At 38.2% G+C, this 60,948-nt stretch overlaps 2 protein-coding genes across 2 annotated transcripts; both read left to right on the top strand.

Annotated features, from left to right (window-relative positions):
• Positions 1-13,435: 13,435 nt before the first annotated feature.
• On the top strand, positions 13,436-16,482 carry LOC114535075 (probable ATP-dependent RNA helicase DDX43). Its single transcript, XM_028556457.1, has 6 exons — positions 13,436-13,856; positions 14,726-14,781; positions 14,909-15,041; positions 15,591-15,689; positions 15,800-15,881; positions 16,286-16,482. The coding sequence occupies exons 1-6, from the start codon at positions 13,454-13,456 to the stop codon at positions 16,293-16,295; spliced, it is 783 nt and encodes a 260-aa protein (XP_028412258.1). The 5' UTR covers positions 13,436-13,453; the 3' UTR covers positions 16,296-16,482.
• Positions 16,483-27,837: 11,355 nt separating this feature from the next.
• On the top strand, positions 27,838-31,572 carry LOC114535056 (MAM and LDL-receptor class A domain-containing protein 2-like). The gene is made up of 7 exons (XM_028556439.1): positions 27,838-28,030; positions 28,670-28,843; positions 28,980-29,114; positions 29,363-29,625; positions 29,868-29,949; positions 30,876-31,021; positions 31,230-31,572. Exons 1-7 carry the CDS (start codon positions 27,838-27,840, stop codon positions 31,365-31,367), a joined length of 1,131 nt encoding a protein of 376 aa, XP_028412240.1. The 3' UTR covers positions 31,368-31,572.
• Positions 31,573-60,948: the final 29,376 nt, after the last annotated feature.

Here is a 60,948-nt window from a genome sequence, read left to right as displayed (position 1 = left end):
CAACAAGAAAGTCTATGGGAGAGGAATTGCCTCATCCTTCCTACGAACAGTTCCTTGATGAAGAAATAATGCCCCGCTTCTCTGCTGTGAACAGTCAGGGGGATGTTCTTACTGTCCCTGATACTGGGTCTCGTGACGACATCATGATTATTATCCATGAGACAGGAAAAATCAAACGGGTTGAAAACACCTGAATTTGCAGGTTATTTTTTAAAGGCGCTTGCTGTTGATATGAATAACAATGTTTACGTGGTGAGAGCACGTTTGAATGAGTTTCAGTGGAATTCATGTTGATGATATTGGACGAAAATTACAATGTAAAAGCAAATCATAGATTGGATTTTCTCGAGGACAAAGGTGTGCTATCTTCATTTAGTATCGGGATATGCCAAGACGATGATATTATCATCATCCAACACCAAGACCCTCGTGTGTATGTTTGTGACAAGACGTGTCAATTGAAATACAAGTTTAAACGTGACTCGAGTGAGGCATTTTCATTGAGTATTTCCCAGCAGAATGAAATCATGATACCAACACACGATCGTACGGCGGTTCAAATATACACCAGGGAAGGAAATCTGAAGACAACAATAAAAGTCCCAGAAGATCATGAGGTATGCAGCGTGGCATTTCACTACAAAATTTGTAAAATATTGGTTTTAACCAGAGTTGTGGAAGAGGATTCCTGTTTAATTCTGTGCTACCCTGGAGCAGGTGGGGAGCTGGAGACTCTTTCCTTCTTTTGTAAATATGAAAAACTTATCACTCCCAAACTGGTATCCCATCCCAAAGGTCCTGTTGTTGTTGTAAGAGACAGAAGCATCACTTACCTTTAATGAGATTTAGTATGAACAAACATTTTCTGCATAAAACACAGTAAATACTTGACTGAAATAGTGCAACTTTGAGTTAACTAAAGCAAACAATAGATGGAGCATGGTTTATATAATTTGTGAGGCTTTGCTTAATTACGTCCCATTAAAGTGTTCCTGTTTCTGTTGTAAGAGAGACAAGTGTAACTTATATTTAAATTGTTTAAATAATAATGTTTTTGACATTTGCCAACATGGACAATAAGCTTTAAATGACATTTAAAAGTGTATGAATCCTATTTCATATGATATAATATAGTGAAAACTTTCTTTGTTCTTGTAATAAATGATCAGGTTCTTAACATAATAAACTTATGAAACCACCCCTGGCTAAGCTTAGAGCTATGAATCATATTATTAGTGGGTATATTGATGGCTTCTATCTGCAGGGTGATACATATGCTAAGTGTGCTACCAATGCTCTTGACACAGTTGAAACATTTGTCTGCCTAGATCTAGTTATCCATCCTGATAAGTCTACTCCTTCCCCTTCTCAAGAGGTAATTATCCTAGGATTTGTCATTAACTGGATAACAATGACTATTGAAGTTACAAATGAGAAAAAAGGAAAAATTAAAAAATTTGGTTTAATGTTATTGAATGTCCAATATTTCAAGTTTATTCTCTTTGTAACATATACGTATATTTATATATTTATTCTCTAAACTCAGTCCAACAAATTACAACCTTTTCACTTCAAGTTTCTGTCCTTCATGCCCACTTATCAATCACAACCCTCCTAACAACTTATTAAATATTAACCCCATTATTAATAATATCAACTTTGTTACATAATGTAACATCCAGCAGACATTCCTATCCAGCAGGTAGCCAAGATTATTGGTTGCCTAGTCTCCTCCTTACCTGGGGTTCAGTATGGGGCTTTTCATTATAGGTACCTTGAAATGGATAAAAAAGATGCTCCTAAAAGAGCTAAGGGTAATTTTGATTCCTCTATGACTGTCTCTGAGGATGGCTTGATAGAGTTACCATGGTGGGTCACCCATCTTGAAGAGAATTTTTGATTTCTTTTCATTCCTCTTATTGATATAACTATATACTCTGATACACCCCTAGAAAGATGGGGAGCTGTACTAGGTGATACATCTTCAGTGGGGAGATGGTTGCCAGATGAATGCACCCATCACATAAACTTCATTGAACTTTTGGCTGCATTTTTTGCCCTTAAACTGTTCTGCACCACTCTTAAGTGGTGTAAGCATGTAAAACTCATGATAGATAACACCACAGCAGTAGCTGTAATAAATAACATGGGTTCTTGTCATAGCCGTATTTGCCGCTCTATGGGCTGAGAAATCTGGGAATTTTGTATAAAATACAACATTTGGCTTACTGCTGCTCACATTCCTGGTTCGCAGAATGTCTTAACACGCAAAGAATCTCGTCATTTTCATAATCCAGATAGCGAATGGAAACCAAACCATTGTCATTACATAATGCGCTCAGTACCTTGAATTTTCACACTTAGATCGATCTTTTTGCATCACACTTAAATATAAAACAGTTCCCAACATATTGCTCTTATCCGCCAGATCCTGGAGCAGTGTTCGTTAATGCTTTCTCTATTTCGTGGATTGACTTGAAATTTTATTGTTTCCCGCCGTTTAGTTTTCTGTTACAGGCTGTAAAGAAAATAATTCAGGAGCATGCCAAGGGAATTTTAGTTGTTCCCGACTGTCCCATCCAGCCTTGATATCCTTTGCTAACCTCTCTTCATGTTCCACCTCCTGTGGTCCTACAACCCAGTCACAAACTACTGAACCTCGGTCGGAAATCGTCGGAAAAAACTCATCCCCTTTGCAAGAAGCTCAAACTTTTGGTTTGTCATGTCTGAGGCAACAACTACAACAACCTGGCTACTCGTTAAGACCATTAACATAATTAAATCCTCTTGGAGAGACAGCACTAAATCTTAGTACCAAGTGCATCTATACAGAAATGGTTAAAATTTTGTATGAAGAGGCACTGTGATATCATCTCCCCTCCCTTACCACGGACGTTAGATTTTTTGTCATCGCTGTTTGACTCGGGTTTGTCCTATCGCTCAATCAACTCGGCGAGGTTTGCTTTATCTTCTATTTTGCAGTTAAGTGATAGTGAAGTCACTTTCGGACAGCTACCTATTGTTTAGCACTTTATGAAAGGTGTATTCGAACTGCGCCCGGCTCTAAGGCGTTACCAGACAACATGGGGAGTTAGCAAGGTCTTATAGTTTTTTCGAAAACAGCCTATACCTTCCGCGCTGACTTTGAAGGAGCTTACTGTTAAAGTTTCCTTCTTATTGACCTTACTCAGTGGACAACGCTGTCAAACTATTCATCTTCTCACTGTCGATAACATGATTCTCGTTGCGGACAAGTGCACTTTCCACGTCATGGAGAAAGTCAAACAGACACGTGTCGGAACTCATGTCAAACCCCTCGAGTTTTTGAAATATCCATTTGAGCCTCAGCTTTGCGTCGTTACTCATCTCTTAGAGTATATCAAGAGAACTGATGAAAATAGCCATGATAGAAAGCAATTGCTACTGAGTTATGTGAAACCGTATGGACATGTTTCCAAAGATACTATATCTCGATGGATAAAGTCTGTTTTGGTAGCTGTAGGTTTAGATGTTAGCAAATTTAAAGGTCATAGTGTTCAAGCAGCAACTACATCCTTTTTAGCGTCCAATAACTGTAACATTAAGGATATTATGTTATCCGCAGGATGGTCGAATGAACAGACATTTCAACGGTTTCATAATAAACCGAGCGTGGAAGAATTTAATTTTGGCGCTTCGGTGTTAGAGTGCTACAAACGTGAATTGTTCCTAGGATATATAATATACGATATATATAATATACTTCTCTATATATCGAGATATCTTTCCACTTGGTTTTATCACGCTGGCTATAGTTAGAGTGGTTTGTGTATCTCTACAGGACAAAGCCCTCACTGATTGCTCTGAAATCTCGTACAACGTCACATGACTTAGGTTGATGACGAAATAGAATTGAAAATTAAACGAGACTTACCTGGAAGTTGAAGTTTGATTTGGCCAGGAGTGTGAGAGTTGTACGCCCCCCCCCCCTGTTCTCTCCCATTCCCTTACTTGCAGTCCACTCTCACACTCATCACGTCCGTACGGTCTTTGTCCGGTAAAGCTCTAAAGACTGATTGGCGCATGCGCTCCACTCTCTCTCGTACAACTCTCACACTCCAGGCTGATAACTCATAATATTATACCTCAGATTCAAATTGTCCAATAAAAAAAGTCTATTTGTACCACGTGATGAGTAGATTTTTTGTGGAAGCACATAGACTGCGAACTTAATCCTGGTATTTTTACCCGGGGCATGTAATTTAAAGTCGAATTACCCTCTTTTGCCCGCAAGGGAGGGTGATTCCACTTTAAATCACCCTCGAATTCGTAAACTAGCCTGCCGTTACGGGTGTCAGATTGTAAATATGGCCGACGGCAACAAGACGCCGGACGACTTTTTGTCAACAGCTTTAAATTTTCGGTATAATAGCGCCCTCGGAATATTTCATCCCTCAGGGTATTTTCTTGTGGAATCACCCTCGTTCCAGGTTGATAACTGATAACAATCCAATCCAAATCAAATTTCACTCACTTTTCTCGACATGACAAACGCCCCCATATTGGAATGAATTTACCCTCTAACAAGTAAACAATAAGCGTTGAATTCATACTCGAGATAACTTTAATCTATCATTTTTTACTAAATATGTGATTGATTGTTTCAACTCATAATCATAGAAAATTTTATTTTCACTCTTCAAGTGGGAACGTCAAGCCTTGTGTCAGCAACAGTCTGCACCTGATTTACTTTGCTTTAAAATTTGATTGATAGCTCTATTAAAATGAGCAATATTTTAAACCGTGGGAACTAGGCTGGAGACTTCTCAAAGAAAGAAGATGACACAAATCATCAGGATCCCCGCCACGTCCTTTATACGATAAAAACACTTTGAATTTTTGCAAGCATTAGCAAAGATACGTAGATCTCGTTCAAATACACTTTTCGCTGATCCCAGTTCGATATCATGGAAAAGAATATTGTGTTAAGATGATCGTAAGAAACTCTGTGAATGAAGTGACAGGAATATTTGTACAAAAAGCCCGCACTAACATATTGTAGGTGAAGAAACTTAGCGGGATTCCCGCCTGGAAATTTCCATATGGTAAAATTACAGGATGAACATACCACAAGATTGTCAGGAATTCAACGCAAGAATGAATATGCTTTGACATATTGTCTTGTGTTTAGTCAAAGTTTAGCATCGCTTGGAGTAAAAAAACTCGGTATGTCTTCAATTGTGACAAGTATTCTCAGTTCAACAGTTGGTTTATTATGGAATAAGGTCCGAGACTCGACGGCAGACAAACTCAAAGACGGCGATGTAACCGATGCAGAAATTCGTAAGATTGTCGTACGAGAGTTAACTGATATCAAGTCTAAAATCAATGGCCTTTCTAGATCAACATTACTCGCCAGTTATAATTTTCTAGAAGAAGGAGTAGAGTTACTCAGTGTTGCTCTTGATAAATCAAATCCCGAGCAAAAAGCGAGCGAAACTCAGGATGAACCAGGTGAACCTTCGAGCGTTATTCAGTCTGGTATCTTAAACCAAGCAATAGAGCTTTCTCGCGCCATGGAAAAGCTTAAAATCAACTCGGACAAAGAGTTTGAAACTGCGAGAAAAAGATTCGAGAAAGCGCGCGAGAAAGCAACCTCTGCTTTTTGGAATGAGGCATTTAGTGTCGAAGATCGAATTTTTGCTGCGAAGCTACGAATAGTTTCAGAAATACTGGAACATGTCGATAGTCCTGAGACCGCAATCACTGGGTGTTTGTCGTTTTTGAAGAAGCTTCATAGCTTACCAGCCATTCAAAAGATATTCTCGGTGTATTTGAACCGTGAAGTCAAACGGTTGTTGAATAAAACTCAACGAGTGGAGAACGTCAAGTCGGTTATGTTAATCAACTATGTGTTGTTTCAATATGTTTGGAAATTCAGTAATAAGTATTCGCTTGAAGTGCCCGCCTGCATGCCAACGATTGAACTTCCTGATCGTAGTTTTCACCCAATAAGAAATTGGAGCGAAATTTCAACAAGAAAGGCTATGCGAGAGGAATTGCCTCCTCCTGCCTACGAACAGTTCCTTGATGAAGAAATAATGCCCGACTGCTCTGCTGTGAACAGTCAGGGGGATGTTCTTACTGTCCTTCGTCCTGGGTCTCGTGACGACATCATGATTATCCATGAGGCAGGAAAAATCAAACGGGTTGAAATACCTGAATTTGCAGGTTATATTCTAATGGCGCTTGCTGTTGATATGAATAACAATGTTTACGTGGTGAGAGAAGTTGAGAGTGAAGGATTCATATTGACGATATTGGACGAGAATTACAATGTGAAAGCAATTCATACTTTGGATTTTCTCACGAACACCAGTCCACTCTCACTGACCTCAGTCCAGTCCACTCCATTTCTCACTGACCTCAGTCCACTGTCCAGTGCGTTGACTTCAGTTAGCATCCGGATATCCAAAGGCAAAGTCGCTGATATTAAGATCGCGATATGCAAAGACGATGATATTATCATCATCCAAGACGAAGACCCTCATGTGTATGTTTGTGACAAGACGTGTCAATTGAAATACAAGTTTAAACGCGACTCGAGTGAGGTATTTTCATTGAGTATTTCCCAGCAGAATGAAATCATGATACCAACACACGATCGTACGGCGGTTCAAATATACACCAAGGAAGGAAATCTGAAGACAACAATAAAAGTCCCAGAAGATCATAAGGTATGCAGCGTGGCATTTCACTACGAAATTTGTAAAATATTGGTTTTAACCAGAGTTACGGAGAAAGATTCCTTTTTCATTCTGTGCTACCCTGAAGCAGGCGGGAAGCTGGAGACTCTTACCTTCTTTTGTAAAGATGAATATAGGTTCGCATGCAAACTGGTATCCCATCCCAAGAGTCCTGTTGTTGTAAGAGGCAGAAGCATTACTTACCTTTAATGAGATTTAGTATGAACAAACATTTCCTGCATAAAACACAGTAAATACTTGTCTGAAATAGTGTAACTTTGAGTTAACTAAAGCAAACAATAGATGCAGCATGGTTTATATAATTTGTGAGACTTTGATGAATTACGTCCCATTAAAATGTTCCTGTTTCTGTTGTAAGAGAGACAAGTGTAACTTATATTTAAATAATTTAAATAATAATGTTTTTTGACATTTGCCAACATGGACAATAAGCTTTTAATAACATTTAAATTAAAGTGTATTGTAGCATTGTAAAATAGTGATCTAGGGCGACCTGTGTCGTCTGTAATATGGCTGCTTAAATAAACAACTTGTTACATGGTGTCAGGAGTTTTTTTTTGAATCCTCTTATATCTTATCCATCTGAACATATACAACTAAATAAAATTCTTGAGATAAAGCAGCGATGGATAAACTACCAGCTTTAAAACCTTTGAAACTTGAAGGAAATTTAGCCGAAAACTGGCGACGTTGGAAACAGCGATTTGAATTATTCATGACCGCGACAGAAGCAAGCAAGAAATCCGGAAAAATTCAAAGCTCCATGTTATTACATCTTATTGGGGAAGACGCCCTAGAAGTGTTCAACACTTTTGAGTTTGAATCGGAGGAAGACAAAGAGAAACCAGCCGAAATTTTAAAGAAATTGGATGAGTATTGCAACCCCAAACGCAATCTGACAGTTGAGAGACACATTTTTAACAGTAGAATGCAGCAACCGGGTGAGTCAATGGATCAATACATTACGGATCTTCGTTTAAAGGTTAAAACTTGCGAATATGGTACCATGGCTGATGAAATGATCAAGGACAGAATCGTTGTTGGTGTACAGAGTGATATCGTACGAGGCCGATTATTACGCGAGAAAGATCTGAACTTATCGAAAGCGATAGATATATGTAAAGCTGCCGAAGCGTCAACCAAACAACTGGAAAAGTTAACAGATGAAAAAAAAGTTGATATTTTACAAGCAAACGTCCTACAACTCATCGAGCTGGAACAAAGAATGATAGTACTTCCACCCAAGAGAACTATCGATATCCAAGGAACAACTCTAAAAGAACAACCGGTCAAGCCTGCCAAAACTGCGGTAGAAGCCATCCACCACGACGCTGTCCTGTATATGGAAAAGCTTGTAACTCTTGTAATAAGTTAAATCATTTTGCCCAGTTCTGTAGATCAAAGCCAGTAAATGACAAGAACATCAATGTGGTGGATCAAGAAGAAACACAAGATCAACATGACTCTGATAGCTCCAGTGACAATTTCTTCATTGGCACTGTTGAAACCAACAAAGCACCCACTGAATGGCTAGAAACTGTTGAAATAAACACTCACAAAACCAAATGTAAAATTGATACTGGAGCACAGTGCAATGTCCTTCCCCTGACTACATATCGTAAATTGATTAGTGAGAAAGGTAAACTTTCTAAAAGTAAAGTCAAACTAATATCATTCTCAGGACATCAAACAATTCCTGAAGGAAAAATAACACTTATCCAGTATAAAAATAAGTACTATCCAGTAGAATTTCAAGTGGTGAACATTGAACACCCGACACCAATCTTGGGAGTGTTAACTAGCCAAGAATTAGGATTAGTTAAAAGAATGCACACTGTCAAAATGGAAGGACAAGACATACTGAATAACTATCCAGATGTGTTTGAAGGGCTTGGTTGTCTACCTGTTACACATCATATTGAACTTAACGAAATAGTCAAACCAGTTATACATCCGCCAAGACGTGTTCCTGAAGCAATCCGAAGCCGTGTTACCAAGGAACTCCACCGAATGGAAGAAGAAGGCGTAATTGAAAAAGTTGATCAACCCACTGATTGGGTCAACTCTATGGTTACTGTTATTAAGCCGCACAAAACGCGAATATGTCTAGATCCCCGTAATCTAAATGAAGCCATAAAACGTGAACATTTTCCCCTTCCAACGATTGAAGAAGTAACTGCTTGCATGCCTAATGCCAAAGTTTTTTCAGTCCTTGACGCCAAAAGTGGGTTCTGGCAAATTCCCTTGGACGAAGCTAGTAGTTTGCTATGCACATTTAACACCCCTCATGGACGATACAAATTTAAACGCCTACCATTTGGCATAAAGTCAGCCCCTGAAGTCTTTCAAAAACACATGAAACAACTCCTAGAAGGCCTGGATGGAGTTGAAGTTATAATGGATGACATACTTGTTTGGGGCGAGAACAATGAGCAACACGATGAAAGGCTAATCAAACTCCTGGAAAGAGTTAGGGCTATTGGCCTTCAGTTGAATAAAGACAAGTGTAAAATTGGCCTCACAGAGATTCCCTACATCGGACATCTCCTAAGTGAACAAGGGGTCAAACCAGATCCTTCAAAAGTTGATGCCATTTTCAATATGCCATGTCCCACCAACAAACAAGACTTGCAAAGATTCATGGGAATGTTAGCATACCTGTCCAAATTCATACCAAACATGGCTGAAGAGTCTGCACCATTACGTCGGCTATTAGAAAAAAATGTTCAATGGCACTGGTCGGATGAACACCAAAAAAGTCTAGACTCGTTAAAAACTCTTATCACCAAAGCACCAGTTCTTAAGTACTATGCTATAAATGAACCATTAGTTCTGTCAGTTGATGCTAGTTCAGAAGGACTTGGAGCAGTATTGCTTCAACATCAACAACCAATTGCTTATGCATCTAAACCACTCACAGAATGTCAAAAAAGATACGCCCAAATCGAAAAAGAACTATTAGCTATCTTGCATGGGTGTGAACATTTTCATCAATATATATATGGTCGAACAGTTGTAGTTGAAACAGATCATAAACCTTTAGAAGCGATTGTAACCAAGCCACTATATAGGGCACCTATCCGCCTGCAACGTATGTTACTCCGGCTTCAACAGTATGACATATCGGTCGTTCACAAGCCTGGGAAACAAATGTATATTGCAGATGCACTTAGTCGAGCTACTAACCTAACACAAAAATGTAAAGAAGGAGACACACCAACCGATGACATTTTCCATGTTCACATTATTGTACCTGCAACAGAAGAGAAGCTAGATCAAATCCGAAACGCTACTGAAAAAGATCCAGAGTTACGAGCACTGAAAACGACAGTCCAGAATGGTTGGCCTTCCAACAGATCAGACACACCATTAGAGACTCGTTCCTACTGGAGTTATCGTGATGAACTCAGTTGTTATGACGGTCTCATGTTTCGAGGAGAGCAATTAATTATTCCGGCAAGCGAAAGGGCGACCACATTAGAGAAACTTCACACGTCACATCTTGGCATAGAACTAACGTTAAGAAGGGCTAGAGATGTTATTTTTTGGCCAGGTATGAGTAAACAAATAACAGAAATGGTTGCCAAATGTTCACTCTGTTTGGCGCACAAACAGCCAATGTAAAGAGCCTATGTTACCTCACGAAATACCGGACAGACCATGGTCCAAATTAGGGGCGGATTTGTTTGAGTTATACCAGGAAAACTACCTTCTATTAGTGGACTACTACTCAAACTTTTTTGAGGTAATGAAGCTAACGAGCACAAAAACACCAACGATAATTAAGCATTGTAAAACCACCTTCGCTAGACATGGCATTCCCGATGTTCTAATCTCGGACAATGGTCCACAATTCGACAACGCAGAATTCAAGCAATTTGCCGAGGAATGGAATTTTACGCACAACACATCTAGTCCATATTACCCAAAGAGTAATGGCCTTGCAGAACGTACAATCCAGACCTTAAAGAAAGTTCTCAAGAAAGCACGAAAAGATGGGACTGATCCCAATTTGGCAATCCTCGAGCTTCGAAACACACCAAGAACCAACGACCTTGGTTCACCTGTTCAACGCCTTTTCAGTCGTCGAACCAAAACGTTATTACCAGTAAGCGACCAGCTTCTAAAGCCAAAAGTTGTTGAAAATGTAGCGGCAAATCTCAAGAACGAACGAAATCGACAAAAGAGATACTATGACCAACACACCGCATTGCTCCCCAAACTGAGCAAAGGAGACCACGTCATGGCACAGAAAACCCCGAAAGCAAACTGGCAACCGGCGACAATAAAGAAAGAGATTGCTCCAAGATCATACCTGATCACAGATCACAACGACAGAGTTTACCGGCGAAATCGATCACATTTGATGCGTATGAAATTTCCAGAATCAAGTTCTACCAACGCGGAGACTGCACGGTCAACTACGTCTTGTGAAACCAGTCCAAGTGACACTCCTAGTCAACAAGAAGTTCAATGTGAACAACAAACTGCACAAGCGAACTCTAGCAACCCGTGTGCGCAAACCGGATTAAAGACCTCACGGTATGGTCGAACAATAAAACCTAATCGTAGGTACACTGAATGACAATATACATGTATTATTTAGTATGTTAACATTTGCTGTCGCAGGAAGAGAAAGGAGAGGTGAAGAAAAAAAAAAAGAAATGAAGTGAACAGGAGACGGATGCGAACAGTACATAAACTCTCACAAACTTAATATTTTGACTTTTCTAGTTCAGGTTAAATCGTTCAGTTATAGGTTTTGTTAACGCTTCCATAGAAAGGGAGATGTAGCATTGTAAAATAGTGATCTAGGGCGACCTGTGTCGTCTGTAATATGGCTGCTTAAATAAACAACTTGTTACATGTATGAATCTTATTTCATATGATATAATATAGTGAAAACTTTCTTTGCTCTTGTAATAAATGATCAGGTTCTTAACATAATAAAGATAATCATGTTTTTCTCTTAGATAGATATTCAGGCTACAAACAAGTTTGTAAATATTGTGTCTCAGGGAAACCCTTCCAGTCGATTTCAAGGCTACAGCCCGGAAGCCTTTTTTAGGCCAGCAGAGGGAGGGGGATGTATTCACCCTAAAACAACTTCTGCCAAGGGTTTCATCAACAACAGGCGTCCTCTGCCCCTCTCAAAAAGTAGTCCAAGAACAACTCATGTTTTTAAAGTCTCACCCATAGGTAAATAGTTTTTCTGCTTTTATGGAAGACCCATTTAAATTATATAGTAGGTCAAGGCTGTTTTCCAAGGGGGGGGGGACATTGTTTTCTTACTATTCTGAATGGGCTGGACTTACTTCAGTTTTTCGGAGAGAAATTAGACTTCTGAAGCTTTTGGTTTGTCATGTCTGCGGCAACAACTACAACAACCTGGCTACTCGTTAAGACCATTAACATAATTGACTCCTCTTGGAGAGACAGCACTAAATCTCAGTACCAAGTGCATCTGCAGAAATGGTTAAAATTTTGTATGAAGAGACACTGTGATATCATCTCCCCTCCCTTACCACGGACGTTAGATTTTCTGCCATCACCATAAAGCACGACTGTTTGGAAAAAATTAAGAAGAAAATATGCATGAGGGCAGTGCTGGTTCATGGGGTCCTATTTTCCTTGCGATTTTGGTGCGATTTCGTCTTTTGATTGATGTGAACGAGCGAATAGTTATGATGTAATGATGTATAGGTGTTCTTATCTGAACAACCATAACTAAATCTACTCGTTTACATCTATCAAAAGAAGAAGATGGCAGCAAAATTGCAAATGTGAACGTGTCTTAATATATGCACCTCTTCAATACAGAAATCTCTCTGATATGAACATATTTTCAACTGCACAATTCATCAAGTCAGGAATGGTTAAGATTCATCCTCTGCTAATGATGTGAATTATTGCAAGTGCGTGTGAAGAGATAAACAATTGTGATATCAACAGCTCGTGTAACTCAGGCATATTTACTGCATTCGTTTATTCATTCATTTGGTCGATTATTCTCGTGAGAGCTAACTCAACTGATGATGTATGACTTTCATTCCTTCATGCAGACATCTCTCTAATACAGACATCACTCTAATACAGACATCTCTCTAATACAGACATCTCTCTAATACAGACATCTCTCTAATACAGACATCTCTCTAATACAGACATCACTCTAATACAGACATCTTTCTAATACAAACATCTCTCTAATACAGACACCTCTCTAATACAAACATCTCTCTAACACAGACATCTATCTAATACAGACATCTCTCTAATACAGATACCTCTCTAATACAGATACCTCTGTAATGCAGACATCTCTGATCTCTCTAATACCAAAATTTCTCTCTAATACAGACATCTCTCTAATGCGGGCACCTCTCTAATACAGGCATCTACTTCCAAACTAACAACAATGATTCAGCGGAGTATAAAGACGAGCCAAAATTTAGGCCTATTAAAATATAATGCATCACGTTAGGCATCGTAAGTTTTCGATGACGTCACATTTACAACAACCTGAGCCCACGACATACAATAAGCAGTATCTTTCATTCAAAGCATCGATACCATTTAGCGCATTCGCCATAACACGTTTTCTGATAAAATGTCAAGTTGTAAGAAGTGAATATTTTGAGGGTTTTCTTTGCTTTTTATTCGTCGTTAAACGTTTGTTTCGCCTTTACACAAAGTAAAATTCGACCATGAGCGACTCCGGTGAAGATTGGGATCTGGAGATTAGCTCCGGCGTTTCCAAACCCATGAAATGGACTGACCATAGTCCTGAGTCGAGTACAAACTCTCACAATTCCGGATTTTCAGCTCCTGAGAAACGTTTCGGTCGCGGACGATCTTCGCGTACTACAAACAGTTGGGGATCAAACGATGGCTCAGGTAATTGGAGGGGTAATTCGGATTTTGATAACGCTTTGCCCAGGAGGCCTAGGCGGGGGTTTGATTCATCGTCCCCCGCCAAGGAAGAGCGCCCACCGCCCTCCAGAGGGTTCGGATCCCGAGATCGTAATGGTGGGGTATTTGGTGGCAGTCAGGATGATGGCGATTCGTTGAGGATCGAGGTTTCTAGTCGGGATGTTGGCAAGATTATTGGTAAGCCATGGCGCACGGTATAACACATCAATTCAGTTAGTTTCGGTGTAGATTTAAATATTGTACCATATCAGTCTTTAATAACCAGCGTGTATTGTGAGAAACGTTGATGAAAATATGTTTTAAATATTGGATTTATCTATATAAGGATATAGGTCAATGCAATGATATGGATGCTAGCTATGATTTTGCATACTGTGACTAAATTTTTTAACTCCAAGATAGCTCAAGATTTCTTCGAATGTTCTGATATTTGATTCCAATAATCAAGCAATTGTCTGAAATTTTCACATGTCTGATAAAGATCTAAATACCTTGAGAACTTATTGTTATAATATCCTCTCATTTGACCTTTAAGGGGCTGATTACATGGTGTCTTTTCAGCCCGGGCTGAGTTTAAGCCCTGCAAACCGGGGCCAAAGTATTTTTCAATTACATGGCAAATTTCAGCCCGGGCTGTGTTATGACACGTCAGAATTATTTTAAAACCAGGGCTGAAATTTCAGCCCGGGCTGAGTTTGTAAAGGCTGGTAGTAGACCTATTTCGATTCTTCGAGCGCTTTAAAATCCCGAATGACAATAACTTGACCTGTAGGGGACTATGACTGCACATAAAAATGAAATAAACAAACGAAAAAGCGTTGTCAAGGCAAATTTTTCTGTCCGGGTTTAAGTTTATTTACGATTATGTGACAACAACACTAAGTTCCCGCCCATTCAGAAAATTGTTTCTCTTAGCTTGTCTTGTACCATATGTTTTTATGCTCCTTTGCCTTCCATAGACCCACACCCCTGGGCAGTGGGAGGGTACAGGCACTTACTTGGTACTCACTTTAGAAAATTGTTTCTCTTGTTGTACAATGCTATAGGGAGAGGTGGCCAGAGCATTAAGAATATTCAGAATACATCTGGAGCATGGATTAAGGTCAGTCTGAAAAAATGACTCCTTTCTTGTAAAGATTGTAGTCCTAGGTTCAGGGAAAGTTTGTAATCAACCAAGTGCATGCTTAACTTGTGTTGAAGGCCTGAAACTTACTCTCTTCAATTTCAAGATATTGAAAGATGAAGCTGATGCCATCCACACACCAATTGAGATCTCAGGGAGTCGAGACTGTCAGACAAAGGCCAAAGAGATGATTGATGAAATAATATCTCCACAAGATTTAGTGACAAATAAAATGGAAGGTAGTTTATATATCTCTAATACAGACAATTCTCTCTAATAATACAGACAATTCTCTCTAATAATACAGATGTCTCTCTAATAATACAGACATCTCTCTAATATGAACATCTCTCTAATACAGACATCTCTCTAATACAGACATCTCTCTAATACAGACATCTCTCTAATACAGACATCTCTCTAATACAGACATCTCTGTAATACAGACATCTCTCTAATACAAACATCTCTCTAATACAGACATCTCTCTAATACAGACATCTCTCTAATACAAACATCTCTCTAATACAGACATCTCTCTAATACAGACATCTCTCTAATACAGACATCTCTCTAATACAGACATCTCTCTAATACAGACATCTCTCTAATACAGACATCTCTCTAATACAGACATCTCTCTAATACAAACATCTCTCTAATACAAACATCTCTCTAATACAGACATCTCTCTAATACAAACATCTTTCTAATACAGACACCTCTTTAATACAGACATCTCTTTAATGTCTATATCTTTTTAATAGAGATTTTTTGCATATTTGCAGAAACAAGTCTGAAAGCAGGCGAAACCCCTTTGGTTCCCAGAATTGATTGGGCAGAGCTACGCGTGAACAGGGTGGCAAATCAAGCGAAGAAATGGGAAGGTATTGTAGCTGCTTGCTGTATAGAAGTACAACAGATTGTAAGCCACATATTCTTTAGACATAGCTCCTTGCTTATACCTTTTCATTGACTTTTAAAGTTTTTATTTGAGGTTTACCTGTCATCAAAAAAGTATTTTATAAAGAGAGTGAATCTGTCAGGAGAAGGTCCAAAGAGGAAGTTGAAATCTTTAGGTAAATATACAGTTTTTTATGGACTAGGGTTCCCAGAGTTGGGGGGAAGGACAATGGCTCCTTGGCCTTAGCTTAACTCAGGTATATTTACTGCATTCGTTTATTCATTCATTTGTTCATTTGAGCCGAGCTCAAACTCTTGGCTGAGTTAACAACCTCAAGAGACAGTTGAAACTCTCTGTAGAGAAAAATTTCACAAACTACACACGCTTAAATTTTGTTAGATTACATCTGATGCCTGTCTGTCGATATGCTGGATTTTGATTTTGAAGAGCGAATGTTGTATTGTAATTATTTTATCCATGTTCTGGTATAACACGAGTTTACTCGCAAGGTTTTGATAAGCAATTATTCTGGTGAGAGCTAACTCAACTGATGATGTACAACTCTTTCATTCCTTGTAGATATCTGTGATTTTACGCGTGGTAAATATTGTCATTGGGTCCGTGATAAAAACCAGCGCTGCTATTGACAAACAAAGAGAAGATTGAGACAATCCAGGAAGACTGGACCCAGTCGAGACCACACTACAGACTCAGGTATGAAATAAGAGTGATCTCATGACCACCATCATTATTATGAATAGTCATTACCTCATTACTCTACATCGTTCCATCATTGTCCATGATTGTCAATTGATATCCATCCATGCACAAGATTATCATATTTAATCATACCAACCCATCCATAATTATACATCAACATCCCTGAACATCAATCATCATTCTCGTCTTCATTATCATGGTTGCGGAGATCTCTGTTGAGATTTTCGTCTTTTGATAGATGCGATCGTGTCGATAAGTTACGAGTTTTCAAATAAGGGTTCTTATACACAGAGCTTTTGTAACTATTCATTCATTTCAATCTGGCTAAGGTCAGATGTCATAAGGCCTGTTTTCCACTAGGCGGAATTTTGCTCGCGGAGCGGAATTTTTCTTTGTTTTTCTCACATTAGTTCTGCGTGAAAGCGCGCAGACAATTAAAAATTCCGCTCCGCGGGTAAAATTCCGCCTAGTGGAAAACAGGCTTAATAGTTATTTACGAGACGTCATTATTCGTTCGCGCTGAGTGAGAAATTAAAAAAAAAGACTTCGTCAAACAGGCGGAAAGAGCGTTAGTATTTTCCACCTTGAATTGTTTAGACTGTCTCGTGAATCTAATAAAATAACTTGAGCTAAAACTTGATGCGTTTTACCAGTCATTTTCATTGTTTTGCTTGGGTTTCCTGTACACTAATTTTTCTCGACATAACAAACGCCCCCATATTGGAATAAATTTATTCTCTAACAAGTAAACAATAAGCGTTGAATTCACTCTTGAAATAACTTTAATCGATCATTTTTCTTAAATATGTGATTATTGTTTCAACTCATAATCATAGAAAAGTTTGATTTTCACTCTTCAAGTGGGAACGTCAAGCCTTGTGTCAGCAACAGTCTGCACCTGATTTACTTTGCTTTAAAATTTGATTGATAACTCTATTAAAATGAGCAATATTTTAAACCGTGGGAACTAGGCTGGAGACTTCTCAAAGAAAGAAAATCACACAAATCATCAGGATCCCCGCCACGTTCTTTATACGATAAAAACACTTTGAATTTTTGCAAGCATTAGCAAAGATACGTAGATCTCGTTCAAATACACTTTTCTCTGATCCCAGTTCGATATCATGGAAAAGAATATTGTGTTAAGATGATCGTAAGAAACTCTGTGAATGAAGTGACAGGAATATTTGTACAAAAATCCCGCACTAACATATTGTAGGTGAAGAAACTTAGCGGGATTCCCGCCTGGAAATTTCCATATGGTAAAATTACAGGATGAACATACCACAAGATTGTGAGGAATTTAACGCAAGAATGAATCTGCTTTGACATATTGTCTTGTGTTTAGTCAAAGTTTTGCATCGCTTGGAGTAAAGAAACTCGGTATGTCTTCAATTGTGACAAGTATTCTCAGTTCAACACTTGGTTTATTATGGAATAAGGTCAGAGACTCGACGGCAGACAAACTGAAAGACGGCGATGTAACCGATGCAGAAATTCGTAAGATTGTCGTACGAGAGTTAAATGATATCAAGTCCAAAATCGATGGCCTTTCTAGGTCAACTTTACTCGGTAGTTACGATTTCCTTCAAGAAGGAGTAAAGATACTCAGTGTTTCTCTTGATAAATCAAATCCCGAGCAGAAAGCGACCGAAACTCAGGACGAACCAGGTGAACCTTCGAGCGTTATTCAGTCTGGTATCTTAAACCAAGCAATAGAGCTTCCTCGCGCCATGGAAAATCTTAAAATCAACTCAGACAGAGAGTTTGAAACTGCGAGAGAAAGATTCAAGAAAGCGCGCGAGACAGCGACCACTACTTTCAGGAATGAAGCATTTAATATCGAAGATCGAATTTTTGCTGCGAAGCTACGAATAGTTTCAGAAATACTGGAACATATCGACAGTCCTGAGACCGCAATCGCTGGGTGTTTGTCGTTTTTGGAGACCCTTCATAGCTTACCAGCCATTCAAGAGATATTCTCGGTGTATTTGAACGGTGGAATCAAATCAGTGTTGAATAAGCCTGAACGAGTGGAGAACGTCAAGTCGGTTATGTTAATCAACTATGTGTTGTTTGAATATGTCGGGAAATTCAGCAGCAAATATTCGTTTGAAGTGCCCGCCTGCATGCCAACGATTGAACTTCCTGATCGTAGTTTTCACCCAATAAGAAATTGGAACGAAATTTCAAAAAGAAAGTCTATGGGAAAGGAATTGCCTCATCCTCCGTACGAACAGTTCCTTGATGAAGAAATAGTACCTTACTGCTCTGCTGTGAACAGTCAGGGGGATGTTCTTACTGCCCCTGGTACTGTGCCTGGTCTCTCTGGTGACAACATGATGATTATCCATGAGACAGGAGAAATCAAACGGGTTGAAATACCTGAATATTCAGATTATGTTTTTGTTTTAGCACCGCTTGCTGTTGATATGAATAACAATGTTTACGTGGTGAGACTAGGTTCTTGTAAAGTATTCGTGTTGACGATATTGGACGAGAATTACAATGTCAAAGCAAAGCATAAATTGCGTTTTCTCGGCTTCTTTGATATTAGGATCGCGATATGCAAAGACGATGATATTATCATCATCAAACACAAAGACCCTCATGTGTATGTTTATGACAAGACGTGTCAATTGAAATACAAGTTTAAACGTGACTCGAGTGAGGCATTTTCATTGAGTATTTCCCAGCAGAATGAAATCATGATACCAACAGATGATCGTACGGCGGTTCAAATATACACCAAGGAAGGAAATCTGAAGACAACAATAAAAGTCCCAAAAGATCATGAGGTATGCAGCGTCGCATTTCACTACCAAATTTGTAAAATATTGGTTTTAACCAGGGATAGGGAAAAGCATTCCTATTTCATTCTGTGCTACCCTGAAGCAGGCGGGGAGCTGGAGGCTCTTAGCTTTTTCTGTAAAGATGAAAATTTCTGCGATGAAGTCATTCCCAAACTGGTATCCCATCCCAAAGGTCCTGTTGTTGTTGTAAGAGAGAGAAGCATCACTTACCTTTAATGAGATTTAGTATGAACAACATTTCCTGGATAAAACACAGTAAATACTTGTCTGAAATAGTGCAACTTTGAGTTAACTAAAGCAAACAATAGATGCAACATGGTTTATATAATTTGTGAGACTTTGCTGAATTACGTTCCATTAAAGTGTCCCTGTTTCTGTTGTAAGAGAGACAAGTGTAACTTATATTTAAATAATTTATATGATAATTTTTTTTTTACATTTGCCAACGTGGACAATAAGCTTTTAATGACATTTAAAAGCGTATGAATCTTATTTCCTATGATATAATATAGTGAAAACTTTCTTTGCCTTGTAATAAATGATCAGGTTCTTAACATAATAAATATAATCATATTTCTGTCTTAAAAAGATATTCAGGCTACAAATAATTTTGTAAATACAGTTTCCCATGCAGGGAAACCCTTCCAGTCGATTTCAAGGCATAAAGCCCTGAAGCCTTTTTTAGGCCAACAGGGTAGGGGGATATATCCACCCACGATCAACTTCCGCCCAGGATCAACTTCCGTCCAGGAACAACTTCCGCCAAGAGTTTCATCAACAAGAGGTGTCCTCTTCCCCTCAGAAAGAAGTCCAAGAACAACTCACATTTTTAAAGTCCCAGCCTCAGGTAAATAGTTTTCTTCTGCTTTTATGGAGTGCCCATTTAAATTATATTGTAGGTCAAGGGTGTTTTCCAAGGGGGGCAGTTGTCTTCTTACTCAGTATTCTGAATGTGCTAGACTTACTTCAGATGGCTCTACACTTGAAACAGTTTTGAGAGAGAAATTGGACTACTCAAGCATTTGGTTTGCCATGTCTACTGGAACAACTACAACAACGTGGCATCTAGTAAAGTTTATTAATATAATTGAATCCTCTGGGAGAGACAGCACTAAATCTCAGTACCAAGTGCATCTGCAGAAATGGTTAAAATTTTGTATGGAAAATGTTAGCAAGGTCTTATAGTTTTTTCGAAAGCAGCCTATACCTTCCGCGCTGACTTTGAAGGAGCTTACTGTTAAAGTTTCCTTCTTATTGACCTTACTCAGTGGACAACGCTGTCAAACTATTCATCTTCTCACTGTCGATAACATGATTCTCGTTGTGGACAAGTGCACTTTCCACGTCATGGAGAAAGTCAAACAGACACGTGTCGGAACTCATGTCAAACTCCTCGAGTTTTTGAAATATCCATTTGAGCCTCAGCTTTGCGTCGTTACTCATCTCTTAGACAACTGATAAAAATAGCCATGATAGAAAGCAATTTCTACTGAGTTATGTGAAACTGTATGAACTTGTTTCCAAAGATACTATATCTCGATGGATAAAGTCTGTTTTGGTAGCTGTAGGTTTAGATGTTAGCAAATTGAAAGGTCATAGTGTTCGAGCAGCAACTACATCCTTTTTAGCGTCCAATAACTGTAAAATTAAGGATATTATTTTATCCGCAGGATGGTCGAATGAACAGACATTTCAACGGTTTTATAATAAACCGAGCGAGGAGGAATTTAATTTTGGCGCTTCGGTGTTAGAGTGCTATACAAACGTTGATTGTTCCTAGGATATATAATATACTATATATATAATATACTTCTCTATATATCGAGATGTCTTTCCACTGGGTTTTATCACGCTGGCTATAGTTAGAGCGGTTTGTGTATCTCTGCAGGACAAAGCCCTCACTGATTGCTCTGAAATCTCGTACAACGTCACATGACTTTGGTTGATGACGAAATAGAATTGAAAATTAAACGAGACTTACCTGGAAGTTAAAGTTTGATTTGGCCTGGAGTGTGAGAGCTGTACGCCTCCCCTGTTTTCTCGCATTCCTTTACTTGCAGTCCACTCTCACACTCATCACGTCCGTGCGGTCTTTGTCTGGTAAAGATCTAAAGACTGATTGGCGCATGCGCTGCACTCTCTCTCGTACAACTCTCCACTCCCGGCTGATGACTCATGCAATCCAAATCAAATTACACTCACTTTTGTGGACATAACAAACGCCCCCATATTTGAATGAATCTACTCTCAGACAAGTAAACAATAAGCGTTGAATTCAATCTCGAAATAACTTTAATCGATCATTTTTTACTAAATATGTGATTGATTGCTTCAACTCATAATCATAGAAAAGTTTGATTTTCACTCTTCAAGTGGGAACGTCAAGCCTTGTGTCAGCAACAGTCTGCACCTGATTTACTTTGCTTTAAAATTTGATTGATAGCTCTATTAAAATGAGCAATATTTTAAACCGTGGGAACTAGGCTGGAGACTTCTCAAAGAAAGAAAGAAGATGACACAAATCATCAGGATCCCCGCCACGGTCCTTTATACGAAAAAACACTTAAAAATTTTTGCAAGCATTAGAAAAGATACGTAGATCTCGTTCAAATACACTTTTCTCTGATCCCAGTTCGATATCATGGAAAAGAATATTGTGTTAAGATGATCGTAAGAAACTCTGTGAATGAAGTGACAGGAATATTTGTACAAAAAGCCCGCACTAACATATTGTAGATGAAGAAACTTAGCGGGATTCCCGCCTGGAAATTTCCATATGGTAAAATTACAGGATGAACATACCACAAGATTGTGAGGAATTTAACGCAAGAATGAATCTGCTTTGACATATTGTCTTGTGTTTAGTCAAAGTTTTGCATCGCTTGGAGTAAAGAAACTCGGTATGTCTTCAATTGTGACAAGTATTCTCAGTTCAACACTTGGTTTATTATGGAATAAGGTCAGAGACTCGACGGCAGACAAACTGAAAGACGGCGATGTAACCGATGCAGAAATTCGTAAGATTGTCGTACGAGAGTTAAATGATATCAAGTCCAAAATCGATGGCCTTTCTAGATCAACTTTACTCGCCAGTTACGATTTCCTTCAAGAAGGAGTAGTACTCAGTGTTTCTCTTGATAAATCAAATCCCGAGCAGAAAGCGACCGAAACTCAGGACGAACCAGGTGAACCTTCGAGCGTTATTCAGTCTGGTATCTTAAACCAAGCAATAGAGCTTCCTCGCGCCATGGAAAAGCTTAAAATCAACTCGGACAGAGAGTTTGAAACTGCGAGGGAAAGATTCAAAGATGCGCGCAAGACAGCAACCACTGCTTTCAGGAATGAGGCATTTAGTATCGAAGATCGAATTTTTGCCGCGAAGCTACGAATAGTTTCAGAAATACTGGAACATGTCGATAGTCCTGAGACCGCAATCAAAGGGTGTTTGTTGTTTTTGAAGAAGCTGCATAGCTTACCAGCCATTCAAGAGATATTCTCGGTGTATTTGAACGGTGGAGTCAAATCGTTGTTGAATAAAACACAACGAGTGGAGAACGTCCAGTCGGTTATGTTAATCAACTATGTGTTGTTTCAATATGTTGGGAAATTCAGCAGCAAGTATTCGTTTGAAGTGCCCGCCTGCATGCCAACGATTGAACTTCCTGATCGTAGTTTTCACCCAATAAGAAATTGGAAGGAAATTTCAACAAGAAAGTCTATGGGAGAGGAATTGCCTCATCCTTCCTACGAACAGTTCCTTGATAATAAAATTATACCCTACTTCTCTGCTGTGAACAGTCAGGGGGATGTTCTTACTGTCACTGATACTGGGTATCGTGACCACATCATGATTATCCATGAGGCAGGAAAAATCAAACGGGTTGAAATACCTGAATTTGCAGGTTATATTTTGGAAGCGCCTGCTGTTGATATGAATAACAATGTTTACGTGGTGAGAGGACGTTCAGGTGAAGTATTCATGTTGACGATATTGGACGAGACTTACAATGTAAAAGCAAATCATACATTGGATTTTCTCGAGTTCAAAAGTGTGTTCTCTTCAGTTAGTATCGGGATATGCAAAGACGATGATATTATCATCAACCAACACGAAGACCCTCATGTGTATGTTTGTGACAAGACGTGTCAATTGAAATACATGTTTAAACGTGACTCGAGTGAGGCATTTTCATTGAGTATTTCCCAGCAGAATGAAATCATGATACTAACAGACGATCGTACGGCGGTTCAAATTTACACCAAGGAAGGAAATCTGAAGACAACAATAAAAGTCCCAGAAGATCATTAAGGTATGCAGCGTCGCATTTCACTACGAAATTTGTAAAATATTGGTTTTAACCTGGGTTAGGGAAAAGGAGTCCTATTTCATTCTGTGCTACCCTGAAGCAGGCGGGGAGCTGGAGACTCTTACCTTCTTTTGTAAATATGAAAATTTGTTCTCTGAATTCTCTCCCAAACTGGTATCCCATCCCAAGGGTCCTGTTGTTGTTGTAAGAGAAGGAAGCATCACTTACCTTTAATGAGATTTAGTATGAACAAACATTTCCTGCATAAAACACAGTAAATACTTGTCTGAAATAGTGCAACTTTGAGTTAACTAAAGCAAACAATAGATGCAACATTGTTTATATAATTTGCGAGACTTTGCTGAATTACGTCCCATTAAAGTTTTCCTGTTTCTGTTGTAAGAGAGACAAGTGTAACTTATATTTAAATAATTTAAATAATAATGTTTTTTGAGATTTGCCAACATGGACAATTTTTAGTTAGTTAATTAAAGCATTTATTTTGATATAATTAAAGATACAGCAGAAGCTGATAGGGTCGTGAATATATAGATATAAGTATACAATATCAATATCTATAATATTACTAATTTAATGTTACTATTTATATTAAAAATGAAGAGATAGAGTTACATTTAAAACATTGAGTCTCTTAATTCTAAATTAGTTACAGACTGCGAGAACAGCCTATTGTTTTCTATTTCTCTCGTCTCATTTTGTAAGTTATTCCACAAAACTGAGCCCTTATAGGTAATTGACTTCTTCATTATTTCAGTCCTCACCCTCAGTAGCCTTAGACAATTAGTTTCTCTTAAATTATACTCAAGCGAATGTTTTACTATCAGATCAGACATAATTGTTGGAACATTTTGGTACTAAATTTTTTGAATCAGTTTCGCCAGCGATTCAAGATGCATTTTTTTTAATGTTCTCCATTTGTAAACTGTAATTACATCTTTTGTTGGCATGTGCCAATCAAGGCAATAGATAATTTTAGCAGCCCTCACATGCAATTTTTCAAGGTCATCAAATAAAATTTTGCTACATGACCCCTACAAAACGATGCCATATGTCAGTGACGGAAGTATGACCTTATAATAAAAATCAAGTCTAACTTTCTTTGGTAGGAAATACAAGGACTTTAAAAAACTAATTTTCTGAGAAAATGCTTTCGTTAAATCCAGCATGTGTTTGGACCGTTTCAATTCATCATCCAACTCTATCCCCAAGCATCTTGTCGACCGTACTCGTTTTATGATCGAATTTCCTAGTTTTATAGCTTGCTCTGGCCCGACAAATGATTTCCCTCCCATAATCATGAATTCTGTCTTACCTGGATGAGGTGTTAGAGAATTATTAAGGCACCAGTCCCAAAATTTACTTGAAATCTTATTTAGCTTTAACGATACTATGTCTACTGTTTGTCCAACCACATAAATGGTTGTGTCGTCAGCAAACATTTCAATTTCTCCATCTTCATCCTCTTCTACTATATTTGGTAGATCGTTGCAGAATAAGCTTTTAATGACATTTAAATTAATGCGTATGAATCCTATTTCATATGATATAATATAGTGAAAACTTTCTTTGATCATGTAATAAATGATCAGGTTCTTGACATAATAAACTTATGAAACCACCCCTGGCTAAGCTTAGAGCTATGAATCATATTATTAGTGGGTATATTGATGGCTTCTATCTGCAGGGTGATACATATGCTAAGTGTGCTACAAATGCTCTTGATACAGTTGAAACATTTGACTGCCTAGATCTAGTTATGCATCCTGATAAGTACACTCCTTTCCCTTCTCAAGAGGTAATTATCCTAGGATTTGTGATTAACTTGATAACAATGACTATCCAAGTTACAAATGAGAAAAAAAGGAAAAAATTAAAAAAATCTTCTTTGATGTTATTGAATGTCCAGTGTTTCAAGTTTATTCTCTTTGTAACTTATACGTATATTTATATATTTATTCCCTAAACTCAGTCCAACAAATTACAACCTTTTCACTTCAAGTCTCTGTCCTTCACGCCCACTTATCAATCACAACTCTCCTAACAACTTATTAAATATTAACCCCATTATTAATAATATCAACCTTATTACATAATGTAACATCCAGCAGACATTCCTATCCAGCAGGTAGCCAAGATTATTGGTTACCTAGTCTCCCCCTTACCAGGGGTTCAGTATGGGGCTCTTTGTTATAGGTACCTTGAAATGGATAAAAAAGATGCTCCTAAAAGAGCTAAGGGTAATTTTGATTCCTCTATGACTGTCTCTGAGGATGGCTTGATAGAGTTACGATTGGTGGGTCACCCATCTTGAAGAGAGTTTTAGATTTCTTTTCATTCCTCCTATTGATATAACTATATACTCTGATGCACCCCTAGAAAGATGGGGAGCTGTACTAGGTGATACATCTTCAGGGGGAAGATGGTCGCCAGATGAATGCACCCATCACATAAACTACATTAAACTTTTGGCTGCATTTTTTACCCTTAAACTGTTCTGCACCACTCTTAAGTGGTGTAAGCATGTAAAACTCATGATAGATAACACCACAGCAGTAGCTGTAATAAATAACATGGGTTCTTGTCATCGCAGTATTTGCCGCTCTATGGGCTGCGAAATTTGGGAATTTTGTATAAAATACAACATTTGGCTTACTGCTGCTCACATTCCTGGTTCGCAGAATGTCTTAACACGCTAAGAATCTCGTCATTTTCATAATCCGGATAGCGAATGGAAACCAAACCATTGTCATTACATAATGCGCTCAGTACCTTGAATTTTCACACTTAGATCAATCTTTTTGCATCACACTTAAATATAAAACAGTTCCGAACATATTGCTCTTATCCGCCAGATCCTGGAGCAGTGTTCGTTCTTGCTTTCTCTATTTCGTGGATTGACTTGAAATTTTATTGTTTCCCGCCGTTTAGTTTTCTGTTACAGGCTGTAAAGAAAATAATTCAGGAGCATGCCAAGCGAATTTTAGTTATTCCCGACTGTCCCACCCAGCCTTGGTATCCTTTGCTAGCCTCTCTTCATGTTCCACCTCCTGTGGTCCTACAACCCAGTCACAAACTACTGAACCTCGGTCGGAAATCATCGGAAACAACTCATCCCCTTTGCAAGAAACTCAAACTTTTGGTTTGTCATGCCTGCGGCAACAACTACAACAACCTGGCTCCTCGTTAAGACCATTAACATAATTGAATCCTCTTGGAGAGATAGCACTAAATCTCAGTACCAAGTGCATCTGCAGAAATGGTTAAAATTTTGTACGAAGAGGCACTGTGATATCATCTCCCCTCCCTTACCACGGACGTTAGATTTTCTGTCATCGCTGTTTGACTCGGGTTTGTCCTATCGCTTAATCAACTCGGCGAGGTTTGCTTTATCTTCTATTTTGCAGTTAAGTGATAGTGAAGTCACTTTCGGACAGCTACCTATTGTTTAGCACTTTATGAAAGGTGTATTCAAACTACGCCCGGCTCTACCGCGTTACCAGACAACATGGGATGTTAGCAAGGTCTTATAGTTTTTTCGAAAGCAGCCTATACCCTCCGCGCTGACTTTGAAGGAGCTTACTGTTAAATTTTCCTTCTTATTGACCTTACTCAGTGGACAACGCTGTCAAACTATTCATCTTCTCACTGTCGATAACATGATTCTCGTTGCGGACAAGTGCACTTTCCACGTCATGGAGAAAGTCAAACAGACACGTGTCCGGCGGAACTCATGTCAAACCCCTCGAGTTTTTGAAATATCCATTTGAGCCTCAGCTTTGGGTCGTTACTCATCTCTTAGGGTATATCAAGAGAACTAATAAAAATAGCCATGATAGAAAGCAATTGCTACTGAGTTATGTGAAACCGTATGGACCTGTTTCCAAAGATACTATATATAGCGTCGAATAACTGTAACATTAGGGATATTATGTTATCCGCAGGATGGTCGAATGAACAGACATTTCAACGGTTTTATAATAAACTGAGCGAGGAGGAATTTAATTTTGGCGCTTCGGTGTTAGAGTGCTATACAAACGTTAATTGTTCCTAGAATATATAATATACTATATATATGATATACTTCTCTATATATCGAGATGTCTTTCCACTTGGTTTTATCACGCTGGCTATAGTTAGAGTGGTTTGTTTATCTCTGCAAGATTAAAATTAAGTCTTGCTGCAAGATTAAAATTTGTTACTAACAGCTTGTTGCTCCATGTTATTTGATCAATAACAACTTTTTAGCAGCAGTTCAACTTTCTTAAATGAAATGAATATCACGTCTTTTCAAATAGTGAATGGCGTTGGGTTTAGCGAGTGGTCCAGTTTTTCGCCCTGCAGCAAAGATTGTGTCAAGAAAAGACAAAGATATTGTTTCTCTTCAAACCACGCGGACTGTCCTGGAGCATCGTCGCATGGCGTGGAATCTCAATGGCAGAATTGCACGGACGAGGAATGTTACGGTAGGTCCTTTGCTTCGAGCACTTAAATTTATCGGATATCAGTGACATACGTAGATCAGTGGCTGAGATCGTTGTCTTTCCCTCATTCCCTGTCGTGACTCGTGATCTTTCACGGGAACACAAAAATTGATTTTCAATGATAGGGGGGACCTTCACAGGGTCGGATTAACCTTTCGTGGGGACTCACCTTCATCGTGTAAAAATACGAACGCCTTCCCCTCCCCCCCACGGGCCTCTACGCTTATGACAGAACCAGTGACACATACTATAGCTAGATATAATTGCATGACTCATTGACTAGAACGCAAGCAATTACCTAAACCCCACAAGCCAGGGTTTTCTACCTTCGATCCACGGCCTACGTTGGCTTGCAAGGTTGCCAATGGCTTCCAGAAATACAACCAAGGAGCAGCGTGGCAGCGTCTTCAAACAACTTAGCATCAAATGTGGTATAACAACTGCCAAAATAGACAAAACACTTCTCGACTTTCGTCTTCTGACGAAGGCCCTCAGGTCGAAAGGTCGAGAAGGGTTTTGTCTATTTTGGTAGTTGTTATACCACATTTGATGCTAAGTTCCAGAAATACAACCTCTGAGCTCGTCTATCCTAAGTTAAACGCTTTTATTTTCTTGTTTCAGCTCCTGTTGCTGGTCATTGGGGTCGCTGGTCCTCTTGGACAGAATGCGATGAAAATTGCAAGCGTCGTCGATCTAGAAAATGTTCAGATCCTGCCCCGATGCATGGCGGGAAAGACTGCCCAGGGGTTCCGAAAGAAGAAAAAGATTGCTACGCCAACAGTACATGCAACCCAGGTTTGTTTTTTGGATAACAGGATAAGTTCATTTCAGCATCTTGTCTCTGCCTGCCCATCATGTTTGAAGAGCGTTTTAGCTGCTCAGGCGAAGTCTCGTTAAACTAATGATGGAATATTCTTTTATTTCTTTTTAGATAACTGTGATTTTACGCGCGGTAGTTACTGTCATTGGACCCGTTATAAAAACATGGATTATTTCTGGCAAGCACATAAAGGATCAACACCAACCAGGAGCACTGGTCCAAATCAAGACCATACTACTGGCACGGGTAAGATATCTCAGGGATCCATCATCATCATTTGTCATCCCTTTTGATCCCAACTCATCGGCCATCTCTATCCCTCACTTTCCATGGTTACCCATCATTATCAAACGTTATTCATTATTGTCCATCGTTACTAATCGGTGCACCTGATCCTCACTATCCACTATTATCCCACAAATATCTATGATCATCCACTATTATCCAAGAGTATCCACCATTATCCATAATTACTATTATCGTCAAATTTCCAGGCCATTACATTTTTACCGAGGCCAGCTTCCCTGCCAAGGAGAACGACACAGCACTCCTAACAAGCAAACTGTTTCCACCCTCGCAATGTCGTTGCATTTCCTGGTACTATCACATGTATGGCCACTCAATGGGAGAACTCAGCGTGTATATTAAAGACCCTGTGGGTTCTAAGAGGATAATATGGGATAAGAAAGGTGATCAGGGAAACAGATGGATATTAGGTAGCACAACAATATCTAACGTGTCTACGACTAGTTACCAGGTTTGTATGATATTTTCATTTTAGTTGATATTTTTTTTACTCTTCAACATTACTTTTGGGCCATCCATGGAAGTATCGCAATGCCTTACACCGGATTTTGAAAGAAATGCTCTAATACTTTCCAAGCATCTTTGATCTTTAATATTTACTTAAAACGGTTTTATTCCAGTAGAAAAACTTCTGCTTGTTCACATTCTTACGTGACAAATTTTTGAAAAATTACGTCACAAATTTTCATTTAGGTGGAATTTGAGGCAATTCGTGGCCGATCTTTTTATTCTGACATGGCTTTGGATGACATCCATTTCAAGGAAATGCCCTGTGGTAAGTCGCTACACTCTGGGATAAACATGATCACTTTAGTTCATCGATGGTCCTCAAATTAATGTACATCTCTGATTGACTCTGAAACTACTAAAGGGTCCCCGACTGGTTCTTCCGATAGATGAAGGGCCTTTGATAAGACCAACAATGCCTTGATCCTTCAATAAAACATGATTCTCGCGATGGTAGAAATTGGAATCATTTTTTAATGCTAACAGTGGTTTTGCATTTGAAACATTGATTCAACGAGAATGCGAGTTGGCAAACAAAGGTTAATTTTTCTGCATGAGGGATTTTTTTTATGAACTATCAATGCTTGGTCAAACGTGAACAAGAGTTCAATGCGATTTAAACAGAGTTGACTGGATATTGATCAGAATTTAGGACAACAGATAACAACCGACTTTCACTGCATGTAATTTTTTTAAATATAAAATTAGGTACACATCAATGATTATTGTGTCCATTAACACAGATACATACAGTACCGTTCACGGGAAAGTTAACAATCCCGTATCCCGTCCCACGGGACGGGATTCTTATCCCGCGGGACGGGATTCTTATCCCGCGGGACGGGATTCTTATCCCGCGGGACAAGATTCTTATCCCGCGGGACGGGATTCTTATCCCGCGGGACGGGGATCTCATGAAGTGAACTTTCTACACTTTCATCCGACTTTCGCTGTAATTTTTTAAATATAAAATTAGGTTCACATCAATGACTTTTGTGTCCATTAACAAACATACATATTTAAGTGAACTTTCTACAGTAAAGAGGAGCTCATGTTTTGAAACAAAGATACTTTGTTACAGCAAGCTTATCTTAAACGAGCTTTACAAAAGCTCTTTGTTCAAATGACAATTGTTTGGTTCTTGAAATCAACACAAAAGGCAAACGTCAAACACAGCTCTTCGTATATATTTAGGTATACAACACTTGGGATGTTTTAACGATCGTTATAAAAGAGCTTTGCCAGACTTGATTGCGAATCTCCGGGATAAAATAGACTGGTATGACATGCAAAAGACCGTCAGAGAATGCGCCTGTGTTGCTTATGACAAAGGATACAAGGTATTTATAAAATTATTAAAATACCAGACCAGTGCAAGGCTTTCATGTTTGTCTCAGGCCTCAATAAAGTCAATTATAACTGGACCATCCACAACATGGATATTCTGACCCAATTCCTCTCATAAATTCCTCAGTCCCAATTCCTCTCATAAATATAAATTTCGCTTCCATTTTTCAATGAACAAGCATTGATTTTGTTGTTATTTAGTATTTTGCTGTGCAGTTTTACGGAGAGTGTTGGGGCGCAAAAAGTATGATTGAATATGACAAATATGGTGCTTCCAACGACTGCTGGTCTGGTGTCGGAAAAGATTTCACGAATTATGTTTATAAATTCACGAAATAAGATACGTGTTATGTTCCCTCTATCTATATCTTAACATTCCCAATATTTTAGGATTAAGCCACTAGTATGTAGGAAGTTGCATGACAAAAGTCACAAAGATTGGAAAGTAAAAGACTTGCGTCCGTGGAAATCTATTCTTATAGAGAGTTTACCGTTCAGTATTGTATATATATTTATTTTAATTTTTGAATAGAAACAGCCCACTATTGCGTTTAATGATTAGTTGAAATGAATAAAAATAATTGACATCTATTATTATTAGCACTGATATTAAAACGAGTATCATATTTCTAATATAAACATCACTCTAACACAAACATCTCTCTAACACAAACATATCTCTAATACAGACATCACTCTAATACAGACATCTCTCTAATACAGACATCTCTCTAATACAAACATCTCTCTAATACAAACATCTCTGTAATACAGACAACTCTCAAATATAGAGACATCTCTCTAATACAGACATCTTTCTAATACAGTCATCTCTCTAATACATACGTCTCTCTAATACAGACATCTCTCTAATACAGGCAACTCTCAAATATAGACATCTCTCTAATACAGACATCTCTCTAATACAGACATCTCTCTAATACAGTCATCTCTCTAATACAAACATCTCTCTAATACAGACATCTCTCTAATACAGGCATCTCTCTAATACAAACGTCTCTCTATTACAACCCCCCCCCCCTATCTCTACACTACAGAGATTTTAACTTTTGATTGATGTGAACGAGGAAATAGTAATGACGTAATGATGTATGCGTGTTCTTATCTGAACGTCCATAACTTATTTACTTTTTTGCATCTATCAAAAGAAGAAAACTTGGTCGTAATACAGACATCTTTCCAATACAAACATCTCTCTGACATGACTGCACAATTCGGCAAGTCAAGACAGGTTGAAATTCATCCCAAGTTATTGATCCGAATTATTAAAAAGGACAGGCGTGCATTTATTGAGTTCATTGAATCGAGCCAAGCACAAACGAGAACTCTTGGCTGAGTTAAAACTTCAAGCTGACTTCAAAAAACGGTTGACATTTTCAGAAAATCATGTATCACCACAATTAAACCTAGGCCTAATCACACCTGATCTCTGCCAGTCGAGATGCAGAATTTGTAAAGGTACGTTAGGTGAACTGTTATTATTTTATCTCTGTTTTGGCATTGCACCAGTTTTCCCACAAGACTTGATAAGTGAGAGGCGAAATTGCTCAACTAATGGTGCTCAAATCTTTCAACCTTTGTAGATAACTGTCATTTCACGCTGGAAATACTGTCAGTGGATCTATAAATAAAGATGAAATGCTATTGGAGACACAAAGGACCATCAGAAAAAGGAAAAACTGGTACCAATCAATACCATATTACTGGAACGGGTAAGAAATACAAGTGATTTGTCATCACAATTTCTCATTATTAATCATCACACCAGATATCACCTTTATTCCATTCGTCATAATCGTTATCCATCGTTGTCCATAATTGTCTACCGTTATCCATCGATCATACATTATCATACATAGCTATTTGTTGTGATCCATTATTATCATCCAATGTGTATACATTAAGAAACTTAGCGGGATTTCCGCCTGGAAATTTCCGTATGGTAAAATTACAGGATGAACATACCACAAGATTGTTAGGAATTCAACGCAAGAATGAATATGCTTTGAAATATTGTCTTGTGTGTTTAGTCAAAGTTTAGCATCGCTTGGAGTAAAAAAACTCGGTATGTCTTCAATTGTGACGAGTATTCTCAGTTCAACACTTGGTTTATTATGGAATAAGGTCAGAGACTCGACGGCAGACAAATTCAAAGACGGCGATGTAACCGATGCAGAAATTCGTAAGATTGTCGTACGAGAGTTAAATGATATCAAGTCTAAAATCGATGGGCTTTCCCGAGCAACTTTACTCACCAGTTATAATTTCCTAGAAGAAGGAGTTGAGTTACTCAGTGTTTCTCTTGATAAATCAAATCACGAGCAGAAAGCGAGCGAAACTCAGGACGAACCAGGTGAACCTTCGAACGTTATTCAGTCTGGTATCTTAAACCAAGCAATAGAGCTTCCTCGCGCCATGGAAAAGCTTAAAATCAACTCGGACAGAGAGTTTGAAACTGCAAGAAAAAGATTCGAGAAAGCGCGGGAGACAGCAACCACTGCTTTTTGGAATGAGGCATTTAGTATCGAAGATCGAATTTTTGCCGCGAAGCTACGTAAAGTTTCAGAAATACTGGAACATGTCGATAGTCCTGAGACCGCAATCAAAGGGTGTTTGTTGTTTTTGAAGAAGCTTCATAGCTTACCAGCCATTCAAGAGATATTCTCGGTGTATTTGAACGGTGGAGTCAAATCGTTGTTGAATAAAACTGAACGAGTGGAGAACGTCAAGTCGGTTATGTTAATCAACTATGTGTTGTTTCAATATGTTTGGAAATTCAGTAGCAGGCATTTGTTTGAAGTGTCCGCCTGCATGCCAACGATTGAACTTCCTGATCGAAGTTTTTACCCAATAAGAAATTGGAAGGAAATTTCAACAAAAAAGTCTATGGGAGAGGAATTGCCTCATCCTCCAAACGAACAGTTCCTTGATGAAGAAATAATACCCTACTTCTCTGCTGTGAACAGTCAGGGAGAGGTTCTTACTGTCTTTGGTACTTGGTTTAGTGACCACATCATGATTATTCATGAGACAGGAAAAATCAAACGGGTTGAAACACCTGAATTTGCAGGTAATTTTTTACCGCCGCTTGCTGTTGATATGAATAACAATGTTTACGTTGTGAGAAGACGTTCAGGTGAATTAGTATTCATGTTGACGATATTGGACGAGAATTACAATGTAAAAGCAAATCATACATTGGATTTTCTCGAGGACAGTGATATTGGGATCGCGATATGCAAAGACGATGATATTATCATCATCCAACGCGAAGACCCTCATGTGTATGTTTGTGACAAGACGGGTCAATTGAAATACAAGTTTAAACGTGACTCGAGTAAGGCATTTTCATTGAGTATTTCCCAGCAGAATGAAATCATGATACCAACAGACGATCGTACGGCGGTTCAAATATACACCAAGGAAGGAAATCTGAAGACAACAATAAAAGTCCCAGAAGATCATGAGGTACGGAGCGTGGCATTTCACTACGAAATTTGTAAAATATTGGTTTTAACCTGGATTAGGGAAAAGCTTTCCTGTTTCATTCTGTGCTACCCTGAAGCAGGCGGGGAGCTGGAGACTCTTACCTTCTTTTATAAATTTGACAATGAGCGGCCTCCCTATTTGGTATCCCATCCCAAGGGTCCTGTTGTTGTTGTAAGGGACAGGAGCATCACTTACCTTTAATGAGATTTAGTATGAACAAACATTTCCTGCATAAAACACAGTAAATACTTGTCTGAAATAGTGCAACTTTGAGTTAACTAAAGCAAACAATAGATGCAGCATGGTTTATATAATTTGTGAGACTTTGCTGAATTACGTCCCATTAAAGTTTTCCTGTTTCTGTTGTAAGAGAGACAAGTGTAACTTATATTTAAATAATTTAAATAATAATGTTTTTTGACATTTCCCAACATGGACAATTAGGCTTTTAATGACATTTAAAAGTGTATGAATCTTATTTCATATGATATAATATAGTGAAAACTTCCTTTGCCTTGTAATAGATGATCAGGTTCTTAACATAATAAAGATAATCATGTTTCCGGGTGTTAGATAGATATTCGACTTTGTAAATACAGTGTCCTAGGGAAACCCTTCCAGCCGTTTTCAAGGCTACAGCGCAGAAGCCTTTTTTAGGCCAACAGGGGAGGGGGATATATCCACCCTACAACAACTTCCGCCAAGGGTTTCATAAACAACATGTGTCCTCTGCCCCTCGCAGGAAGAAGTCCATGAACAACTCACATTTTTAAAGTTCCAGCTTCAGTTAAATGGTTTTTCTCCTTTTATGGGGGGACTATTTATATTATATAGTAGGTCAAGGGCAGCCTCGTACCCAGGCGCTTTAATAGTAAAATATATAACGTTGCATTCAGTTATTGTGTAAAGGTCAGCCGTTATATATTTTACTATTAAAGCGCCTGGGTATGAGGCTGGGTCAAGGGTGTTTTCCAAGAGAGGCATTTTCTTCTTACTATTCTGAATAGGCTGGACTTACTTCAGAGCGCTCTATGAAACAGTTTTCGGAGAGAAATTAGACCTCTCAAACCTTTGGTTTGTCATGTCTGCGGCCACAGCTACAACAACTTGGCTACTCGTTAAAACCATTAATATAATTGAATCCTCTTGGAGAGACAGCACTAAATGTCAGTACCAAGTGCATCTGCAGAAATTGTTAAAATTTTGTATGAAGAGGCACTGTGATATCATCTCCCCTCCCTTACCACGGACGTTAGATTTTCTGTCATCGCTGTTTGACTCAGGTTTTTCCTATCGCTCAATCAACTCGGCGAGCTGTGCTTTATCTTCTATTTTGCAGTTAAGTGATAGTGAAGTCACTTTCGGACAGCTACCTATTGTTTAGCACTTTATGAAAGGTGTATTCGAACTGCGCCCGGCTCTACCACGTTACCAGACAACATGGGATGTTAGCAAGGTCTTATAGTTTTTTCGAAAGCAGCCTATACCTTCCGCGCTGACTTTGAAGGAGCTTACTGTTAAAGTTTCCTTCTTATTGACCTTACTCAGTGGACAACGCTGTCAAACTATTCATCTTCTCACTGTCGATAACATGATTCTCGTTGCGGACAAGTGCACTTTCCACGTCATGGAGAAAGTTAAACAGACACGTGTCGGAACTCATGTCAAACCCCTCGAGTTTTTGAAATATCCATTTGAGCCTCAGCTTTGCGTCGTTACTCATCCCTTAGAGTATATCAAGAGAACTGATGAAAATAGCCATGATAGAAAGCAATTGCTACTGAGTTATGTGAACCCGTATGGACCTGTTTCCAAAGATACTATATCTCGATGGATAAAGTCTGTTTTGGTAGCTGTAGGTTTAGATGTTAGCAAATTTAAAGGTCATAGTGTTCGAGCAGCAACTACATCCTTTTTAGCGTCCAATAACTGTAACATTAAGGATATTATGTTATTCGCAGGATGGTCGAATGAACAGACATTTCAACGGCTTTATAATAAACCGAGCGAGGAGGAATTTAATTTTGGCGCCTCGGTGTTAGAGTGCTATACAAACGTTAATTGTTGCTGCGGAAGCGAGCGAGCCTGAAGCAAGCGAGCGACGCAGCAGATTCTAATTTGTGTAGATGGGGATTTTTATCTCAAAACAGTCTAGCGCAGTGCATTGTGGTCAGATTGCAATGAAATCATGTGTTCTAGATCCTATTCCAGCGGTTATGCTGGAACATTGCCTAAAAGACATCGTGCCCATTATAACGAGAATGATTAATTTATCTTTGGAAAATGGTTTAATGCCTGACTCTCTAAAGATTGCTGTTCTTAAACCGTTATTAAAAAAGTGTGGTCTTTCCTATGAAGAATTCTGCAGCTTTCGTCCAATATCTAATTTGAAATTTGTTTCGAAATCTATTGAGAAAGCAGTTGCCGTACAATTAATGAATTATCTTGACGAGAATAAACTACATGAGAAGTTCCAGTCTGCCTATAAACCTCGTCATAGTACAGAAACAGCATTATTAAGGGTTCAAAGCGATATTCTCCAAGACCTCGACAATGGAAACTCTGTCATTCTTTCTACTGGATTGTCAGCAGCGTTTGACACCGTGGATCATTCGATCTTATTGACACGATTATGGAAGCGATTTGGTATAAAGGGTCGTGTTTTGGATTGGTTTACTCCATATCTTATATCTAGGAAACAATTTGTTCGTGTTGAGGGAACAGATTCGCTATGGCGTGATCTTGAATGTGGTGTACCGCAGGGATCGGTATTAGGTCCGCTGTTATATTCATTGTACACTGCCCCGCTTGCAGATGTGGCTAGGCGTCATGATCTCCGTTTTCACTTTTTTGCTGATGATGGACAACTTTACATTGCATTCAAAACAAATAATCCTGGTGAATTGATTTCATCTAAGATTCGTATTGAAAAATGTATATTTGAAATTAGAAACTGGTTGATGCTGAATAAATTGAAACTAAATAGTGAAAAAACAGAACTTATATTAGTCCATTCACGCTATCGCCCTATGCCTCCCTTGAATTATCATGGTGGGTGATGACAGAATTGTACCAACTGGTTCAGCTAGAAATTTGGGGGTTATTTTTGACGAGTTCTTTAAATTGGAGGAACATATTAATTAATGGTATCTGCAAGTCATCTTTTTATAATATCAGAAACATTTCAAGAATAAAGAAGTATTTGTCTCGGGACTGTCTTGAAATAATCATTCATGCTTTTATAACTTCAAGATTGGATTACTGTAACTCACTGCTATATGGTGTATCAAAATATTTACTCCAGAGGCTACAGAGAGTCCAAAATACTGCAGCACGTCTATTAACTGGTACTAGGAAATCGGAACATATTACACCAGTACTTATTGAATTGCATTGGCTACCAGTCGAATATCGTGTCCAATTCAAAATTATCCTTCATGTGTATAAGGCTATGAACGACCTTGCTCCGCCGTATTTGAAGGAACTCTTGCATTATCATACTTCGCAGCGTTCACTTCGATCAAATAACTGTGAATTGCTCCAGATTCCCTGTTCTAGACTGAAGACATTTGGGGATAGATCATTTTGTGTCGCGGGACCACGATTGTGGAACGAATTACCCATTAATCTTCGGATGTGCAAATCAATTACTGTTTTTAAAAAAAAACTTAAAACATATCTTTTTAACTTATTTTTGAATAATGTATGACGTTGGTCTTAACATTTATATTATTAGGTTTGTTAGTGATTTAGATTTTTTAATAGTTTTAGTATTAGATTTTACTGTAAAGCGCCTAGAACAGAACACAATTTGGTTGTGCGCTATAGAAATACTTTTATTATTATTATTATTATTATTATTATTATGCGCGATCGGAAATGCGCAGATAGCTAATTTTCCCTAGTGTTTCCAAATAAAGACGATCGAAAATGCGCAGATAGCTATTTTCCCTAGTGTTTCCAAAAAAAGTCTTATAAAGATATGATTCAATTCACTGTTCAGCACAATTTCGGAGTGTTTACAATTTTAACTGTTGTTTACAATCTGAAACGTTAAAAGCATACAATGGATCACAGCTAGATTCATGCTGTTTATATACGAACTATATAAATTCTTCTAGAATCACAGCTAGATTCATGCTGTTTATATACGAACTATATAAATTCTTCTAGAATCACAGCTAGATTCATGCTGTTTATATACGAACTATATAAATTCTCCTAGAATCACAGCTAGATTCATGCTGTTTATATACGAACTATATAAATTCTCCTAGAATCACAGCTAGATTCATGCTGTTTATATACGAACTATATAAATTCTTCTAGAATATGAAGATGTATGTACTATCCAATTTGCTTATTCGCTTTGCTTGAGCAGTTGAGCTGTCAGTGCTGTGAAGCAAATCAAGTCTTACATACAGATGCCTTAAAGTCTTTGACATTTGTATTCTTTTGACTTTTGCTGATTTCCATATTTTGCATCAAATGATGTTTCAAGTATGCGGCTTGACGCTTGCGTGTCGTGTTTAATAACATGACACAGTCGCAGATAAAATATGATGCAATTGATCATCTAAATTGCCTGACTGAATCTGTGAATCATTCAGATTCGTGCAATATTTGACTTATTTTATATTAGGTTACTGTAAGCATAGGCATATGTTTTTATTCCTATTTTACAATGAGCTAAATATTTTTGTTATTTAGTGCTTTTGCTGGATCTTCCCGTGGTTTCTGATTACACATCTTCTCGAGCGCGTTCAAAGTTCTTCACATGAAGCCAAACATTTACATCGACTCTTACAATAAAGGCAAATAGCATATTTCAAAAGAAATTACAATTTACCAAAAACTGTTCTATTTTGTTAAACATGTGCTACTGCTCAGGGCCTGCATTTTCGCTAGGCGGAATTTTGCGCCCAAACAAAATTTTCCGCGCGGAAACTGAAAAGTACAATACTTTCAACTCTGTTGCGGGGAAAATGTCGCTACGCGCGCAAAATTCTACCTAATATTACTATTATTGTTAATACTCCTGTTGTGATTCGTATGTTAAAATATTTTTAAAACTAGCTGCTTCTAAAGACTTCAACTAGCCGCAACTCGCAACACAGCGTTCTCTCCTTTACCCTTCGACAGCGGGAAAAACACTCCCGACGACACTGTAAAATGGCTATTTTTAGACGATTCGTTTTTGCCGAGTGCAATCTACAAATCCTTTGGGCAATTGAATATTTATAAATCTTTTTGCTTTATAGCAAATTTACTCGCGAAATCATAATATAAACCAGCCTATTTCAAAACAATTTCGAGATGAAAGTTAGAACTTGATATAGCATATATTGACCTACATATTGACGTCATTGACAGTGTTCTCGCTAACAGGTATTAATTCATGTGCAGTCCCAGCGAGTTAACGCTCAATAGAGGCTCACTTTACGTGTTTTAAACCTGCTATTGCTTTAGTTAAAACGGATTTAGTTTACTAACATTTCATATAACAATTCATTTGGACCCTATAAAATGCTCGCGGCAATCCCTACCTTGCAGGTAACCTAGTTCCTAGGATATATAATATACTATATAATTATATAGTATTGTTTGCAGGTTTTTTATGTTTTTGAATTTTGACCTTTGCTCACGTAGACCTTTGTTTTTTATAATATTTACAATATTATAATATTAATTCGATATTTTATGATATAATTTAGTAAGAATTTTTGGTGTTCGCAGTGCAATGACTGTATGATCATTTTATAAACATAATAAAGATGGTAATGTTTCAGTTTGTCTGTTTCACGGTAAATCTTAAAACATTCAACGAGACTGTAGCAAAAAGACAAATTTATATGTTGACGATTTTACCTCATGTATAAGTTATCATGCACACTATCATTCAAATTACAATTGCAATCATTGGTTATTATCATTGCTTCGCAATTTTTATGCACATCAATAATTTCGTTCGCCCGTGAGAAGAAATTTGGGGCAATATTCGTTGAAGCGAGCTGTGAAAATGCTCACGAGTTTCTGTCAAAAGTGATTCACTCATTCAGAATAGAGTTTGATCTATATAATTCGACAGAGATCCAAATCACCGCGCATCTTGCGTGAGTTACCCCACGCCATTTCATCTCTATAAACAAAGAATCATTCTTGTTTACAATAACAAAGACATGATCTTCCTCTATAGAATCATAGTTAATAGAATTGAGTTCTTGTGATCACACACTTATCCAAACACGACCTCGATATGATGGGGACAATAAAAATAAAAATGTCCTTAGATGCTGATAGACAATACAGACTACCTTTACGAATGAAATGGCTGCAATATTTTTGTAATAAAAGTTCCTTCTCCAATGTAGTTTAGACAAAGAAATTTAATACTGTAAACTTAACCCAAGCCTTTAATGCTCCTGATGGTAACGTTACAGGAAGGACGAACACTCGACATCGACACAAGAATTATTCGTGCATGAGTTGATGTGCTTATCCAGTGTGTTCGCGTGTAGTCAAAGTTTAGTGTTGGCTTGTTGTTGCTTCAGTGAAAAAACTCGGTATGTCTTCAATTGTGACAAGTATTCTCAGTTCAACAGTTGGTTTATTATGGAATAAGGTCAGAGACTCGACGGCAGACAAATTCAAAGACGGCGATGTAACCGATGCAGAAATTCGAAAGATTGTCGTACGAGAGTTAAATGATACCAAGTCTTAAATCGATGGCCTTTATCGATCAAATTTACTCGCCAGTTACGATTTTCTAGAAGAAGGAGTTGAGTTACTCAGTGTTTCTCTTGATAAATCAAATCCTGAGCAGAAAGCGAGCGAAACTCAGGACGAACCAGGTGAACCTTCGAGCGTTATTCAGTCTGGTATCTTAAACCAAGCAATAGAGCTTCCTCGCGCCATGGAAAAGCTTAAAATCAACTCGGACAGAGAGTTTGAAACTGCGAGGGAAAGATTCAAGAAAGCGCGCGAGAAAGCAACCACTGCTTTCAGGAATGAGGCATTTAGTATCGAAGATCGAATTTTTGCTGCGAAGCTACGAATAGTTTCAGAAATACTGGAACATCTCGATAGTCCTGAGACCGCAATCACTGGGTGCTTGTTGTTTTTGAAGAAGCTTCATAGCTTACCAGCCATTCAAGAGATATTCTCGGTGTATTTGAACGGTGGAGTCAAATCGTTGCTGAATAAAACTCAACGAGTGGAGAACGTCAAGTCGGTTATGTTAATCAACTATGTGTTGTTTCAATATGTTTGGAAATTCAGTAGCAAGTATTCATTGGAAGTGCCCGCCTGCATGCCAACGATTGAACTTCCTGATCGTAGTTTTCACCCAATAAGAAATTGGAAGGAAATTTCAACAAGAAAGTCTATGGGAAAGGAATTGCCTCATCCTCCAAACGAACAATTCCTTGATGAAGAAATAATACCCTACTTCTCTGCTGTGAACAGTCAGGGGGATGTTCTTACTGTCACTGTTACTGGTTCTCGTGACGACATCATGATTATCCATGAGGCAGGAAAAATCAAACGGGTTGAAATACCTGAATTTGCAGGTGATATTTTAAAGGCGCTTGCTGTTGATATGAATAACAATGTTTACGTGGTGAGAAGACGTTCAGGTGAAGTATTCATGTTGACGATATTGGGCGAGAATTACAATGTAAAAGCAAATCATACATTGGATCTTCTCCAGGACAAAGGTCTGTATGGTATTAAGATCGCGATATGCAAAGACGATGATATTATCATCATCCAACAAAAAGACCCTCATGTGTATGTTTTTGACAAGACGTGTCAATTGAAATACAAGTTTAAACGCGACTCGAGTGCGGCAATTTCATTGAGTATTTCCCAGCAGAATGAAATGATGATACCAACACACGATCGTACAGCAGTTCAAATATACACCAAGGAAGGAAATCTGAAGACAACAATAAAAATCCCAGAAGATCATGAGGTATGGAGCTTGGCATTTCACTACGAAATGTGTAAAATATTGGTTTTAACCTGGGTTAGGGAAAAGCATTCCTATTTCATTCTGTGCTACCCTGAAGCAGGCGGGGAGCTGGAGACTATTACCTTCTGTTGTAAAGATGAAAATGTGTTCTTTGAATTCACTCCCAAGCTGGTATCCCATCCCAAGGGTCCTGTTGTTGTTGTAAGAGACAGAGGCATCACTTACCTTTAATGAGATTTAGTATGAACAAGCATTTCTTTGATAAAACACAGTAAATACTTGTCTGAAATAGTGCAACTTTGAGTTAACTAAAGCAAACAATAGATGCAGCATGGTTTATATAATTTGTGAGACTTTCCTGAATTACGTCCCATTAAAATGTTCGTGTTTCTGTTGTAAGAGAGACAAGTGTAACTTATATTTAAGCAAGATGCCCGCTAGGCATTTAACTCGCATTGCTTGAGTCGAGCTAGGGCTATGACAAAAAAGACGCTTACTCAGGCGTGTGTTTGGGCTTGCCATAGTTGTTCAGCTATGCAACGGAACGGGCGTGAAAATGGGGAGAGCATTGGATAAATTTAATTGCGCTGTGAAGTTAGTCTTGTTGCACAGTGGAGTTAGTCTTGTTCAGACATTCGTAGCACGTCATGGCACAGTTCATTGACAACGTCGTTGTATTGTTTTCAATTGATAGTACTAGTGAGAACTCGTGAGATTGATTTGAGATTGTATTCAGTTTGATCAGAGAATTCATAGCGATATTAAGCAACTTTTGTTCAACATGAAGTTGAAAAGCATGAGAGCAACAGAAGACCCCGTTTCGAAAACGCTCGCCATCTTTTAGTGTAGGGCTACTGTGCTCGGCGTGTGCAGTTGTATGTAAGGTGAGCGTTAAGATAAATATGGCACTTGGAAGCCACATTTCGAAATATCTTGAATTTTTATCGTCTTTTGTCCACAAGAAAACGATGAACGTCATGAACGAATGCACTCAGCAGTGCAGCATGCACGTTAGCTTAGCAACCACTCGCTTAGCTCGTGGCTTGCAGGTCAGCGCACCTTATCGCACCTTGTGGGTCGCGAAATTCTCGACCATAAAAATATGAATAAGAACGCTTCCCATTTTAAGAACTCGCTTGCGCACGCATGCGCAATGCGAGTTAATAATTTAAATAATAATGTTTTTTGACATTTTCCAACATGGACAATAAGCTTTTAATGACATTTAAAAGCGTATGAATTTAATATAGTGAAAACTTTCTTTGCTTTTGTAATAAATGATCAGGTTCTTAACATAATAAACTTATGAAACCACCCCTGGCTAAGCTTAGAGCTATGAATCATATTATTAGTGGGTATATTGATGGCTTCTATCTGCAGGGTGATACATATGCTAAGTGTGCTACAAATGCTCTTGACACAGTTGAAACATTTGACTGCCTAGATCTAGTTATCCATCCTGATAAGTCCACCATGCACTTTCCCTTCTCAAAAGGTAATTTATATCGGGAATGAAACGCCTTCGTTATTTATGAAAAAAAGATAAAGATATTTAAAAAATACCAGGCTAATATAAGGCTTCCTTGCTCGTAGACTTTCAGATATTTTATCGTGTTCCTATTTTTTATCTGTTGTGTTATACGTTCCACTTTCAAAACGTATCTTTGAAAAGTGTCTTCGTATTATCAGCCAAGACAAACCTATATACTATTCAATTCAAAAGTTCATTTTTCCCACTCGCGTCTATGCGTCCTATTATGTAAGAGACGACCTGCGTTTTTGCAAGATCAGTCTCTGATTTGGACTAAAATCACAATTCAAAAGTTAGGATGCATGATTTCAACAGTTAAAACTATGTATGGCCATCGAAAATTGGTTGGAAAATATTGTGAGGTTTCGTGATATTGAACATTTATACATAACAATAACAGTATTAATAAATTATAAAGTGGCTTCGTGCATGTTATTCGAAGAAAACGAGAATTTTTTTACATATATAGCAAAGTACACTGTCCGTTGTTTTCTTGCATATAAAATCATGCTCAGAAATTAGTTTAATATGAAGTAAAGAGGGTAGCTTTACATCGCTCGCTACAGTTAATGCAATATTAATGCAAATACAAGGTTTGCAGTACAATAAGCGTGCGGTAGCTATGTTTTTTTTACATCTCCATAATATGACTATGTAATTTAGTTGCACGTTAGTCGCTATAAATTGACACCATCACGGCGTTCATTTTTCATAAACACTGTCAACAAACCACATTAACGGATACTATATATTTGAATAAGAATAAAAAGTAAAACGTGTTCAAAATATTTCATGCACTGCTCCAATTTTCCTAAAAGAAACAAAACAACAGGTATTTGGTGTTTTATTTTGCCTAAAAGATACCACATTTGCCTCTCTCCCTTGGCAACATTCGCATCCTTAAACAATAAACCTGTCACGGATGATATAAATACATCCATTCAGTCCCTCTTCTGTTCTAAATCGTCTCCACTTCCCGAGTTTATATTAGTTTCACGAATTTCGTCAGGTTTTCAGTAAAGTTTAGCATCGCTTGGAGTAAAGAAACTCGCTATGTCTTCAATTGTGACAAGTATTCTCAGTTCAACAGTTGGTTTATTATGGAATAAGGTCCGAGACTCGACGGCAGACAAACTGAAAGACGGCGATGTAACCGATGCAGAAATTCGTAAGATTGTCGTACGAGAGTTAAATGATATCAAGTCTAAAATCGATGGCCTTTCCCGATCAACTTTACTCGCCAGTTACGATTTCCTTCAAGAAGGAGTAAAATTACTCAGTGTTTCTCTTGATAAATCAAATCCTGAGCAGAAAGCCAGCAAAATTCAGGACGAACCGGGTGAACCTTCGAGCGTTATTCAGTCTGGTATCTTAAACAAAGCAATAGAACTTCCTCGCGCCATGGAAAAGCTTAAAATCAACTCGGACAGAGAGTTTGAAACTGCGAGAAAAAGATTCGAGGAAGCGCGCAAGACAGCAACTACTGCTTTCAGGAATGAGGCATTTAGTATTGAAGATCGAATTTTTGCTGCGAAGCTACGAATAGTTTCAGAAATACTGGAACATCTCGATAGTCCTGAGACCGCAATCACTGGCTGTTTGTCGTTTTTGGAGACCCTTCATAGCTTACCAGCCATTCAAGAGATATTCTCGGTGTATTTGAACGGTGGAGTGAAATCGTTGTTGAATAAAACTCAACGAGTGGAGAACGTCAAGTCGGTTATGTTAATCAACTATGTGTTGTTTCAATATGTTGGGAAATTCAGCAGCAAGTATTCGTTTGAAGTGCCCGCCTGCATGCCAACGATTGAACTTCCTGATCGTAGTTTTCACCCAATAAGAAATTCGTACGAAATTTCAACAAGAAAGTCTGTGCCTATGGGAAAAGAATTGCCTCATCCTCCTTACGTCTACGAACAGTTCCTTGATGAAAAAATAAGACCCGACTTATCTGCTGTGAACAGTCACGGGGATGTTCTTACCGTCCATGATAATGGGTCTGGTGGTTCAATCATTATTGTCTCTACTTCTAGTGGGAACATCATGATTATCAATCAGGCAGGAAAAATCAAACGGGTTAAAATACCTGAATTTGCAGGTGATATTTTAGTGGCGCTTGCTGTTGATATGAATAACAATGTTTACGTGGTGAGAAAACGTTTGAATGTAGGATCCATGTTGACGATATTGGACGAGAATTACAATGTAAAAGCAAGTCATACATTGGATTTTCTCGAGGATTTCTCTCTAGTTAATATCGCGACATGCAAAGACGACGATATTATCATCATCCAACGCGAAGACCCTCATGTGTATGTTTGTGAGAAGACGTGTCAATTGAAATACAAGTTTAAACGTGACTCGAGGTGGGCATTTTCATTGAGTATTTCCCAGCAGAATGAAATCATGATACCAACAGACGATCGTACGGCGGTTCAAATATACACCAAGGAAGGAAATCTGAAGACAACAATAAAAGTCCCAGAAGATCATGAGGTATGCAGCGTCGCATTTCACTACGAAATTTGTAAAATATTGGTTTTAACCATGGTTAGGGAAAAGCGTTCCTATTCCATTCTGCGCTACCCTGAAGCAGGCGGGGAGCTGGAGACTCTTACCTTCTGTTGTGAAGATAGCGATTCATGGTTTCCCAAACTGGTATCCCATCCCAAGGGTCCTGTTGTTGTTGTAAGAGGCAGAAGCATCATTTACCTTTAATGAGATTTAGTATGAACAAACATTTCCTGCATAAAACACAGTAAATACTTGTCTGAAATAGTGGAACTTTGAGTTAACTAAAGCAAACAATAGATGCAGCATGGTTTATATAATTTGTGAGACTTTGCTGAATTACGTCCCATTAAAGTGTTCCTGTTTCTGCTGTAAGAGAGACAAGTGTAACTTATATTTAAATAATTTAAATAATAATGTTTTTTGACATTTGCCAACATGGACAATTAGCTTTTAATGACATTTAAAAGAGTATGAATCCTATTTCATATGATATATTATGGTGAAAACTTTCTTTGCCTTGTAATAAATGATCAGATTCTTAACATAATAAACATAATCATGTTTCTGTCTTAGATAGATATTCAGGCTACAAACAAGTTTGCAAATACAGTTTCCCCGGGAAACCCTTCCAGTCAATTTCAAGGCCCGCAAGCCTACCAAGCTACAGGCTGGACTGAGCCTTTTTTAGGCCAACACGGAGTTAGGCCCTCCCTTACCACGGACGTTAGATTTTCTGTCATCGCTGTTTGACTCGGGTTTGTCCTATCGCTCAATCAACTCGGCGAGGTTTGCTTTATCTTCTATTTTGCAGTTAAGTGATAGTGAAGTCACTTTCGGACAGCTACCTATTGTTTAGCACTTTATGAAAGGTGTATTGGAACTGCGCCCGGCTCTACCGCGTTACCAGACAACATGTGATGTTAGCAAGGTCTTATAGTTTTTTCGAAAGCAGCCTATACCTTCCGGTCAAACAGACACGTGTCTGAACTCATGTCAAACTCCTCGAGTTTTTGAAATATCCATTTGAGCCTCAGCTTTGCGTCGTTACTCATCTCTTAGAGTATATCAAGAGAACTGATGAAAATAGCCATGATAGAAAGCAATTGCTACTGAGTTATGTGAAACCGTATGGACCTGTTTCCAAAGATACTATATCTCGATGGATAAAGTCTGTTTTGGTAGCTGTATAGGTTTAGATGTTAGCAAATTTAAAGGTCATAGTGTTAGAGCAGCAACTACATCCTTTTTAGCGTCCAATAACTATAACCAGGGCGTCTATAAAAATCAAAATATGTATGAGAAAAATCAAAATATGTATGATACATCTAAAAACAGACCAAGTAGCCGTGCGTATCCGTAGTTTTAATTTGACAAATTCGGTCAGTTAACTTTTGAAGAAACAATTTTAAGACACAATATTAATAGAAAGAGTTATAAATTACACAGCAGAAATCTTATTTTAGATATCGCGTTAATAGTTTCAGAGATTGAGTGGTTTTAATCGAGCTTGTTAAAAACCAAGTAAATATTCTTTCGTTCGAGAATTTTTCGCCGACCGCCCCGTCCCAGTCCTAAAATCGCATCACACATGTTTCAACACGCCATCCGTGCGTTTCGCCGCCCTATCTTATAGACGCCCTGCTATAACTAAGGATATGTTTCTCGTTTAATCTAAAACTACTGGATCATATTCTGCTATTATTCACCGACGGACATGCGCAACAAACTAGCGCATTTATTTACGTTTTTCCTTGTTTGATTCGTAACTCACGTTTGACCTTAGAAATAAATAATTGCATCGATTTCTGTCGTATTTCTTTAATCTGTAGTTTTGAGTGCTATAGTTCAACGATAGATAAGGATCTATCGTACATGCATTGTAGCCAAACAACGCATGTAACCTTTCATATTTTGTGCCCACCCAAGTGCATTTTAAAATATCTCACAAGCTCAACACAAGAATTTCAGAGTTTGCGTTTGCCTTTATGTGGGGTTAAATGAAAAAATTTCAGAGAAAAAAAGTGCTGCGAGAGAAGCGATTTACGTTTATCACTTTATCCAATTTACTATATTTTTATAAAGAAACGCAGTTTGTTAGTCCGAGTTGCTTGCAAGATTTCTTCACATATACCATTTGATGTAAGGTCAAGTATCTATATATTGTTAACTTTTATATGCCTAATTTATGTACTTTAGTAAATACCTATAGCCCTAACTTAGTTCTGTTGAAACTGTGTTTTGTTCAACTACGAACACGCAATGATTTCATCTCGCTCGTGTCTATAACTTTTCCTATAAAACTTAGCTCGTGCAGTGACATAAGACTAAAGTGAAATACAGCTGGGATATTTATATACGAAATCGCTCGCAGATATATTGTAGACGATGTAAACAAGGTAATTCTATACTGTAAACTTGAACAACCTTCATATCTCGCCTGTTTCTCATGTGATGAAGTTCCCGGAAGAACGTAGATAAAAACGTCGTTAGGAATCATATAATTGAATGTGTTTGAGCATATTCACTAGTGTTTAGTCAAAATTTAGCCTTAATTCTGTGCTTCAGTAAAAAAACTCGGTATGTCTTCAATTGTGACAAGTATTCTCAGTTCAACACTTGGTTTATTATGGAATAAGGTCCGAGACTCGACGGCAGACAAACTCAAAAACGGCGATGTAACCGATGCAGAAATTCGTAAGATTGTCGTACGAGAGTTAAATGATATCAAGTCTAAAATCGATGGCCTTTCTAGATCAACTTTACTCGCCAGTTATAATTCGTTAGGAGAAGGAGTAGAGTTTCTCCGTGATTCTCTTGATAAATCAAATCCTGAGCAGAAAGCGAACGAAACTCAGGACGAACCAGGGGAACCTTCGAGCGTTATTCAGTCTGGTATCTTAAACCAAGCAATAGAGCTTCCTCGCGCCATGGAAAAGCTCAAAATCAACTCGGACAAGAGTTTGAAATTGCGAGAAAAGATTCAAGGATGCGCGCAAGACAGCAGACACGGCTTTCTGGAATGAGGCATTTATTATCGAAGATCGAATTTTCGCTGCGAAGATACGAATAGTTTCAGAAATACTGGAACATCTCGATAGTCCTGAGACCGCAATCACTGGGTGTTTGTCGTTTTTGAAGAAGCTTCATAGCTTACCAGCCATTCAAGAGATATTCTCGGTGTATTTGAACGGTGGAGTCAAATCGTTGCTGAATAAAACCCAACGAGTGGAGTACGTCAAGTCGGTTATGTTAATCAACTATGTGTTGTTTCAATATGTTATGAAATTCAGCAGCAAGTATTCATTTGAAGTGTCCGCCGACATGCCAACGATTGAACTTCCTGATCGTAGTTTTCACCCAATAAGAAATTGGAAGGAAATTTCAACAAGAAAGTCTATGGGAAAGGAATTGCCTCATCCTCCAAACGAACAGTTCCTTGATGAAGAAATAAAACCCCACTGCTCTGCTGTGAACAGTCAGGGGGATGTTCTTACTGTCCCTGTTACTGGGCCTCGTGACGACATCATGATTATCCATGAGGCAGGAAAAATCAAACGGGTTGAAACACCTGAATTTGCAGGTTATATTTTAGTGTCGCTTGCTGTTGATATGAATGACAATGTTTACGTGGTGAGAGGACGTCCAGGTGAAGTATTCATATTGACGATATTGGACGAGAATTACAATGTAAAAGCAAATCATACATTGGATTTTCTCGGGGACAAAAGTGTCTTTGCTATTATGATCGCGATATGCAAAGACGATGATATTATCATCATCCAAGAGGGCGACCCTCATGTGTATGTTTGTGACAAGACGGGTCAATTGAAATACAAGTTTAAACGCGACTCGTGGTTGGCATTTTCATTAAGTATTTCCCAGCAGAATGAAATCATGATATCAACATACGATCGTACGGCGGTTCAAATATACACCAAGGAAGGAAATCTGAAGACAACAATAAAAGTCCCAGAAGATCATGAGATATGCAGCGTCGCATTTCACTACGAAATTTGTAAAATATTGGTTTTAACCTGTGTTAGGGAAAAGCGTTCCTATTTCATTCTGCGCTACCCTGAAGCAGGCGGGGAGCTGGAAACTCTTATTTTCTTTTGTAAAGAAGAAGATTTGTTCTTTGGAGTCACTCCCCAACTGGTATCCCATCCCAAGGCTCCTGTTGTTGTAGTAAGTGTCAGAAGCATCACTTACCTTTAATGAGATTTAGTATGAACAAACATTTCCTGCATAAAACACAGTAAATACTTGTCTGAAATAGTGCAACTTTGAGTTAACTAAAGCAAACAATAGATGCAGCATGGTTTATATAATTTGTGAGACTTTGCTGCATTACGTCCCATTAAAATGTTTTGTGTTTCTGTTGTAAGAAAGACAAGTGTAACTTATATTTAAATAATTTAAATAATAATGTTTTTTGACATTTGCCAACATGGACAATAAAATTTTAATGACATTTAAAAGCGTATGAATCCTATTTCATATGATATAATATAGTGAAAACTTTCTTTGCTTTTGTAATGAATGATCAGGTTCTTAACATAATAAACTTATGAAACCACCCCTGGCTAAGCTTAGAGCTATGAATCATATTATTAGTTGGTATATTGATGGCTTCTATCTGCAGGGTGATACATATGCTAAGTGTGCTACAAATGCTCTTGACACAGTTGAAACATTTGACTACCTAGATCTAGTTATCCATCCTGATTAGTCCACTCCTTCCCCTTCTCAAGAGGTAATTATCCTAGGATTTGTCATTAACTTGATAACAATAACTATCCAAGTTATAAATGAGAAAATAGGAAAAAATTTAAAAAAATTTGTTTGATGATTTTGAATGTCCAGTGTTTCAATTTTATTCTCTTTGTAACATATACGTATATTTATATATTTATTCCCTAAACTCAGTCCAACAGATTACAACCTTTTCACTTCAAGTCTCTGTCCTTCACGCCCACTTATCAATCACAACCCTCCTAACAACTTTTTAAATATTAACCCCATTTTAATATCAACCTTATTACATAATGTAACATCCAGCAGACATTCCTATCCAGCAGGTAGCCAAGATTATTGGTTGCCTAGTCTCTTCCTTACCTGGAGTTCAGTATGGGGCTCTTCATTATAGGTACCTTGAAATGGATAAAAAAGATGCTCCTAAAAGAGCTAAGGGTAATTTTGATTCCTCTATGACTGTGTCTGAGGATGGCTTGATAGAGTTACGATGGTGGGTCACCCATCTTGAAGAGAGTTTTAGATTTCTTTTGATTCCTCCTATTGATATAACTATATACTCTGATGCACCCCTAGAAAGATGGAGAGCTGTACTAGGTGATACATCTTCAGGGGAAAGATGGTCGCCAGATGAATGCACCCATCACATAAACTACATTCAACTTTAGGCTGCATTTTTTGCCCTTAAACTGTTCTGCGCCACTCTTAAGTGGTGTAAGCATGTAAAACTCATGATGGATAACACCACAGCAGTAGCTGTAAATCCTGTAATAAATAACATGGGTTCTTCAAACGTTAATTGTTCCTAGGATATAAAATTGTGTTGCATTAGCACAATTAAGTAATGAAGTGTGACTAATGTGACTAATCTAGAAAAAAATGCAATTTAAGTAAATATGCAAGAACATTAATACAGCTCTAAAGCGTAATAGATAAGCACCTCTGGGAATTGAAAAATGTATTTATTATTAAATAATAAAGGAAGTTAATGTTATCAGTGTTGCCAACTGTAATTTTGTAAAAATCCCAAGTAACCGCCTGAAATATCCCGAGATTCCCCCTAAAATCCCGAGATTCTAATTTCGACCCCAGTCCTCAGCTTTGGCGCACCCTAGTACCAGGTCCGCTCAGTGTGCGTTTATAAAGCGGTACTTCTCTGCATAACCGATTGTACAAATAGTCTTTATTGAGTGACTTTAAGTAACGTTTTTGCCGCAAGTATTAATTTACGCTATATATTATTTCAATACCTTGGATTTTTAATATGTTTATTTATCAATTTAACGAAAACATTTTTTCCCAAATTCCAAACTTCCCTCTCCCAAAAATCCCTAAAAAAATCCCGAGATTACCATTTGAGAAATAAATCCCAAAAAAATCCCAACTGCTTCAAAAAATCCCGAGATCTCGGGATAAAATCCCGAACTTGGCAACACTGAATGTTATACGGGTCTTCGTATCGTAGTGTCGCGGGTCCTAGGACGCTTGTCCGGTCGGCTACTTGCCCCCTCCGGTGAGTATAAATATGAGCCCAGTTTGCCTGATCGAGTTGTTAGTTGCTTGCGTGACCCATCCCTCCCGTTTCCCTAACGACTTCACGCGATGTTGTGAACTCTACGGGAGAAGCGTCTTATTAATCTCGCTGGGGTTTGTTTTTTTTTGTTACTTTGTTTTGCAGGATTAAGCACAGTTCTTTTCACACCCGTTTTGGTCGTGGAATTGGTGTTTGGGGTAAAGGTAAATTCATTAATGATCGCCACATTTACAGGTATTTTTTTTTTGTTTCGTGTGTGTGTGTACTTTGATGTTCGTATCGTTTATTCCACGGTTTCACTTCAGTGACTCACGTGTGACAGTTGATCACGGGATGGAGGAGGTACCGTTAAAATAGCATGGTTCGTTGAGTTATTATCTGCGCCGAAAACAGCAAACTCAAAAGAAACACCGTTTCACCCCTAGCCCGACCGTTTCGCTCGGGTACCGTCTCCATCCCTACCGATCGGCAGCGGGCAAAAATATAGTGTAAGAGCTGGTGTGCTATCGTAATGATGTGAGCCTTAGGATCCGTTAGAACGTTAATGGCTCTTAATCCTTCATTTAAAATGATAAAAGTCATTTTGGCTGAACTATGGTGCAAACCCGAACAATATTAATATTCTTGCATATTTAAGTGGTTGTGTTTTTTTGAGACACCCTGTATATTGACATCGATTACATGCAGTGTAGGTTTTAGTGTTTGTTTTTGATCGCAAGAAGCGGCGGAAGGCCAGATTGAGAATCAGTCAGATCAAGTTGTGGACGAGCGAAAACAACAAAGTCGGTATTGTTATTGAAGACACGGGAATGAAGGTGAGAGAAATATGTGTGTTGTTAACCGAGCAGAAGGGAATTATAAAGACGCAGCAAGTAATGCAACAGTACAGTTCATTGAGGAGATGAACACAAACAGAATTATTAGACGAATTAAATGAGAAATTCGCGAATGAAGTTTTAACAATTAATCGTCGGTAAAGTGATTTTGAAGCGGATATTTACTGTAGATTTGACAAATTGAGACGAGAGGTCATCGAAGAAGGGAAAGTTAAAGACGAAAAAGCTTTAGATATGTACTCAAGTCTTCTGGCGTCGACGATCGAGTATGTGAAATAAGAAATTAAAGCGGAATTTAGCCAAGAGATTAGCAAAGACATTGATGATAAACTTTCTTGCATACAAAGTGACTCAACACCTCAAGTAATCGGGCGCGTGCGAGTAAAACCGGTTGACAACACTTTTGGAGAAATACCAAAGTTATCAAAAACAAGAAAATCGGTTGAGTACAGTTCGAAGGCTGGGGCTGGTTGTATCAAGCCCGTTTAGCTTGAACGGTGGATAAGTTCAAAATACAAAGCAAGTCTGCCGTTTTATTCAACAAGCAAACTAAATGTTTTTCACCTTAGTACAAAGATACTGTTTACAACTACATATTCAGTGCATAATATTGAAGTTGACTCATTCAAGAGAGATGTAAGAGTGTTATTTGATTTTGACTTATCCACCGTATAAGCTTAACGGGCTTGATACAACCGGCCCCAGAACGATGCATCATTATTGCATGAAGTACATAAACTAACGCAGAGACCAACAACATTTAATTATGATGGAAAACGTCCTGGGATGCATATAGAACACAATTTGAAATTGTCGCAGAAATATAAATGGCTTGGAAGATTGAAAGACATTGAAAGATTGCTTCGACTTGCATATCCTAATGGCACGTCAGAAATGCTTGAAGCCTTGGCTGAGGATCATTTTGTGGATGCGGTGTACGACGACGAGATTCGCTTACGAATTGCTCAGAGCAGACCACTATGAAGCTACACTGCGACAAGTCTTGGAAATTGTCTTGGAGTTAGAGTCGTTCGCACTGGCCAGCAAACGACGGTCGTGGTATCTGTGCGCGAGATCCGAATTGAAGAACCCCGAGACCAAACTCGATAACCAAAACCACTCCGTGGAAGAGTATGATGGATCAACTAAATAAATTGACAAAAGAAATGAGAAATTTTACCGGCAAAATGGGCAGACAGCCAGACATGAATACAAGGTTTAACAGATCAACTTCACCTCCGCGAAAATGCTGAACGTGTCGTGGGAATGACTTGCAGAAGGAATGCCCTGATTACCACAGATCAAGAATGAATCAACCCATTAATGAAAACGAAGAGAAAAACTGGGAACAGAGAAATCGACCACTTGAAGGAAATCTCGAAAATCGTCGCCAAGAATTGCGGAATGATCGCAGAAGTGCGTCAACAGAGCGGAATACGCGAATTCAGGGAAACGGAGGGTAGCTGGGTGGGCAAGGTGTCTGGATCCAGCTAATAAACACGCGAAAGAAACGCGCGAAATCCTGCTCATAAACAACGATAGCGGACAACAAAGCAGTGCATGACTTTGGTGCAAAAGAAAGAGAGAGAGAAAGTCAATTGATAAACCGCGACAATCTAGTTGCACGAATATGTGATTCTGGAAAGATAGTTTTCGAACAAATTAGTAAGGAGGCTTACTAATTTAGCAAGGCTTCCATTAAGACCTATTTTGTTGGAGCACCAATCGAAAGAATCTGTGTACTGGGTGTCCCAGAAAAAAGTACTCCGGTTTGATTCATAATAGCTTCTAAACTAGCTAAGCTATTAAACTGAAATAACTTTCACTAGATTGAGGGACGACTAACTTAGATTTTGATATATTACAGTTGTATTTTACTTTAAAATTTACGGAGATATCAATGTTCAAAATTGGTAGCATATTTCTGGATGTGTCTAAATTATATTGATTAACATTTGATACGGCGTTTTTTGCATAATTTAGACACATCCAGAAATATGCTACCAATTTTGAACATTGATATCTCCGTAAATTTTAAAGTAAAATACAACTGTAATATATCAAAATCTAAGTTAGTCTTCCCTCTATCTAGTGAAAGTTATGTCAGTTTAATAGCTTAGCTAGTTTAGAAGCTATTAATAATCAAACCGGAGTACTTTTTTCTGGGACACCCGGTAGACATCTACCGAAATCAGAAGAAGCAAACAAATATCTGCTGGTATGCATGGACTACTTTACCAAATGACCCGAGCATATCCGATTACTGCATTCGTTTATTCATTCATTCGTTCGTTCATTTGAGCCGAGCTCAAACTCTTGGCTGAGTTAACAACCTCAAGAGACAGTCGAAACTCTCTGCAGAGAAAAACTTCACAAACTACACACACTTAAATTTTGTTAGATTACATCTGATGCCTGTCTGTCGACATGCTGGGTTTTGATTTTGAAGAGCGAATGTTGTATTGTAATTATTTTATCCATGTTCTGGTATAACACGAGTTTACTCGCAAGGTTTTGATAAGCAATTATTCAGGTGAGAGCTAACTCAAATGATGATGTACAACTCTTTCATTCCTTGTAGATAACTGTGATTTTACGCGTGGTAAATATTGTCATTGGGTCCGTGATAAAAACCAGCGCTATTATTGACAAACAAAGAGAAGATTGAGACAATCCAGGAAGACTGGACCCAGTCGAGACCACACTACAGACTCAGGTATGAAATAAGAGTGATCTCATGACCACCATCATTATTATGAATAGTCATTACCTCATTACTCTAGTAACTCTACATTGCTTCCATCATTGTCCATGATTGTCAATTGTTATCCATCGATGCACAAGATTATCATATTTAATCATACCAACCCATCCATAATTATACATCAACATCCCTGAACATCAATCATCATTCTCGTCTTCATTATCATGGTTGCGGAGATCTCCGTTGATATTTTCGTCTTTTGATAGATGTGATCGTGTCGATAAGTTTCGAGTTTTCAAATAAGGGTCTTTATACACAGAGCTTTTGTAATTATTCATTCATTTCAATCTGGCTAAGGTCAGATGTCATAATAGTTATTTACGAGACGTCATCATTCGTTCGTGCTGAGTGAGAATTAAAAAAAGACTTCGTCAAACAGGTGGAAAGAGCGTTAGTATTCTCCACCTTGAATTGTTTAGACTGTCTCGTGAATCTAATAAAATAACTTGAGGTAAAACTTGATGCGTTTTACCAGTCATTTTCATTGTTTTGCTTGGGTTCCCTGTACACTCACTTTTCTCGACATGACAAACGCCCCCATATTGGAATGAATTTACTCTCAGACAAGTAAACAATAAGCGTTGAATTCATTCTTGAAATAACTTTAATTCATCATTTTTCTTAAATATATGATTGATTGTTGCAACTCATATTCATAGAAAAGTTTGATTTTCACTCTTCAAGTGGGAACGTAAAGCCTTGTGTCAGCAACAGTCTGCACCTGATTTACTTTGCTTTGAAATTTGATTGATTGCTCTATTAAAATGAGCAATATTTTAAACCGTGGGAACTAGGCTGGAGACTTCTCAAAGAAAGAAAATGACACAAATCATCAGGATCCCCGCCACGTCCTTTATACGATAAAAACACTTTGAATTTTTGCAAGCATTAGCAAAGATACGTAGATCTCGTTCAAATGCACTTTTCTCTGATCCCAGTTCGATATCATGGAAAAGAATATTGTGTTAAGATGATCCTAGGAAAGTCTGTGAATGAAGTGACAGGAATATTTGTACAAAAAGCCCGCACTAACATATTGTAGGTGAAGAAACTTAGCAGGATTTCCGCCTGGAAATTTCCATATGGTAAAATTACACGATTAACATACCACAAGATTGTGAGGAATTCAACGCAAGAATGAATCTGCTTTGACATATTGTCTTGTGTTTTGTCGAGTTTAGCATCGCTTGGAGTAAAGAAACTCGGTATGTCTTCAATTGTGACAAGTATTCTCAGTTCAACACTTGGTTTATTATGGAATAAGGTCAGAGACTCGACGGCAGACAAACTCAAAGACGGCGATGTAACCGATGCAGAAATTCGAAAGTTTGTCGTACGCGAGTTAAATGATATCAAGTCTAAAATCGATGGCCTTTCTAGATCAACATTACTCGCCAGTTACGATTTTCTTCAAGAAGGAGTAGGGTTACTCAGTGTTTCTCTTGATAAATCAAATCCCGAGCAGAAAGCGAGCGAAACCCAGAACGAACCGGGTGAACCTTCGAGCGTTATTCAGTCTGGTATCTTAAACCAAGCAATAGAGCTTCCTCGCGCCATGGAAAAGCTTAAAATCAACTCAGACAGAGAGTTTGAAACTGCGAGAAAAAGATTCGAGAAAGTGCGCGAGACAGCAACCACTGCTTTCAGGAATGAGGCATTTAGTATCGAAGATCGAATTTTTGCTGCAAAGCTACGAATAGTTTCAGAAATACTGGAACATCTCGATAGTCCTGAGACCTCATTTACTGGGTGTTTGTTGTTTTTAAAGAAGCTTCATAGCTTACCAGCCATTCAAGAGATATTCTCGGTGTATTTGAACGGTGGAGTCAAATCGGTGTTGAATAAAACTCAACGAGTGGAGAACGTCAAGTCGGTTATGTTAATCAACTATGTGTTGTTTCAATATGTTTGGAAATTCAGCAGCAAGTATTCATTAGAAGTGCCCGCCTGCATGCCAACGATTGAACTTCCTGATCGTAGTTTTCACCCAATAAGAAATTGGAAAGAAATTTCAACAAGAAAGTCTATGGGAGAGGAATTGCCTTATTCTCCGAACGAACAGTTCCTTGATGAAGAAATAATACCCGACTGCTCTGCTGTGAACAGTCAGGGGGATGTTCTTACTGTACCTGGTACTGGGTCTCGTGACCACATCATTATTATCCATGAGACAGGAAAAATCAAACGGGTTGAAACACCTGAATTTGCAGGCAATTTTTTAGTGTCGCTTGCTGTTGATATGAATAACAATGTTTACGTGGTGAGAAGACGTTCAGGTGAAGTATTCATGTTGACGATATTGGACGAGAATTACAATGTAAAAGCAAATCATAGATTGGATTTTCTCGGGGACAAAAGTGCGTTATCTTCAGTTAAGATCGCGATATGCAAAGACGATGATATTATCATCATCCAACGCAAAGACCCTCATGTGTATGTTTGTGACAAAACGGGTCAATTGAAATACAAGTTTAAACGCGACTCGAGCAGGGCGTTTTCATTGAGTATTTCCCAACAGAATGAAATCATGATACCAACAGACAATGGTACAGTGGTTCAAATATACACCAAGGAAGGAAATCTGAAGACAACAAAAGTCCCAGAAGATCATAAAGTATGCAGCCTCGCATTTTACTACGAAATTTGTAAAATATTGGTTTTAACATCGGTTAGGGAAAAGCGTTCCTGTTTTATTCTGTGCTACCCTGAAGCAGGCGGGGAGCTGGAGACCCTTACCTTCTTTTGTGAAGAAGATGGCGGTATATGGCTTCCCAAACTGGTATCCCATCCCACGGGCCCTGTTGTTGTTGTAAGAGACAGGAGCATCACTTACCTTTAATGAGATTTAGTATGAACAAACATTTCCTGCATAAAACACAGTAAATACTTGTCTGAAATAGTGCAACTTTGAGTTAACTAAAGCAAACAATATATGCAGCATGGTTTATATAATTTGTGAGACTTTGCTGAACTACGTCTCATTAAAGTTTTCCTGTTTCTGTTGTAAGAGAGACAAGTGTAACTTATATTTAAATAATTTAAATAATAATGTTTTTTGACATTTGCCAACATGGGCAATAAGCTTTTAATGACATTTAAAAGCATATGAATCCTATTTTATATGATATAATATAGTGAAAACGTTCTTTGCTCTTGTAATAAATGATCAGATTCTTAACATAATAAACTTATGAAACCACCCCTGGCTAAGCTTAGAGCTATGAATCATATTATTAGTGGGTATATTGATGGCTTCTATCTGCAGGGTGATACATATGCTAAGTGTGCTACAAATGCTCTTGACACAGTTGAAACATTTGACTGCCTAGATCTAGTTATCCATCCTGATAAGTCAACTCCTTCCTTTTCTCAAGAGGTAATTATCCTAGGATTTGTCATTAACTTGATAACAATGACTATCCAAGTTACAAAAGAGAAAAAAGGAAAAAATTAAAAAAAATTTCGTTTGATGTTATTGAATGTCCAGTGTTTCAAGTTTATTCTCTTTCTAACATATACGTATATTTATATATTTATTCCCTAAACTCAGTCCAACAAATTACAACCTTTTCACTTCAAGTCTCTGTCCTTTACGCCCACTTATCAATCACAACCTTCCTAACAACTTATTAAATATTAACCCCATTATTAATATTATCAACCTTATTACATAATGTAACATCCAGCAGACATTCCTATCCAGCAGGTAGCCAAGATTATTGGTTACCTACTCTCCTCCTTACCTGGGGTTCAGTATGGGGCTCTTCATTATAGGTACCTTGAAATGGATAAAAAAGATGCTCCTAAAAGAGCTAAGGGTAATTTTGATTCCTCTATGACTGTCTCTGAGTATGGCTTGATAGAGTTACGATGGTGGGTCACCCATCTTGAAGAGAGTTTTAGATTTCTTTTCATTCCTCCTATTGATATAACTATATACTCTGATACACCCCTAGAAAGATGGGGAGCTGTACTAGATGATACATCTTCAGTGGGAAGATGGTCGCCAGATGAATGCACCCATCACATAAACTACATTGAAGTTGATTGAACCTTTCGCTGCATTTTTTGCCCTTAAACTGTTCTGCACCACTCTTAAGTGGTGTAAGCATGTAAAACTCATGATAGATAACACCACAGCAGTAGCTGTAATAAATAACATGGGTTCTTAAAACGTTAATTGTTCCTAGGATATATAATTGTAGTGCATTAGCACAATTAAGTAATGAAGTGTGACTAATGAGGGTTCTCAAAAAAAACGTAATTTAAGTAAATATGCGAGAACATTAATACAGCTCTAAAGCGCAATAGATAAGCACCTCTAGGAATTGAAAATGGCTCTTAATCCTTCATTTAAAATGCTAAAAGTCATTTTAGCTGAACTATGGTGCAAACCCGAACAATATTAATATTCTTGCATATTTAAGTGTTGCGTTTTTTTTTGAGACACCCTGTATATTGACATTGATTACATGCAGTGTAGGTTTTAGTGAATGTTTTTGATCGC

Source organism: Dendronephthya gigantea, unplaced genomic scaffold, assembly GCF_004324835.1.
Source record: "Dendronephthya gigantea isolate DGI-Jeju-01 unplaced genomic scaffold, DenGig_1.0 000110F, whole genome shotgun sequence".
Lineage (NCBI taxonomy): Eukaryota > Metazoa > Cnidaria > Anthozoa > Malacalcyonacea > Nephtheidae > Dendronephthya > Dendronephthya gigantea.
Note: the sequence above shows the minus strand (reverse complement) of the source record. Positions and strands in the feature narration are given on the sequence as shown.

Coding starts and splice junctions, on each gene's coding strand:
- LOC114535056 (XM_028556439.1), top strand. CDS start 27,838: ATGAATATCACGTCTTTTCAAATAGTGAATGGCGTTGGGTTTAGCGAG. Junction 28,031..28,669: donor CACGGACGAGGAATGTTACG/GTAGGTCCTTTG, acceptor TTCTTGTTTCAG/CTCCTGTTGCTGGTCATTGG. Junction 29,115..29,362: donor AGACCATACTACTGGCACGG/GTAAGATATCTC, acceptor TCAAATTTCCAG/GCCATTACATTTTTACCGAG.
- LOC114535075 (XM_028556457.1), top strand. CDS start 13,454: ATGAGCGACTCCGGTGAAGATTGGGATCTGGAGATTAGCTCCGGCGTT. Junction 13,857..14,725: donor GGATGTTGGCAAGATTATTG/GTAAGCCATGGC, acceptor ACAATGCTATAG/GGAGAGGTGGCCAGAGCATT. Junction 14,782..14,908: donor CATCTGGAGCATGGATTAAG/GTCAGTCTGAAA, acceptor TTCAATTTCAAG/ATATTGAAAGATGAAGCTGA.